This window comes from Hylobates moloch, unplaced genomic scaffold, assembly GCF_009828535.3.
Source record: "Hylobates moloch isolate HMO894 unplaced genomic scaffold, HMol_V3 SCAFFOLD_2, whole genome shotgun sequence".
NCBI classification, from domain to species: Eukaryota; Metazoa; Chordata; class Mammalia; order Primates; family Hylobatidae; genus Hylobates; species Hylobates moloch.
Window position 1 is genome coordinate 131,266,610 of NW_026652277.1, and position 72,089 is coordinate 131,338,698.

Consider the following 72,089-nt stretch of genomic DNA (forward strand, 5'->3'; position numbering starts at 1 on the left):
CTGTTTTGGTTACTGTAGCCTTGTAGTATAGTTTAAAGTCAGGTAGCGTGATGCCTCCAGCTTTGTTCTTTTGGCTTAGGATTGACTTGGTGATGTGGGCTCTTTTTTGGTTCCATATGAACTTTAAAGTAGTTTTTTCCAATTCTGTGAAGAAAGTCATTGGTAGCTTGATGGGGATGGCATTGAATCTATAAATGACCTTGGGCAGTATGGCCATTTTCACGATATTGATTCTTCCAACCCATGAGCATGGAATGTTCTTCCATTTGTTTGTATCCTCTTTGATTTCATTGAGCAGTGGTTTGTAGTTCTCCTTGAAGAGGTCCTTCACATCCCTTGTAAGTTGGATTCCTAGGTATTTTATTCTCTTTGAAGCAATTGTGAATGGGACTTCACTCATGATTTGGCTCTCTGTTTGTCTGTTATTGTTGTACAAGAATGCTTGTGATTTTTATACATTGATTTTGTATCCTGAGACTTTGCTGAAGTTGCTAATCAGCTTAAGGAGATTTTGGGCTGAGACAATGGGGTTTTCTAGATATACAATCTTTGAGGCATTCTTGCCAGGGCTATCATAAAACAGAACTAATATTTCAAATCACAACATTGTTCATTCATTAATTTTAATCAAATATTTATTTATCTTCTACTATGTGCTAGAAGACTTGGTGCTGGGAGATTCTTAGTATCTTCTATATTAACCAAGATCAACACCAGAACCATTTTTAAAGTCGTTTTTCCAAGACTACATAGTTGTCACAGCCCTCCGAATCAGAGGAGGGCCCAGAAGCACCTCAAGGCCTCTCCTGGTCAAATACATCCCCTACTAGAACCCACATGGATGTGCAGCACTTTCCCACACTCATACAGCACCTCCGCTGTGCCCAACACTGTCCTCATCCTAGCTCTGGAGACAGAGAGGAAAATCAGATTTAGCCTCTTCCTCCAGGATCTCGCATACCAGTGATGGAGATGGACATGTAAAAAGTTGTAAGTGTGTGACAGAACCTACAACAGTTGCCGGTGCAGAGTGCCAAGGCATCAGGGAAGGCAGCGAGCCCTATCTCTCGTTGTAGCACAGGAGCTCAGAAGCATGTGAAGAGGAGCATAGAGAGAAACCCTGTGCGTGGCAGAGGAAAGTATTAGTGCAAATGCAAAAACAAGCATGGCCAGTTTGGGGCAAGTAGCTCCGAATGTTTTGAAGAAAAGTAAATATGAGTTGGGAGAATAAAGAGAGAAGAATGTGAAGGGAAGAGAAGAATGTGGTAAGAATTGAGGCTGGGCCAGATAAGGAGAGGATTTATTTACTTTGAAAAGGCTTTTGCCTATTACCTAAAAGCTAAGGGTACAGTCAGGCTGAATTTTAGAAATTTCCCTCCACTAGCAGTATGGGATACATTAAAGTGAGGAAATCTGAAGTTAAGAAAGAGGGTTAGAAGGCTATTTCTATCCAGACAGACTTGGTAATAAGGTCTTACGAAAGGGGACTACCAATAGGAATAAAGGGGAGATGGGTTTGAGGTTTGAGGTAACCAATTTGAGGAGAAAAATGTAAGGGAGGGAGAAATCATGGATTCCTGGCAGGTTTCCAGTTGGAGGAAACTACATGGATGGTGGCATTTTCACTAAATACAACAGGAAGAAGTAAAGGCATGAGGGATATAGAGAAAAGGAAGATGCTGAGTTCAGTTTTTTTCATGCTAGGTTGGGGTGCTTATGGAAGCTCTGGAGAGATGTTTGCTCAGTAGGAGCGTGAGTCTGGACTGAGAAGACAGCTGGGAACTGGAGATGCCGATCTGGGAAGCTTCCACACACAGGTGTCCTTTGAAGATATCGAGAAAATAAGATCAACTTGGAAAGGTGTCAGTGAGAAAGGAGGTAACCTAAGAACAGAACTCTGAGAAAAACCATCATATAAGGGAGGATCAAGGAAAACCACCCACACAAGGGAATAAACTGGGAGAACTTGAGGGAGAAGTAAGGCCTGAACAACATTCACTAAAAATAGTAACAAGGGATTCATTAGTGACTTCAGTAAGAGGAATTCCAAGGATCATATGAGCAACAGCCAGAGTAGGGTCTAGAATCATGATTTAGCATTTAGGATGCAGTGGCTCACTCCTGTAATCCCAGCACTATGGTAGGCCAAGGCAGAAGAAGAATCGCTTGAGCTCAGGAGTTCAAGACCACCTTGAGAAACACAGCAAAACTCCATCTCTACAAAAAAAATATGAAAACTTAGCCAGACATGGTGGAGCATCTGTTGTCTCAGCTACTCGGGAGGCTGACGTGGGAGGATCGCTTGAGCTCAGGAGTTCAAAGCTGCAGTGAACTAAGATCACACCACTCCATTCCAGCTTGAGTGACAGAGTGAGATCTTGCCTCAAAATAAATAAATAAAGATTTAGGGATGAATTAAGGATGTTGGGGATGAAGAGCAGAGACATGGGCAATGAAGCTAGATCATGAGCAGGAGAGGAGACAATAAATAGAATCCACCAGAAGAGAAGACTCAGCCAAGCTGCTTTTATTGCATTGTTTTAAGATGGAAGATGTTTATTTGCAGAGAAGAAAGGAGCATGGAAATAAAGATTGAAAAACACAAATGGGAAGAAATAATGATGAAGTGGGTTCTCTGTGAAGACAGGAGAGAGTGGGCTAAGAGGATATAGCGAAATAGATTGGCCTCAGAGAGGACACTCCCCCTGAGAGAGGAGGGAAAGGCCTTCGGTGAGTGCAAATGCAACTGCATATTTTGGGTGAAGGAGAGGAAGCTGAGGGCCTTCTCCCTGCATCTCTTGCAGGAAGATGCAGAGAATGTTTCACAGAGAACATTGAAATGTCTGAGTCATCTTCGAGAAGGGAGCATCTTGAAGGCCGCACTGTTGCAATCCTTCCTTGGGTGATATGAGGAAGGTGAGAGCCTTGTGACCAGAAGCGGGTAATTAAAATTTCCAACCCCATGGGCAGGAGTTGCTAAGAGATCCTTCTAATCCATTGAGAACAACACTTTTGTTGTGAGCCTGACTGTGAGGGGCTGAGGTTTGATTCACTGAGAAACATTTGGGGACTGAGGTGGAGTGTGGCAAATCAGTGGGGTCGAGGGTAAGAAAGCAAGGCAAAGGAGACAAGTGGAAGCTGCTTCATGGAAAACTTGGGCCCTGGAGGATGTCAGAGTTCCAGGTAGTTACCAAAGATGATTCCTGAGTTAATTAATTACGGGAGGAAAAAAGCTATTGTAGGAACATATTTATCTATGTCATCACTCTGCTTACAGTCCAGCATTGAGAATATTGTGGGTGGGGGAACCCCACCAAGCCAAAGGGGCAGGGCCACTCTGCAGAGCCCTGAAGGTGATGATGCCACCACAGTGGGCCTAGAAGGCAGGATGCAGAACCAAAGAGGATTCTTTTCAGGCCTTCAGATCTACTGGAATTTGTTCCATTTGGGTTCATTCTTCCCTTTTTTCCTGGACATTTCTCAGGATCATGTCCTCAATTCTGTTCCAATCTTACTTTATAGTTTCAAATCTTAATTTCACATTGGAATGACTTCAGAGATTGTTTTTAAAGTACTGATTCCTGGTCCCCATTCCCAGAGATTTTGATTCCATTGATCTGGGATGGGCTTAGACATCAGTATTAAAATAAAATAATAAAATGAAATAAAATAAATCTCTCACTGGTGATTCTAGTGCACAGCCATGGCTAAGAACCACTACTCTTTAGAGTTGCCCTGAGTAATTCTATTCATTTCCATAACTAAGATTACTATATCTACTGTTAGCTTTAGCTTAGCCAGTGTAACAGGGAGAAGGAAATCATGGATAATCACAAGTTTACAGGGAGAAAATAGACAAAACATGGTACAAAAAGGTTTTAAAACCAATTTATTTAGTAAAAGTTATTTTCAGTATGTAGGGACATATTTACCACTCTAGAGACATCACTCAAGAGTATAAAAACTTAATGTTTCGGAAAGGTAGCATTGCATATATTATTTAAAGGAAAATCATTCAAAAGTTTTCAAAGCTGTCTTTATCATATTGCTGTCTCAGAGCTGAGCTCTGCTTGTTTTCATGTATCAGAACAAAGACATCACACAATCTGTTTCACTCTGAGAAAAATCCCCTCTTCACCTTTTTAATGGCCCAGCCAACTGTCAGCAGCATGAAGTTCAACTCCATGGGTGAGCTCATGTTTGCTGGTTGACCCCTGAACTTCACTATCACTATCATTTTTCTTTTCTTCACCTCAGAATGTTTTCTTTCCCTAGAGTCTCAGACCTGAGTTCACATAGTCAAAATATTCACTCATTTTTTTTTTTAAGAAACAACTTTCTGGCCTCCAAAAGTGTGATTTGCAATTTGAGCTCACACCAACAGAAAGGTACATCTTCCCTGTCAATATTGTAGCCTCGTGTCCAATTGGTAAGAAGAAAGGCTCCTGGCCAGGCACGGTGGCTCATGCCTGTAATCCCAGCACTTTGGGAGGCTGAAGCGGGTGGATCTCTTGAGGCCAGTAGTTCAAGACCAGCCTGGCCAATATGGTGAAACCCCGTCTCTGCTAAAAATACAAAAATTTGCCAGGCATGGTGGTGCGTGCCTGTAATCCCAACTACTCAGGAGGCAGAGGTTGCTGTGAGCCAAGATCACGACACTGCACTCCAGCCTGGGCAACAGAGCAAGACTCTGTCTCAAAAAAAGAGAGGCTCCCAAGTTGTAGTAGCCACTATATACTCTGTTGGTTATTACAACTGAGATTGTAAATATCTTCTAAAATCCTGCCTCATAGGAATTTTACTCTTCCAAAAAATAGACTGTTTGATGTTTTTAAACCATGTTCAATTCATAGCATACAAAAAAGTACATGCTGAGCACTGTGTATGTTTAGGGCTCCCAAATCTATAGTTCTATCTTAAGTTCTTTATAATAATGTCAGACTGTCCTACCAAAGGTCTGCCGAAAAATTCACCTGGATATTCCAATAGACTACTCATAAAATATCCAAAAATGAGTCAGTCTCCTCCATCATCATATTCCAGGAGTCTGCTCCATCTCCAGGCTCCCTCTTTTGGTAATTGGCACCATTAGCCTCTTGCTGGCCACCAGGCCAGGCTCTGCCAATGCTTCAGGGCTCTGTACAGGTTTCACCCCTTCTGATATTATTATACTTCCCTGGCACTGTGATGCCTTTCTCATCTCATCTGGAGGAGAGTGAGGGCTGGCGAGAGAAAATCTAAACCACTGTTTGTTATTTTTGAATTGTTGCTATTATTACTACCATTATTATTAGTTTTCAAACAAGTACATTTGTGGAGATCTTCTTAGCATTCTATTATCTTCCTATTGAAAAGAATATAAAATCGAAACTCCTTATCATAACCTACTTGATCCCATAGGATCTGGCCCCTGTGTTTCTTTCTTTTTTTTTTTTTTTTTGAGATGGAGTCTCGCTCTGTTGCCCAGGCTGCAGTGCAGTGGCACAATCTCGGCTCACTGCAAGCTCTGCCTCCCAGGCTCACGCCATTCTCCTGCCTCAGCCTCCCGAGTAGCTGGGACTACAGGTGCCCACCACCACACCCGGCTAATTTTTTGTATTTTTTTAGTACAGACGGGGTTTCACCTTGTTAGCCAGGATGGTCTCGATCTCCTGACCTCGTGATCCGCCTGCCTCGGCCTCCCAAAGTGCTGGGATTACAGGCGTGAGCCACCACGCCCGGCCTGGCCCCTGTGTTTCTAAGATTATCTTTTGTCCCTTACCAGCTTCCAGCCACAGAGGCCTTCTTACTATTTCTTTCATTCCTTTTTTTTTTTTTTTTTGAGTCAGAGTCTTGCTCTGTCACCCAGGCTAGAGTGCCCTGGTGTGATCTTGTCTCACTGCAACCTCTGCCACCTGGGTTCAAGTGATTCTCTTGCCTCAACCTCCCAAGTAGCTGGGATGACAAGAGCCCACCACCATGTCCAGCTAATTTTTGTATTTTTAGTGGAGACAGGTTTCACCATCTTGGCCAGGCTGGTCTTGAACTCCTCATGATCCACCCACCTCAGCCTCCCAAAGTGCTGCCATTACAGGCATGAGCCACTGCGCCCAGTCTCTTTTTTTTTTTTTTTGAGACGGAGTCATGCTCTGTCACCCAGGCTAGAGTGCAGTGGCATGATCTCGGCTCACTACAACCTCCACCTCCCAGGTTCAAGCAATTCTCCTGTCTCATCCTCCCAAGTAGCTAGGATTACAGGCGTGTGCCACCACACCCAGCTAATTTTTGTATTTTTAGTAAAGACTGGGTTTTGCGATGTTTGCCAGGCTGATCTCAAACTCCTGATCTCAGGTGATCCACCTGCCTCGGCCTCCCAAAGTGCTGGGAGTACAGGCATGAGCCACCATGCCTGGCCATTCTTGCTTTTTTTTCTTAAACACACCAACCTTTTTCCTGATTCAGAACCTTTCTACTTGTTGTTTCTACTGTACAGAACATTCTACCCCAGTCTTCCTAAGGTTAGCTCCTTCTTGCAGTTCCAGTCAGCTCAAAGGTATGGCTTGGGTAGAAGCAAGGTAAGGGATGAGAAATTACTTAATGGGTACAATGTATACTATTCAGGTAATGACTGCACCAAAAGGCCAGGCTTCACCACTGTGCAATATATACATATAACAAAACCCTGCTTATACCCCTTCAATTTATACAAATTAAAGAAAAGAAAAAGAAAAAATCATAGGAGGCAATATCACAGACTAATACTAATTATATGCAGGAATAGATGGAAATTCTGCTTTAATGTGCCGTATTCATTGCAATTTTGTGTGATACATGGAACCATGCACTGCTAAGGAGAAGCAGCGCACTGATACATGTTACATATTGCATATTTTTATTATATATTGCATTATTTTGTATTAGTCGGTATCATTGTGTAGAATCAACAAACCAGCTATTATATCATTTTGCCTCTGTTTCCAGATTTTTATAGGTATATTTAATAGGCTTATGTAATAAATTAATTCAGCAAATGTTTTCTCAACATCAAAAAAAGATATAGCCTCAAGAAGTCCTTACTTGTCTATCAACCTAAATATGGTCCGTCTCCCATCACTATCACATCATCCTGCTATACTATCTTTATAATATATATCCTTCTCTGAAATTACTGTGTTTATTAATTTTCCTGATTTTTATCTGTCTTCCCTCACTAAAATGTAAACACCCTGTGAAGAGATTCCTGCCTTTATGCTCACAGCTCTATTCCAGGAGCCAGAATAGTGCTACTGCAGGGTAATGCTCATTTAAAAAAACTAATAAATGCCAAATGTTCATTGGGCATGAGAAGGCATATCCAAAACACTTGTTGGAGGGCAGCGGGAAGCAAACATCAAGAAAAATATCAGTTTTGAGAATACAATGGCCTACTAGAACCCCCACAGGGATGATTTGGAGAAGGTTAGCAGAAAACAGTGAACCAACTAGCAGGACGTCATGGGGACTAAGAAAGAACTAATTTTCAGTAATTGTTTTGAAATCCACCTGATCTGACTCTGAGTGCCTAGGTAGACAGCCATTACCTCAGGAAGCATGTGCCTGTGTCATGCATTTCATCACTTCATTGCACCATGCCCGGTGTGGTATTTTGACTCTTTAATGTCCATGAATATGCCTTGACTTGAGAAGCACTGTGGTGTGGTGCAAAGTGCGTTTACTATGAAATCAGCAGACTCAAATACTAGGTCCTGAACTAGCTCTGTGATCTTGGGAAAGACCCACACATGCCTAATGGACTAGTCTGTTTCCTGCCCTCCAAACCAACTACCACACAAAGCCAGGCATCATTCCTCTGGGCTAGGATTTTAGAATGCTGCTGTTTCTATTTAGTAATCTGACTGCTCTTAGCTTTAGCCTACCCTCCATTCTTGCCACAATGCCCTTTATTAATTGTCTGTCTTCTTTTCTTCTCTAGGTCAGATCTTCTTTAAGGGTTTTGTTCATGCTTACATCACATCATCAGTACCTCATCCCTACCTACTCCTAACCCCATCCACTACTATTACGCATATGGGAAGAAATAAGAAATGTGGCCGGGCACGGTGGCTCACGCCTGTAATCCCAGCACTTTGGAAGGCCGAGACGGGTGGATCACGAGGTCAAGAGATTGAGATCATCCTGGCCAACGTAGTGAAACTCCGTCTCTACTAAAAATACAAAAATTAGCTGGGCATGGTGGCATGTGCCCAGCTACTGAGGAAGCTGAGACAGGAGAATTGCTTGAACCCGGGAGGTGGAGTTGCAGTGAGCCGAGATTGTGCCACTGCACTCCAGCCTGGCAACAGAGTGCCAGACTGTCTCAAAAAAAAAAAAAAGGAAATAAGAAATGTTTGTCAAAACTTTCAGAAAAAAAAAAACTGGTAATATAGATCCAGTACTTTAAAAAGAAACATATTCTTTGACCTAATTATTCTTTTAGAACCTTAGCCTTAATAAATAATTCCACATGCAAACAAAGATACACATGCAAAGATGTTCAGTACTGTGTTACATTAATTGCAAAACAAATCAAAAACAACAAAAAACCTATAATGGAACAACGTAAATAATCAAGAGGACAAGACTAAGTAATGCATGAAATGTCCAACTATAGAAGCTTCATATGTATGAACATATGATAGAAGGACATTAAGCATACTTCAAAAAATGATGTTTAGTGGAGAGAAAAGTAAAACATACTATTAAACGAAGAAACCACATATTTTAGAAAACCTATATGCATTGTGATCCTAGTTATGCAATACCATAACCCTTATCACCACCGCACCCCACCCCACACACACACCACAGAATAAAAAAAGAGCTAAATTTGTTCAAAGCATATTCAATTCAGACAATTTACATCTGTTTACTGGGGGACTGCTCTATGAATCAGAGAGTATTAGCTTTGTTTTACAGTTCAAGAATGTCAAGATTTAAAGAAGCAACTTTACTAAGATTACTGAAATATATTATATTCAGAATATTCTCTGTCATTTTCTATGAGTCTCTCCTTATGTAAAGCCTATACAATCCTAACCCATTGACTCAGGCTTAGCCATGCAGCTTGTTTAGAGTGATGAACAGAAACACATGGTCCACACATATGTGTGGACACATAATATATTGTAAGGGAATAGGGGATTATAAAGGAAACTTGTAGGCCGGGCGTGGTGGCTCACACCTGTAATCCCAGCACTTTGGGAGGCCGAGGCGGGTGGATCACAAGGTCAGGAGATCGAGACCACGGTGAAACCCCGTCTCTATTAAAAATACAAAAAATTAGCCGGGCGCGGTGGCGGGCGCCGGTAGTCCCAGCTACTCCGGAGGCTGAGGCAGGAGAATGGCATGAACCTGGGAGGCGGAGCTTGCAGTGAGCCAAGATCGCGCCACTGCACTCCAGCCTGGGCGACAAAGCAAGACTCCGTCTCAAAAAAAAAAAAAACATAAAGGAAACTTGTGCTGAGTTCTCAGTGAGGACAATCTGAAGAAGGGAAGAGGTGATGAAGACACATTAATTTAATCTACCTTATTAAAATCAACACAGTGTGATGAACAGAATCGCATTGTCCACCACGAGCCCCCTTTTCTCTCTCTCCTTTGAGGCCAACAATGCTCTCAACCACAAAAAGAGATAAGCTGCTTCTTCATTTTGGGTTCTGGAATAAAGAAGACACAGAGAAGAGCCATAGCCAACCTAATAAGACGTGTAATATGAGTGAGAAATAAACATTTGGTGTCACCTACTGGGATCTAGCAGCTGTACATCCTAACCTAACCCATGCTGATTAAAAGGGACTAGCAATGGGTGAGGGCAAAATTCTAACCTGGATCTGTTTGGCTCCAATGTCCATGATCTGTCCACCATATTAGACTATCTTTCATGTTTTCAATTGTCTTGATAAAATTTACTTTTATGTTGAGAAAGAATATACCGTAAAACAATAGCTTTTGTGAATCAGGAATATATTCTAAATGTAAATTGAAATAAATAGTACTTGCCTCCCTGGTTTGACCTTATGTCTCCTATTATAAGTAATTTTTATGTTTTGAATCTAATACCCTAGAAATTGTCACCCATGCTTTCAGACTGATGCCAAGCTAAATTTTCATTTATTAGATATGCTTTATTAGCTGTTAGTCAGAAAACCCATATTCGGGGACATTCTCTGTCCTTTTCCTTTGGAAAGGTTAATTGAACTGATGGGTGCATGTCACCTCTTATTTGCCAGCCATTCCAGTGATGGGAAAGTAGGCTTTTTGAAGGCTTTTGGTTTTATGTTTTTATCTTGACAAGGTGTTATTAGGCCACTCCATGAGTGGGGACCTTTCAGTACAGGCATTCTAGATAGCTCAGAGAATATCACAAAGCCTTTATAATCCTCTACTTCGGGACACCCTCCTACTGAGCGTAGCCATTTGATGCCACGGAGACTCAATCTCTTGGCAGCCAGTGCTGGACTTTCTATGGGAATTTACAAAATTCCTGGCAGGCTTGCCTCTGCTATTTTGAAAGCCCGGAAACTGAAAGTTTGTTGCTAACTGCTTACAGGTTATAGCAATAAAATTGATTGTCACCCCTAGTCAAACTCATTAAACCTTGGCTTTGGGGCCCAGTAGCGCACACACATATATATAACTATACACATTCCACCTTCTTTTCAATATAACCCAAAACACCCAGACTCGCCAGTCTTGAGAACATCTGAGGTAACAATAATTTTTATACCCAATGTTTCTGACTCATCCTCTCATTTTTTCATGTAGGATTTTAGCCTTCTTTAAAATGAACTACCTGCCCCATAGATATATTTGGAGGATAGCCCCAGAAAGGGTTTCACATGGGTTCTAGAACAAGTCTTCAGCCACTAGGCCTAATATAACTTTTCCCAGGCTCATACTGAACAGCCACCATGGCCATGTGCATACTCTGTGCTCATCATTACTTCAACGGCCTCTAGAGGACACTACCTTGCTAAAGGTCCCGTCTCCTCATGTATTGAAATTATATATTTGAATCCAAAACCATTGCTGATTGTAAAAAGGAACAAAAGAAACACGAAGTAATATGGCCCTCGAGACACTGAAACAGAGCTGTGTTCATATCCTCTCTGGCTAATTTGGTTGTTTCCATGTAGGGGCCATTATGAATAAAGCTGCTGTGATTATTCTTATAGAAGTCTTTTGATAGAAGCAAAACTAAAAGTGGAATGAAATAGTCATAGAGTGTCTTTTTATTAGAAACTGCCAAACAGCTTTCAAAGTGGTCTATCATTTTATATTCCTCCAGCAATAAAAATGAAAGTTCCAGTTGCACCATGTACAGGAGGGTATGTAGTGGTATTTTATTATCCTTCTTAGGGGTTCTGGAAAGTCCATCGGCCAATCTAGTCTAGTCCTGTGGCAAACACAACTTATTAGTTCCTGTGTTCAGGTTAAATAACCGAAAGCCCAAGACAGAGTTTCCTTTTCAGAGATCAGAATAAAAGAATTACAATATAAACCTGGAATCTTTCATCCAAATGGAATTTTTTTATGTAGGCTGCTATTGTTGTGCATGCTTGAACAAAAAGTTATTAATTTTATCTTGATGTTTTTATTACCTGATTGCTCATTTTCAGAATTCCTCATCCTTGAAGGGTACTTTGTGATTTTATATGTCTGTTGGCTCTCTCCTTGCAACCCTTGTAAGTTAGGGAGATAAAAGTGTTGTCATCCTGCCTGGAACTCCGTGGTTGGCAATGGGGGCTTAGCAGAGATACTAGACACAGTAATGATGTTTCCCAGAGGAGGTGCCTAGACGTGAAACTCAGTTTTGCTTGAGCTGGAACTATGTTTCAGATCAGCACTAGAATTAGAGCTAAAGATATTTTACACCTGGAGATGTAATCAAGAGAGCTCTCACTGCCCCTCAGCATCCCTCAATTATTTCATGGATGTTGACTAATGAGTACATGGCTGCCATGGGCTATTTACTTCCAGCCTAGAAGTAAATATCAGGTATTTCATAACCAACCCAACTGGGGCCAAAATCAAAAGTTACAAGGCAGTGGGAGTTAAAGAGATAATAACTTCCTGAGAATTTGTTTCATAATTAATTAAACAGATACCACTCCTTCTCCACTGGAAATCTTCATGTACCAGGAAAGCACATCCTAGGTTTTCTTTTACTCTGCTATTTTCATATTGATTGAATTCAAGCAATGTAATTAGTGCATGATTTTACCAATATTTAACCTACATTAATCCAGTGTAAGAGATTAACATTTAAATTAAGTATTTGGAAGAAGAGAATTAGGTACATATAATGTAATTGTTAGATGACCTTAATTAATGGACTGAAAATAACCAACATTATCTCTAAGTCTGATTTTCACTAAATAGATGTGTTCATCTATATACCTGTGTTTATATACAGATGCGCCTCAACTCACAATGGGATTATTCCCTGATAAACACATTGTAAGTTGCAAATATCGTAAGTTGAAAATGCATTTCATAAACCTACCATACAACACATCACAGCTTAGCATAGCCTATTTTAAATGTGTTCAGAATCCTTACATTAGCCTAAAGTTGGGCATAATCATCTAACACAAAACCTGTATTACAATAAAGTGTTGAATGTCTTACTCAATTTATTGAGTTCTGTACTGAAAGTGAAAAACAGAATGCTTGTATGGGTACTTGAAGTATTTTTTCTCCTGAATATGTATTGTGTTCACACCATCATAAAGTAAAAACTTATAAGTTGAACCATTGTAAGTTTGGAATCATCTGTATATATGTGTTTATATGTGTGTGTGTGTGTGTGCAAGCAAAATTGCAAGACTTATAGTTAATTAAATCAGAAGGCTTAAAGCTGCCAAATGCCACATAAGCCAGATTGAACCACGTTTGCCCTGCCCAAGTCTGAAGAAACTCAGGACATTTATTCTCCTCTTTGCAATGTCAGACTCTTTATTTATTCATCACACTTTGATGATGTCTGACTCTTTAAAAATAGCTCCTGGTAAAGACTGGGAAATGGTTGATGTCTTGCAATCAACAGGCATTTTTAGAGGGATCTGATCAGTAGCCTAAGATGCTACTACTAGTACTGTTACTATTGCTTTTTTTCTTCCTTTAGTCACTTTCTTTTCCCAATTTCCTGTCTGTCTCAAACTAACCAAGGAAATTTGCTAAATATACTTGAAGGTATATCCTATTCATAGGATTTCCTAACACATCATAGCTTAGCCTAGCCCATTTTAAATGTGCTCAGAACCCTTACATTAGCCTAAAGTTGGGCACAATCATCTAACACAAAGCGCATATTATAATAAAGTGTTGAATATCTTAATTTATTGAATACTGTACTGAAAGTGAAAAACAGAATGCTTGTACGAGTACTTGAAGTATTTTTTCTCCTAAATATGTAGGTCCTAGAACATTCAAAGGACCTACGGGTTGATGGTCTACCTGCTCAGTGTTATATGACCTTCTAGAGCATCCATTTTCTCCTCTGAAAATCAAAATTCACATGAACTCCTCTTGGGATAGTTGTGAAAACAAACAGCCTAGTGGATGAGAAAGTCCTTCATTAATTTTAAGACATGAGGAAAATACTCTTTATTATTCTTTAAAAACAGGAAACTCAAAATGAAGTCAAAATGAGCACCTAGATCAGGGTATTGTTAAAAGTGTACATACGAATGTATAAAAAAGATGTGTGTCATTTCTCTTAAAGTGTATATTTTAGGTCAGAGGAGGAAATAAGTCATATTCAAAAAAGAACCATGTCATAATGATGTCTGACAGGAGGCAATACTAATGCAAACAATAAAAGTAGAGAAAAGGAGATCAATTGGAAAAAACTGAGAGAAGAGTGGATAGAGGCAATAACAGACAAATGAAGTACAACTATGCTCATTAAATTTAGCAAAATATCTATTAAAGTATATGATGACCAACTTCACTAAGATACACATTGAAAGTGAAATTTAGAGATTGTAGAAATCAAAGAACTCTGTCAGTTACTTTTTCAGGTATCCTGATGTTTGCAAAGCCTATCCCTATTTTCTACTCTGCCCTTATATTATGGGATCATCCTAAACTTTGTCCAAAAGCCCTTCTTATGACTGTGCTTCAGGCTGACCATGTGCTAGTTGTTTATCATCTACCTCTAGGCCATTATGTTTGAGGCTCATCTATACTCCAACTATATTTGCCTAAGTTTAATTCACCTTACAAGTGGCCTGGGAACATCTTGGTTTCTTTATCTTCCAACAGCTTGGCAGACCTCAGCTCTGATCTTCAGGACCTATTACTGATAATCAGGGCTTGACCAAATGAAGTGAATTTGGAAGCAACTCTGATAAAGTTCTCTTATTTCTGTCTACGGCAGGAGTTTGTCTACTGTGGATGTATCTCCACTCCCATTTGACAAAACCTGATTTGCAAAAATGAATACATCCTAAACAGACCCTTTTAAAATTGTCTCTTGGATTTACAAATAGATTTAATATAGGATTTCTTTAAATCACTTTTTTACTGCTTTAAAACAAGATTTGATTTACCAATTTTCAGGAACACATCTGCCACAAGTAAAGAGTAATATTCCTGCATAAAAGTAACACAGAAAGAGTACCCTTAAAGGCTTAAAGTCCTGCCTCAACAGCATAACAACAACAACAACAAAAACATTAAATATTAGTCTTAGGCACAAAGAAAAATATGGCCCGATTGTTTTTAAATCATCTTAAGGCTCTATCTAAACATGGGTTCCCCATTACCCAATGTCCTTTGCGCTCTACTTTCTTGGGCTTGACACCTAAATGTATCCAGACTTATTACTTTTTTAAATATCAACGTCCTTTTCTTTCCATAAAGGAAAGGAAAGAAAGTAGTGCTCAGAGAAAGTCATATGCTTGAACATTTATTTTGAGAATCAGATGAAAGCATATGGAGTAAAAGAAGTAGCCCTCAATTATCCATGTTAGTAAAGAGCAAGACTAGTTTGCTTAATTCAAAAATTTTAACACAATGTGTTGATTCAGACAACATATTCAATTTTTAAATTAATTCATTCATGATAAACATAGCTTTTAGTATTTTATCAATACCTTTGCCTATTCTCCTTCCTAAATCCCTTTTCTTTTCTTTCTTTTTTTTTTTTTTTTGAGTGGGAATTTCACTTTATCGTCCAGGCTGGAGTGCAGTGGAGCAATCTCAGCTCACTGCAACCGCTGCCACCTGAGTTCCAGCGATTCTCCTGCCTCAGCCTCCTGAGTAGTTGGGATTACAGCTGCCACCACTCCCTGCTAAATTTTTTTGTATTTTTAGTAGAAACGGGGTTTCACCATCTTGGCCAGGCTAGTCTTGAATTCCTGACCTCGTGATCCACCCGCCTTGGCCTCCCAAAGTGCTGGGATTACAGGCATGAGCCACCTTGCCTGGCCTCTCCTTCCTAAATCTCTACATGATCTTTGTTTCCCAAGACCCTAGCATGTATTCTATAGACTTGAAAGAGTTAGATCATACCTCTTCCACTAATCCATTTAATTACCCAACTCACCCCCAAGCAACATGCTAACCAGAAAGACAACATATTTTATTGGTGAGTACCTATGGTGGGTAAAACCGGATCAACCTGATTCTGCTCTGTCAAGGTCCAGGTTTCTGAGTTTCTGTCCTCTGTGACGTTCCACCAGATCAAACAGTATACAGGAGACACTGAAGGACGGGATCAGTGTCTCGTTCTTTTCTCTGTGTCTTCTCTCCCCCATGGTATTTAAATATATACAAGACTCTCCCAATAAACATCTTTTTAAAAACCCTTCTCTTTTGTCTTGACTCTCTGTCTTATCACTTAAATTTCTTATGCCCATTTCCAAATTTCTCAGAAGTTCAGCCTATCCCCCCACAATGATCACCCTCTGCTTCTTAAAACTCTCCTAACTTGGTCTCTATTCCACCACATCTTCCTGGTTTTTCTTATATTTTGATGAGTCTAGCTCTTACCTGTTTTCGTTGCACAGCCAGCCCATATTGCTCAGCTTTATCTTATCAATCCCTATGTTCTCTCTCATTGTAGTTTTATGTACACCTGTAGTTCAAGAACCACATAGTTACTAATGGCTTCCAAGTTCAAATCCTTGGTCCAAACCTCCCACTAGAGATGCTGATTTGTACGTTAAACTACAGTCTGACTAAATACACCAGAATAAACAGTAAGACTTCAAATTCAATGTGTCCAAAGCTGAAATCATTAATTTCTCCCTTAAGTTTGTTCCTATTCCTATATTCTCTAGTTTATGATACTGCCATTCAAACAAATATTTCAAGTAGAAACAAGGATCCCATTATTAATGTTACCACCTCCCTCAATCCTTGCATGTAATCAATCAGATCACAGAGTCTTGGTTATTTTACTTCTAAGTAATTATAAAATTTGTTCTTCTTATTACCCCAGCTACTGCTGTCATAACTAAGGCTCTCGACTTGAGACACTGCGGCAACCTTCTAAAAAGTCTCACTTAGAACCATTGTAACTTCTACTAGCCACTAGAGTTATAGCTAAAATGTCTATCTCTTTAATAGCTCCCTAACTACTCAGAATAAAGCTCCTAGACAAGGAACACGGCCCCTTGCCCATTTCTATGCCATTAATTTTTGACATTCAGTCTCATGCCTTTTATTTTTCACCTCTGAATCTCACACTTCATATTTCAGAAACCTCTAAATGCCTGCAGTTTCCCGTACAGCATTCAATTCCTTGCCTTCATTCTTTGCTCACAGCTTGTCTCTCTTCCTATCTCTTCTTGTCTTCTTCTCACCTCTGCCAACACCCCTTACCTGCCTAACTCCTACTTATTCTTTGAGAATCTCCTATATGTTTTTGACATGTAACACCCACCCCCCCGCCAGGCTGAGTTAAATATCTGTCCTGCATGACCTCACAGTGCCTTGCGTATCTCTTTCCTGAATACTCATCCTCAGCCTGCAGCATAGTGCCCCATATACTGTTGGCGCTCATGAATATGTGTTGAATGGGTGAGTGTAGAATAGCAGGTTGGCTTCCTGCTGACTGGGCTTTTAGCAATGTATCAGTCTGAGACATGATGTCATTTCTCTCCATCAAGCAGAGGACTGTGACTAATGATTTTTATCACTATTTCCTACTGAGCCTCATGATTTTGTTTGAAGTATTATAGATTTGCAGAATTTCAAACACATCCAGATCTACATGTGCTCACAAATTATGTTTGAAAATGAATATTAAAGTAGTTTCAATTGTGGAAAATTGTGACAAGTTTTCTCCAATAAAAGATGCAATCAAAGATAGCCTTATCATTTTCATGAGATGCCAACAAGCCGGACAAAGTTTTACTTTTGTGTCTTGTCTCTATGTCTTCTCAGCAGAGTGGTGCGAGTGATGTGAATAGACAGAAAGTTAGTCCCCAAAGAGAAAAAGAGAAAAATCCCCTTCCATAATCAAGAGATAGCATAGTGCATTTTTACACTATTTTAGCATTTTAAACTCTAGAAAAATAGAACACTGCTTCCTGCAACTCACAAGTCAGAGCCTGGGATTTGTCTCACAGGAAACATCTGGGATGCTGCAGGTCAGAGGTGATGAAGGTTACAATGGGTATGTTTCACAGGGAAGGAGTAAGTGTGCGGAAACTGGAAGTTTCAGGGTATAGGATGTGAATACTTTTTAAGACAATGGCAAAGAAGCACAGACAACGGAAGAACTATGGGAAGAGATCTGAAAAAGAAACCAAGAGGCTTCAAGAGATAAAAACAAAATACGTCAAATAATTACTACTCACTGGATAAAAATGACAGAAAGGGAAAATTTGAGAGGCTGAGCTTTTAATTCAAAAAATGACAGAAGAAATGCAGCAGCATCTGTGGATGAGTAAATCTGACATCCTTTGTTTGAGAGATGGTGGAGAACAAGGAAATACGGGCAGGGGGAAGAATAGTCCTTTTTATCAGCACGTTTTCCAGCTTTATGGACAAGAGAGTTTATTGATTGTTTTACCTGCACATGGTTTAAAAAAAAAAGCTTATGTTAAACATCACTAATTTTCATTTGAACTTTAAAAATAAAATTTCACAACAAATTGATTTAAATATTTTATTCTGGTAAGACACAGTGCATTGTTTCACCTATACTGATTTATTTTATAATTTGCAATATTAGCATTTGGAGATTTATATTTAGTCTTATCCACTAGGTATATTTCATTCAAAGTACCTTCATGAAACCTAACCTCCAAACTCTCCAGGCTTATGTGTCCCTTCAAATGACAGAAGGGTTCAGACTTGCTCTTTATCTCCCATGCCTTTGCTCCAAAAGCATTAGACTCCTGGCTTAGCCATCAAGATTACCATTTTAAGTAACAGTTTCTAAACGTTCAGGTTCCCATAATGGAATAAAGTTTATACAAGTAGACAATCATAGGTACAGAGTTCATTTTTGTCCCTCTTGGTGAAATGAAATTATGGAAAAATATATATTTATATTGTCTTCGATTAAGTTGTGTTTGATCTGAGCTTGAAAAGTTATAGAGTTATATAAATATTATATAATATACAGTTATACAATATTTTGCAGTAGCACAATACATATGCAGCGCTCTTACAACAGCTATATATTCAGAATATTTAAACAATGTTTTTAAAGTTTAGTATCACAAAATTATTTTATACACTGGAAGCCAAAGCCCCACATAAAACAATGCATAAATCTTTTAGGTCAAACAGGAAAAAAAGGGGGGTGTGGAATGATACTGAGAAGTCAAATATATTACTGCATTTTGGAATATTAAATTCATTTACTTATTAAGCAAATTTTGAGTTTTTTTCTAAACTATAAACATGCCTGTAAATGTGACAAATATAACATCTTATGGTTGCCTGATGCTAACTCTTAACGTGAAACATTACTCCAGACTGCTCTCCATGACTTATACTGAAACAGGAGTGAAAGAAGAAAAAGCATCAGCATTTTATATCTTATTTGTTTCAGCGATTTCTGTGTTATTTGGGGTTGTTCACGGGCAGTAATAGCATTAATTTTCGTGTATGGCTCCCCACTATTGTAATGAGAAAGCCCGCGTGTAACGTTTCTCCACCCCAGTTGCAATTAAAACGAAGAGGCAAGAAGAACAAGATGCTCTGCTATATGGCAAAGTGGAATCTGCAGAAATCTCCTAAGCATTTGTGAAGAAAATTACAACCTACACTTTACATTTTCTTTCTCCAACACCTTTTTAGTAGAGACAGAATCTAGTGTCTTGGTACAGTGTGATATGGAATATGTATGAGTTATTTATTACTGAGTGGCAAATTACTACAAAAACTTAGTATCTCACACAGTTTCTGGAAAATCATAGATCTGGGAGCAGCTTAGCTCGGTGATTCTGGCTCAGGAGAGATATCACGGGTTGCAGTCAAGCTAGGGTGACCAACCATCCCAGTTTGTCTATGACAGAGGACCTTCCCAGAAATGGATTTCAGTGCTAAAACTGGGAATGTCTCTGGACAGATGACATAGTTTGTCCTCCTAAATCAAGTATCAGTTGGGGCTACAATCTCTGAAGACTTGACTGGGATTGGAGGACCCACTTTCAAGCTCTCTCAGGTAGCTGCTGGCAGGAGGCTTCAGTTCTTTGCTATGTGTACATCTCCAAGGACAAGCTCACAACATGGCTTCTCTCAGAGACCAATCCAAGAGAATGAAAAGACATGCCATACTGCCTTACATGGCTAAATCTCCAAGCCATAAACCAACTCTTCTGCCTTAGTCTATTCACTTAAAAAAAGATGACAAGCCAAACCCACACTTGAAGGTCAGACTATGAGTGCATGAATACTAGAAAAAAAGGATCATTGTGGATATCATGGAAACCAGCTACCATGGTATGGCATGGCATAGCATGATGTGGTATGGTTTGGTATGATGTGGTATGGTTACTGATGTAATGTGCTGAAAACACCACAGTAGGTGTCCAAGTGAGACACATTCATTTATTCATTGAACAAGCCTTTGTTATTAATATCATGTTAAGGACTCCTATTTGAGCTTGTATCTGGAGAATAATGACAGCAGAGCAGTCCTTAAAGCAACGGGCAGTCTAACAAGTCACTTTCCCAGGAATTTACACAGGAGAAATAAGGCCTGAAAGAATTTCATGTTTAACCTTAAAAGAAAATAAAGAAAAAAATATATACAAAAAGCAAAAAGTAGGTGTCTCATTCATATAGGTGGCCACAATAAAAACAACATATACTGGATAGTTTATAAACAACAGAAATTTATTGCTTACAGTTCTGGAGGCTGGAAGATTCCATATCAAAGCACCAGCAGATTTGGTGTCTGGCTTGCTCTCTGCTTCATAGATGGCACCTTCTCGATGCATCCTCACATAGAGGAAGGGACAAACAAGTTCCTCAGTCCTCTTTTATAAGGCCAGTAATCCCATTCCTGAGGGCTTACCTTCATGATGTACTCACCACCCAATACCACTGCCTTGGAGATTAGGTTTCAATAAATGAATTTTGGAGGACACAAACATTCAGACCATAGCAGTAGGATAAAGAGACTATCACATCTTGGAGCTTCCTTGGACATTATATAGATCAAACACTTGCTATAATGCAATGGAATGCACAGGCTTTTGAGTCAAATTGCCTGGGTTCAAATTCCAGCTTTGTGATCTTCCAACTCTGTGACCCTCGTCAAGTTACAGCTATAAAATGATAATAATAATGACACCTACCTCATGGGGTTGTTGTGAATGTCAAAGAAGTTAATTTTGTAAAGTGTTTAGAATAGTGCCTGGCATGCAATGCGCAGCTATTAGCCTTCATTACTAACTATCATCATTCTTGAAACCGTCGTCCCCTTTCCTCTTCTTCTTCTTCTTCTTCTTCTTCTTCTTCTTCTTCTTCTTCTTCTCTTCTTCTTCTTCTTCTTCTTCTTCTTCTTCTTCTTCTTCTTCTTCTTCATTTTTTTAGTTTTTTTTTGAGACAGAGTCTCACTCTTTTGCCTGGCATGCAATGCGCAGCTATTAGCCTTTATTACTATCATCATTCTTGAAACCGTTCTTCTTCTTCTTCTTCTTCTTCTTCTTCTTCTTCTTCTTCTTCTTCTTCTTCTTCTTCTTCTTCTTCTTCTTCTTCTTCTTCCATTTTTTTATTTTTTTTTTGAGACAGAGTCTCACTCTTTTGCCCATGATGGAGTGCTATGGCGTGATCTTGACTCACTGAAATCTCCGCCTCCCAGGTTCAAGTGATTCTCCTGCCTCAGCCTCCCAAATAGCTGGGATTACAACTGTGCACCACCATGCCCAGCTAATTTTTATATTTTTAGTAGAGATGGGGTTTCACCATGCTGGCCAGCTGGTCTCAAACTCCCGATCTCAGGTGATCCGCCTGCCTTGGCCTCCCAAAGTGCTGGGATCACAGGCATGAGCCACCGTGCCTGGCCCCCTACTTCTACACTACTGTACACTCTTAGTTCTCTATCTCTGTTGCATTTCATTTATTCTCTAATCCATTTTTGGCTGCTTTTCTCTTTTCTACTCCTGTGTAACTTAGGATCCTGACCTCAAATTACTTCTCTTTCCATACCTTGCTGGGAAATGTCATCCTCACACACAGCTTCAACCACTGCCTCTCTTCCAAAATCCCATTTGCCTATTTAGACTCCTCTCTTATGAGCTCCAAAAAGGAGCTAGAATCAGCCAGAATTACAAGCAAGAGTAATAGAAACAGAATAGAACTGTAATAGCAATAGTAATAGAATCTTAAGCAATAGTAACACAATAGATCCAAAACTGAGGTCATCATCTTGCATGCTATTTCCTACTCACTGTTTCCCTTTCTCGGCAAATAGTGCTGCTATCTCCCTAGTTGTGAGAGCCAGATTTCTACCCCCCGGAGGCATCTACACTTGTTCCTCTTAGTCACACTCAACATTTAGTCACCCCCATTTTATCTCTTCAAATCTTCTCAGTCACTGTCTGTCCCACTGCCTCCGTCTTCTATTGCTCCAGCAATGCCCCAGAAGAGTTGACATAGCATGAGGAAAAGACATGGGTTTCCAATCCTAGGGACATCACTTTTTGGTTATATGGCCTCACTAAGCCTCAGAACCCTCTCTGAAAAACAGACAACCTTCAGCACCACCCAGGGGCCTTAGGAACACCCTACTCAAGACTTACAGGACCCTCTATCAGAGTGTTGACATTATCTGACTGTGCCACTGTGCTGTGAGCTTCTTGAGGGTAGAGATTAGCCTCAGTGGCTCTATATGCCCAATAACGTGTGGTGCCTGGAGGAGAGAACTCCAAATATATTTATGGAATAACTGTGATAGGTGGGCCTCAAGCTTTTCTGACACCCACTGTTGGAATCACCACTTATTGCTCCCTTATTGACTGCATCCCTGAGCTCAAGTATGTGGGTGTCCACCAACATGCCCTCATTTGACTACCAGGAATGACTTAACTGGTCATCTGCTGACTATTTTAAGTGAAACTGAACTTTACCAACCACAACCATATACGCATTCAATAGAAGACATTTTCTTTTTTAAATTGACTAGTCAAATTCCCATAAAAATCACTTTAAGTTGATAAGAATGATAACTTTTGGAAAAAAATATTCTTCAAGGTAGAGAATTGGGGGGTAAATAGTATTCATTACATTTTGTTTTTCTTTTAAAAAATAATACCTCATGCAGTGTTTTTCACTTCAAGCCTGACAGCTGTGATAATGATTTGAATCAAGTTTGAAAGAGAAATAATTATTTTAGCTTGTATAAGTCCTTAAAGTATAATTGGGTTTCATGCTGAGAAAAAATTATAAGCTGTTTTCAGACCTCTCAGGTCTCAACTACAAACATAACTTAAGAGGCCTTTGCACCGCTGCAAAGCAGCTGCCATTCAGGTCTCCAATATCATGGAATAAATAGAAATATTCTGGCTATTGGTAAATATCACACTTATAATATATTGTTTCCATAATCCGCAGCCCTGCCAAGGAATCCCAATCCCTTGACACATCTCAGTATTCTGAAATATTCTATGAATTTTGCTGGATGAATCGGTTTATACCAGAGAAAATGCTATTGTTAAATTAACGTTGTTTTTATGTTTGTAATCTCAGAAGAATTGACATTTGACATCTTATAGAAAATAGTAAAGATAGTTTATACAAAGAACAAGTTTCCATTTGTCCTATATTTGGTGACAGTGGAGAGTTCTGACACAATTTCATCTTCCATCTACTTTGAATTCCCTCCCATAATCACCAAGACATGGCAAATGACATTATCAGTCACGTGGTAAATATTTTTAGCATGGACAACCTATTAGTGCTCACATTAATCTGGGTAATTAGAGCCACTATGAGGTATAGTTAGGCCAGAATTAGAAAAAAACTAAAATAGAAATAAAGTTTTAAAACTCCTTATCCTAAGAGAGCAAATAAAGTGATATTTGACTGTGAAGCTTGAGAAACTTTTCTAAGATTTTTAAAAATAAGTTTCCTTTTTTCCTAGGCAAGATATTTATTATCATTTCTCTTTATTTTGATAGTCCTTTATTTCTAAACTTGAAGCTTTATTCTTTGTTGCTTTAAAAATTGATAAGATAGTGGGATATCTGATCAAATTAAATGTGGCAAGCCAACAAAAATAAAAATACAACTGATTCATGAGGTAACATTTAGATTCTGTAACCATATTAACTGAAGAAAATATAGGAGAAGGCTGTCTCTTTATAAATTTGTTAAAAGACTCTTAAGCACAAGTTTTATCTTTTCATCCTCCCTCTGTCTCCTAGTGTGTAATGCAAAGCCTTATACACAGAGAGAATTCACTAATTAATTATCTAAGGGAGAATCCACTAATTAGTTAGCGAGGATGACCCTTGTCATCATTGTTAGCCAAACATTTTTTTAAATCTTAATAAATATTGTTTTTTGTCTTATCTCTGAATCATCTAAACTCATTTGAAAATTTTTAGTAAATGAAAATAAGCACAAGGTAAAAATACAAAACACGTATAATCTCATTTCTCTAGAAAATTTACTATTGATGTTTAGAGATGGTCCTTATTTCTCTCTAAAAAATTAAAAATAAAATATACTATACTTATGTTTCTATAACCACCTAAAATATTTCATGTTGATACCTTGCTTAGTGAAATCATTATGGAGAAGACAGCTGCAACAACAACAACAAAAACAGCTATTGCTACTCCGTCGTGCCACATATGGAGCACTTACACAAGTACGTAATACAAATGAAGAATGAATACATGAATGAATGAAAGTTGGATGGTTGCTTTAATGAAGTAGTTTTGGCAACAATGATGATAACAGTAGTCACTTACTGGCGTACTGGCATTTTTTTTTTTTTTTTTAGCTCATTACTAAGAGTCACAGTAACCCAAGAAGGTAGGTTTTATCACATATCTCCATCATTTTAACGGTCTCTGGGAAATTAAAGAACCTACCAACTTTTGGAGCCAGAATTCAAACCCAGATCTAACTGAATCTGAAAGCCTATATCTGTTTCCACCATAACACTGCCTTTCAAATATTGCTGATATATTGAAATGGAGCTTTGTTTAAAGGATATACCCCCACCTGCAGTAAAGGGAATCACATAAAGACAAGACGCCTTCAGAGGTCTGTGCTGCATGTCCAGTCACTGAGTGCCCTGGTGTTACAGTACAGCTGCTACCATGCATTTGTGTGGTGGCTGTTTCATACTGGTACCGTCAGGGCCATTGAAATCACAGACACATTCACTCAGAGGAAAATAAGAATGGATTTTCTTTTTCTTTTTGAGAAAGCTTTTTACACTAATCCACTTAATCCCATGGTTGATTTGCCATTGAAATCTGAAGCAGAGCATCTTTTATAGGGAATTTCCTAACTTTGAAAAAAAAATTTAAATTAGCCAATAAGATCTCATCTCTTCTTTAACTTTCAAAAAAGAAAAAAATGTGTGTGAGTTGAATGGGGAGGGGTGAAAGCAGGAGCAGATGGATCCTTTCAGCAAAATGAATATTATTTTACCCCGAGGAAAAACTACATGTTCTACAAAAACAAAGAAAAATATGAAAATTTGATTACTTATAATAACTAATTTATTTTTTAGTAGGATTTTAGACACATGTCATTATACATTTATTCAAACCCATAGAATGTACAACAGCAAGTAGGAACCCTACTCTGTGGACTTTGGATAATAATGATGTGATAAGGTAGGTTCATAGATTATAACAAATACAGCACTGCTCTGAGCAGGACGTTGATAACCAGGAGGCTGTGCATGTGTGGGGACAGGGGTGTGTGGGAACTCCAGATTTTCTGCTCAATTTTGCATGAATCTTAAACTACCCTAATGAAAAAAAAAAGGAGAATTGGCATGACATAAATAGTATAATTTCTTAATTTGATAAAGAAGTAAAAGATGTTTTTCTTATTCCAGTGGAATAAACAAAAATAGATATATACAGTAATGTACTACTTAATGAATATTTTCTGAAAAATGCATCATTAGATTTTAATCTAATGATCATAAACTTTAGATTATTAAATTTTCATTTAAAAAATTAAAATTTTTTCATCATGTGAACATCATAGAGTGTACACAAACGTAGCTGGTATAACCAACTACACACCCAGGCTCCATGGTCACTCTCCTGCTCCTAGGCTATAAACCTCTACAGCATGTTACTGTACTCAATACTGTAGACAATTATAACACAATGGTAAGTACTTATGTGTCAAAATATATCTAGACATAGAAGAGTACAGCAAAATAAGACATAAAAGATTAAAAATGCTACACCTGTCTAGGGCACTTACCATGAATCCAGCTTGCAGGACTGGAAGTTGCTCTGGATGAGTCAATGAATAAGTGGCAAGTGAATGTGAAGGCGTCTTGGACATTACTGTACATGACTGCAGTCTTCATAAACACTGTACACTTAGGCTACACTAAATTTTTTTTTAATATTTTTTCTCTTTTCAATAGTAAATTAATGTCATCTATCTTGCTGTAACATTACTTTACAAACTATTTTTTTTTTTTTTTTTGAGATGGAGTCTCACTCTGTCACCCAGGCTGAAGTGCAGTGGCGCGATTTCAGCTCACTGCAAGCTCTGCCTCCAGGGTTCATGCCATTATCCTGACTCAGCCTCCCAAGTAGCTGGGACTACAGGCGCAGGCCACCACTCCCAGCTAATTTTTTGTATTTTTAGTAGAGGTGGGATTTCACCGTGTTAGCCAGGATGTCTCGATCTCCTGACCTCGTGATCCGCCCACCTCGGCCTCCCAAAGTGCTGGGGTTACAGGCGTGAGCCACTGTGCCTGGCCTACAAATATTTTAATATTTTAACTTTTTGACTTTTTTGTAATAACACTTAGCTTAAAACACAAACACACTGTACAGCTGTGCAAAAATATTTTCTTCCTTTATATATTTATTCTGTAAGTTCTTTTCTATTTTTAGATTTATTTACTGATTTTTTTACTTTTTAAACATTTTTTCTTAAAAGCTACGGCACAAACACACATACCAGCTTAGGCCTATATAGAGTGAAGATCATCGATATCACTGTCTTCCACCTTCATATCTTGTCCTACTGGAAGGTCTTCAAGGGTAATAACATGCATAGGGCTATCATCTTCCATGACAACAATGCTTTCTTCTGGAATACCCTCTTCTGAAGGGCCTGCCCGAGGCTGTTTCATAGTTTGTTTTTTTTTTTTTAATAAATGGAAGGAGTACACTCTAAAATACTGATAAAACATATTGCAGAGTAAACACATAAACCAGTAACATAGTTGTTTATCATCATTATCAAGTATTATGTACTGCACATATGTGCTATAATTTTATACAACTGGCAATGCAGTAGGTTTGCTTACAGCAGCATCACCACAAACATGTGAGTAATGTGTTCTGCTAAGATGTTACAATAGCCACGATGTCAATAGGTGATTGGAATCATTCATTTCCAATATAATTTTATAGGACCACCATCCTATATGCAGTCTACTGTTGACCAAAATGTCATTATGGAGTGCATGACTGCATATACAAAAATCTATGGCCTTGAAATTTACATTATTTATATGAGAAGTGATCTCATTGCCATAGATTTCTGCCTTAGGTTCTCTCCAGTCCTGAATAACATCACTTCCCATGACTGGGCTCAGCCCAATGCAGCATCAGCATCTCCTGGGAACTTGGTAGAAATGCAAATTCTCAGGCACTATCCAGTCCCACAGGAAACTCTGAGACTAGGGCCTGGCAATCTGTGTGTTAATAAGCGTTCTGGGTAATTCTAATGCATGCCAAAATCTGAGGACCATTGTTTAAAAGTACAACACCACTGCATTCTCTTGCCAAATCATTCTTACCCTTAGAGTTGAGAGGGACTGTAGAAAGCCAGCTCTCTCATTTCACAAGCATGGAACCACATTTCACAAATCTCAGAGTTCAATCATCTGTAGAAATGGAAAAACAATACCTACTTCAGAAGACTGCTGTGACATTAACTAGTGAGTTCATATAAAATACTGAGAGCCTGGCATATAGACACCCAAGAAGTACTAGCTATTATCATTATCATTGTCACCAAGGTATTTATTGCTACCATTATAATAACCTAGCTTTTTGAAATGGTTCAAGAATATAATTCATAAACTACTTCAGGACAACTTAACTTTGATTTTGTTAACCGCTCTTAAAGTCTTTCTTATGGGAAAGTATTTGTACTTGTCACATTGATATTTACCACACACAGGTTCTCACTGACTAACACAATAGGACCACTAATAATGACATCTTCTCAGCAGGTGTGGAGCATGAGACCGATACTGATGCACCAGCCTCCCTGGATAAGATGCTGAGAGCAGGTGAATAATGGCAGACCTTGTAAACAGGCCCTGAATTATTGGGGAACAGAGAAGTGGATGACAAACAAGCTAAGGAAAATGTTGAAAAGACACTGAAGAAATAGACTGTGTAGAAAAACAAATTTAAGTGTGTGGGCTAGCTGTGGACACCCAAACAGAATGGTTTCTACAACTGAAGGAATAATGAAGAAATGAAGGAATGCCAATCGGGGATGAAAGCATGCATGGCAGAGATTAAAGATGGTCCCTTAACTTCAGTACCTTTAAAAAGTGGGGACATTTAGTGATTTGTTTTAGTCAATGCCAAAACGGCCTTATCAAAATGGTCTCATCAAAATGGCCATGACAAAACAGTATGGACCCAAGTAGGACAGAGTAAGGAAAAGCTTAACCTAGAACAACCACAATGTCCAGTGCAGTTGCCTGGACTCAAGGTCTAGATCAGATTGATATAAGCCATTTCTGTGCTCAATGCTCTTCCCAAGGTTTCCCTGCCTTTCTGGTAGACCTATGTTCTCATGGTCCTTATCGAAATTAATGTAGTTTATAGAATAATAATAATGACTAACACTTGTGTGTATTTTGCTCTGAACCCGGCACTGTCCTCAGAGCTTTAAAGATAACTGACTTAATATTGATAATAGCCTTATAAGAGATAGATATTACTATTAAAGGAAACTGGAGCACAAAGAAGAAAATAACTCCCAAGATAACAGAGCTGATAAGGGTTAGAACTGAGATTCAAGTGCAGACAGTTTGGCCTCAGAGCCCAAGTTCTTGTTCACTGAGCTTTGCTGACTGAATGTTGTTCCATCATATATGTGCTATTTCTATTCTGCACCTTATGAACCCCAAGGTGAAGTAAGTGAAATAGCCCATTCCTTTGATTTATTTTTTTAAAACAAAAAAAATTATCACACAAGGTGTTTTATGTGTAGTAAACTCTATTAAAGGTTTGAGATGATGGATAGAGCAAGTCTGCCTTATGGCAATTAAAACAACTCAAAATCACGTGCCTAAAATACTTTCCTTTTTTTCTGTCTTCACCTTCCAGATTGAATCTGGGGCCTATTTTTTCACACCTTTATAGTCCATTTAACTTAGTTCATAAAGAAAGAAAAAACCAGTTTGTTCCCTAGAATAATTCTGGTACTGACCACTACGAAGGCCATTGTATTTAACCTTGTCACCCAGGCATTCAGAAATTGGAGAAAGCCAATTACAAGAAAAAATTTGCTAAAGGGCTAAGAAGCTTGAATTATACTTACAATAGGCTCTAACACATACCTGGCTCTATCTTAATGCAATATGAAAAGGACTGTTGTTTTTCACAATTTCTTTTTTAATTTTGATTATGCACACATGTCAAGGAACAACAGTGTTAGCAGTAGCAGCACTCAGATACACGGGCCTGAGTAGACACTGGAATGTCTCTTAGAATCCTTGGTGCAGGCAGATAGCATCTTGCTAAAGTATGTTTTGTAAAGGAAATTTGAGCACCCCAGTCAGGGACAGCTTCATAATCACGTGACCCATGCAATTGCACAGGGTCCTGGCCTCAGAGGGGCCCCACGGTTGGCTTTATGCTCTGCTGTCCTTGCCTTGGAATTCTCAATAATCTTTGAATAAGAAGACTTGTATTTTCATCTTGCATTGAGCCCCGAAAATTATGTGGTCTGTGCTGGCCCCAGTGTCTGCCTTGTATCTTTTGTCTGCTAGCCAGCATAATACCTTCTAAATGGACAAGAAGGTGAGACAAAACTGTCAGAAGATGTTAAGCCAAGCAGCATCTCAACTTTATCACAGACTAACTAGAATTTGACTTTGAACAGCATCAGGTACCTTGGTGCTATATCCTCCAAGTATGGCCTGCATATTTCATGCCCATCTGCAAATTGTTACACATTTTCAGGGAGATAAATACAGAAACTTAGAGTGAGTGTTTAGAAACATTTTAACAAGAGATATCATCACAACATCAAAACACATGATCATCTTTCTAGTCATTCATTTTTATTGAGTTGTATAAAAATATGAGTCCATGACAGATGGGGAGAGGGTGGGCATATTGAGGCCCTTGCCACAGATCTTTTGAAAAGCACTGCCCAATTTCCAACTAAAAGTAAGAAACAGGTAGAGTACAAGATACCTGAAGACAGAAACTCTAAATGAAATATCAGAGAAAGATGTTGCATATAGGAGTATGGGCTTCTGGGTCATGAGACATCCTGTAGAGATTTTCAAAATGAACAAAACATCTAAAAAATTTTAGAAACTCTCTTTTGCCTAACAGTTACCACAGAAAACATACTTTCTTGGAAAATCTTCTTGATGATCTTAAATTAAAATTACACTCTTTGAATTCAATCGTAGGTCAACAGTAGTTTTGTATTTCTTGCCATTTTCTGTGCAGAATGACACATTAGCAAGTGGTATGCCATCTCAGACCTGGCTTTTCCACACTTCCTGGGAGCCTAACTACACTCAGAGATTGTTTACTACCATGATGGGCTGGTCCTGGTTAAAGATTGCACACTTTATCTTCTCTGGAACTTAATCAATTTTATAGATTACATTTGCTTTCCCTCTCAGTGGAATATGGCTCTTAGCTTACGTTTAATATAAGTTATGTATATTGGGATCTAGATGTTTGCCTACATTCAAATTAGGATGCCAATACCGTTTACCTTCTCTTCCTCTTCTGGGCTTTTTAAGTCTTTTTTTAAGTCTACGTAGAAGGGTTTTTTTTGTTTTGTTTTTTTCTACCCAGCAGATACGAAGAGGCAGGGTAATAACTAGGGCTTATCAAATTGTTGCTATTGAATTACAATAGCAAAACTGGCAAAATACTATCTGCTTACACCAAGGATCATTCCATGAAACAATCCCACAAAACCTATCCTTGCATCTACTAAGAGGTAGTTGTCGAGTTTGTTCATATCATTACACCCTCGGGAGAAATCCCTACCTGTCCTTATTACAAGCAATAGTTAAGTTTTCCCTACCCAATTAGTCTCTTTCTATGTCATAGATGCTGTAAGTTGTGGAAGTGATCAAGTGGCTTTCTCTTTCTTTTTGGCTGGTAAGACACCAATTAGTACAAATCTATAGTCCCTTTGTACAAACACCATAGGATTTTATGGAAGGTTTTTACATTCATTGTGTTCTTAACGCCATGTCATATTCCTCTCCAGCTTGTCTTCTCTCTTTGCCTACTTATAATTTATATTATATCTTATTGTAAAATATCTCAGTTGGCATTGAAAGAGACTGTCAGGTAAAGAGAGAAAGGAGAAAGCAGAAATGTGACACCGATCAGGGGAAAAGGGAGAATAGGAAAGAAGGAAGGAAAGGAGGGAGGGAGGGAGGGAGAAAATAAAAAAGGGAAAGAGTAAGACAAGCAAGGGAAAAGGCCCTGAGCTTGTGGTAAGAAGCTAAAATGAAAGTCTCCAGAATTCAAATAGTGAGCTGTCCATAGAAAAGAAAGTATAAATTATTATAGGCTGGATTTAATATAAAAATCATTTCAAAGCTAAAATCTGAGAACTGCTCTCCAACTGCACTGTTCGCTGTCTATTGCTATTAAACTATATCCAAGTATAAATGTGACAAGAGTTGGAGTGAAGTTTTCCCTGTTGTCTCAAAAGCTTGGCTAAAGCCTCAAATCTAAGGACTAAATTTGACTATTATTCCCCTCCCCTTTCAAAAAAATGTTCTTGCTACATGCCTACAGGACTTACTAAGAGGTTGCCAAACTGGATCTTTGACTACCAAGTCCATCAGCCAACACCAATGTGGAGCAGCTGAAAATGCAATGGAGGAGAGTTTTCTTGAAAGACACTAGAAAGAGCAGAGGGCACATTAGTGTTTTCTCTCACTTTTTCCATGTGATGCTTCTCCTACACACACTGATATGGTTTCGATCTGTGCCCCCACCAAATCTCATGTCATAATTCCCAGTGTTGGAGGCCTGGTGGGAGGTGATTGGATCATAGTTGAATGCTATTCCTCTTGGTGCTATTGTCGCAATAGCGAATTCTCCTGACATCTGGGTGTGTGGCACCTTCCCCCGGTCCCTTCCTCCTGTTCTGGCCATAAGAAGTGCCAGCTTCCCCTTCGCCCTCTCCCATGATTGTAAGTTTCCTGAGGCCCACCCCTAGAAGCCAAGCAGATGCCAGCATCATGCTTCCTGTACAGCTTGTGGAACCATGAGCCAATTAAGCCTCTTTTCTTTATAAGTTACCCAGTCTCAGGTATTTCCTTATAGCAGTGCAAGAACAGACTAATACACACACACACACACACACACACACACACACACACACACACACACCCCAAACCAAGACAAGAAGGCTCAGAGGGAAGCTCTCATAGAGATCAGGGTTACTTTCTACAAGAGGAGATTGGTACTTCAGCCCCCAGCTGGATATTGGCTGAGGTTTGAATATTGGGTAACCTGCCCTTTTAAAGAAGTCTTGGAGGCTGGGTGTGGTGGCTCATGCCTATAATCCCAGTACTCGGGAGGCCAACGTGGGAGGATCTCTTGAAGTCAAGAGTTCAAGATGAGCCTGTACAACACAGCAAGACTACAATCTCTTAAAAAAAATAAATAAATAAAAGTCTTGGGAGAGCCTAACATGTTGGCTTGTGTCTCCATGGGTTGTGACTATACATGAAGATAGACCCTGATGGCTGCCTTGACTCAGAGAAGTCTGAGGGTGGGACACTGGCTACAGGCAGCTACAGCAGGGGGTGAGGAGAGAGGGCAGCAGTGGAGGTGACCCGCTCTTCCACAGCTTTCCTTCAGACCAAGCAGAAACTGCAGAAGGTACCTAGGCTCTAGCCATCTTGAAGGGATCCCATTGGAGAGGGTTTCCCACCAGTTGGAGGAAACCCCAAAGGTAGATCTCTGTTACAGGAAAGGAGGAAGTTTCAGAGAGGTGAACAAGAGGAAGCTTCACCTGTGTGAGGGACTTGCAGTGAGGATGCCTTCAGAGAGGCCTCTCCAGAGAACCCACACATGCACCTAGCAAAAGAGCAAGCGGTGAGTATCTGCCACAGACAGGGTGCAGGCAGCCTGACCAGTCAGTTCACAGCAGGCAGGCAGGAGGCCCGTGCTCCTTTTCCTCTGATGTCTGAAGGGCAGAAGCCAGCCTGGTTCAGGCCTCACCTGGGGAGCAGGGTTGTGCCTTTGAATTCAGTGATGGTTTCATTTTTTAATTTTAATTAAACATTTTCATAGCTAAAAAAAAAAAAGACTGTTCTAATACTAAAAGTAACCACAAAAGCAATGGGATCTTTGGGTCCTGAGAAGGGATATCTAACAGATAGTGGAGAAAATAATGCTTTTTCCTGATATGTACCCTCTCTGGTCCAGCTGATTCAATAAATCTTTTATATGACTTTAAGAATTTTTATTCCAAATGGAAAACAAAACAACACGCCTTTCCCCCTCCAAAAAAAAAAAAAAAAAGAAAGAAAGAAAAAAAAGCCTGAGATACCTAGTAATATAAAGTACTGGCTGGGCACAGTGGCTCATGCCTATAATCCAAATGTTTTGGGAGGCTGAGGGAGGAGGACCACTTGAGCCCAGGAGTTCAAGACCAGCCTGTGCAACATAGAAAGACCCTAGCTCCACAAACATGTAAAACAAATTAGCCAGGCATGGTGGTGCACACCTGCAGTCTCAACTAGTCAGGAGGCTGAGAAATGTGGATGGCTTGAACCCAGGAGTTTGAGGCTGCAGTAAGGTATGATTGCACCACTACACTCCAGCCTGGGCAACAGAGCAAAACCTCGTTTCTAAAAAAATAAAAATAAGGTACTCTCATTTGTTTCAGAACACTTACAAGATGTTTTAATTAAAAATTAAATTGATAATATCATCTCAGACCTTAATTTTTCCCTTTCTCAGATAATAATTGACCTTCCCTATTATACCCTCTTTCTTCGTCTTTTCCAGATGCTCTTGTTTTTCAACTTCCCTTTTTCTAATTTGTTTAATCAGAGTAAAAGAAAAAAGTGGGGTGAGGGGGCAAATAACAGAGGCAGGAATGTGTAAGCTTCAGAAAAAAATAGTATAATTTCTAAATTCTTAGAGTATGGCTGTTATAATAACCCACCTATGGAAACATTTTCATGCAACGATGAACTCGTTTGATTTCTATATCTCGCGCCTTGCTTGAAGGAAGGCATTCCCCGAGAACAGAAGATCTATATGCCATCTATCCACGGTAACTTAGAGTACATCACTTTCGAGAATACAGCTTCAGGAAATCAGCTCTCGCCAAGCTTCTTTCTCAATAGTGCCTCATTTTCTTGCTGCAACCAACAGTGCCAAACATTTTGCCAATTTTATACAAAATTCTCCACTAAGAAATCCTAACTCATTTGCAAATTGCTTTCATAACTATCCTTTAAATTGGACCTTTGAATTTCTCTCCACAAAATCAAGTTTTCATAATGAATATAGTTTATTTTCTTTCCCAATGACTCCTCCAAAAATCTCTGCACACAGGCTATTTTAGTTCAGTTGAAACAGGTGGCTGGAGTCAGAAAAACTGTGCCTGAGTCTCCAGTCCATTGAAACACATTTCCTCCCTGGCAGCAGCTGCCCTTCTGAGCATATTTAAACTGTGAATCCTTCCCACATACGATACAATTAGTCAAAGTGACTGCTTTTACATAAATGCATGTAAAACCTAGAATATACAATTAAAATTAGACAATGATTGGTCAGTAAATCAATTTTGGTAGACTGTAGGTGAGCCTAATTGGTGAAGATCTTTGAACCTACAAATTGTTCCAGAAATAGTTTTATACACATTTTCTGACACTTTTCTAGTTACATTTGCTATGTCACAAATTGTCACAGAACTTAGTATCTTTAAACAACTGTTTTATCTTGTGCAGCATTGTGTGCAATGGAAATGGAGGGAGGGCTTGGCTGGGCAGCTCTCACTTGGGGTCTCTCAGGAGGGCATAGTGAGAGTGGGGTGTAGCTGGGACTCAGCTGAACGCTCTCCTGCACTGGTCATCCAAGATGGCTTCCTCCTAGGGCTTGTGGTTGAAGCTGACTGTTGCTGGGCATTCCGCTGGAGCTGACCATAGCACCTACATGTAGCATCTCCAGTGTGGAGTTCTAGCTAGAGGCTTACGTGGTGTCTGCTTCCCCCAGAGCAAACATCCCAAGTAAAGCTGGAGGAAGTTGCATGGCCTTTTTTGAACTAGCCTCAAAAGTCACCATTGTTGCTGCCACTGCATTGTTGGTTGCAAGGTAGTTACTAAGGTTGGGCCAGGTTGCACAGGACAGGACACAGACCCCCACCTTTCCATAGGAGGAATGTCCAAAAATGGGAAGTCATGTTTTAAAACCGCCACGTTGTAATTCACTTATTATAATTATAATGAAATTATCCTTCTTCTTCCTGCACACTAAGTCCCCCCCACCCCCCCCCACACACAAGAAAACTTCTGAAATTACACTACCCTGTAAAAATCCTGACTGAAATGTAAAGGTTTTTTTTGTTTGTTTGTTTTTGTTGTTTGTTTGTTTGTTTGTTTGTTTGTTTTTTTGAGACGGAGTCTCGCTCTGTCGCCCAGGCTGGAGTGCAGTGACGTGATCTCGGCTCACTGCAATCTCTGCTTCCTGGGTTCACGCCATTCTCCTGCCTCAGCCTCCCAAGTTGGCTGGGGCTACAGGCGCCCGCCACCACGCCCAGCTAATTTTTTTTGTATTTTTCGTAGAGACGGGGTTTCACCGTGTTAGCCAGGAGGGTCTCGATCTCCTGACCTCGTGATCCACCTGCCTTGGCCTCCCAAAGTGCTGGGATTACAGGCGTGAGCCACCACTCCCAGCCCTGAAACGTAAAGTTTTTGAAAGTACAAGATTTAGTTGTTTGGTTTAAAGCAAACATTTTCACTTCTCAGGGAAAAAAGTCCGAGGGTATTTTGGCTATTTTCACCTGGATAGTACTGATGGAATTTAAAAATTTTTTATTGGCTTTAACATCGTTTCACAGAGACTGAGAAGTCTCTATGAGTAATTCAACTAATAAATTTGATTCTAAGCCAAGGTTTGATTAGCATTTTGACATCACCCATCAAACAAATCTTTTCAAAGAGCGAACGTTCCATTCTATTAATTACAAAATAATGAAATCTCTTGGCTCCTGACCATCCAAAGGTTATTTCAGGGCATCTCTTCCCTTTTGTAATGTGTAAGGTACTCAAATGTCATTGTGAGTGGAGGACTGAGAGGAGATGGAAGCTAATCAGAGCTTTTTTTCCCTCAAGCACTTGAGTGCTTGAGTACTCAGGCACTTGAGTATACTGAGTATACTCAGTACTCAGTATACTCAGTACTCAGGCACTTGAGTATACTGAGGATTTTCAGTAAGGTGAATACATGGTCTTTTCAGTGGAACTTCTAAGTGTGGGGACATTGCTAAAATTTACTTCCATCAAGAAGAAACTCCATACCACCTTTCCTGCCCCACTTGTCCTTTATGTGGTTCGAATATGAAAATATTCTAAACTTATTCATTTATTTATCTCTCTCTCCTACTAAATCATAAACTTACATGGTGGCAGAAATTGAGCTTTAGTTATCTTTTCATCTCTGATGGCTGGAACATAAAAGATGCTTTAAAAACATTGGAATATTGTATTATTTGTTTTTCCTTGTAAAGGCAGTGTTTCTGAAGTCTTTAGAAAGTTATATATACACATTCCTTATCTAAAAGAATGCTGACTACTACAAGTTTCCAGACTTTCCAATGAATTTGTTAACCTACTGTGTTGGTGCAAAAGTAATTGCTGGTTTTGCCATTACTTTTATGGCAAAAACAGCAATTACTTTTGCATCAACCTGATAGATAAGTGGTTTTCAATCCTGAGGCACATTGAAGGCCCTAAAAAAATCCAACTCTCAATCCCAGGAAACCTAATTTTAATTGGCCTGTAGTGTGGCCCAATCTTTTTTTTGTTTTGTAACATCTTACAAAAATGTAGTACGCTTGTTAAAACAAAGAAATAAACATTGGTACAAAACCCTTAACAAAACTACAGATGGTTATTCAAATTTCACCAGTTTTTCCGGGAATGACCTTTTTCTGTTCCAGGGTCTAATTTGCGATCCCACATTGCATTTAGTTTCTTCTTGCTCTCCCCAATCCGTGACAGCTCTCATTCTTTCCTTGTCTTTCATGACATTATACTTTTGAAGAGCTCCTGTCACTTGTTTTGTAGAATGTTCCTTGATTTGGGTTTCTCTAATGTTCTCTTACTATTATATTAAAGTTTCTAATTTTTTGCTAGAATACTACAGAAATGATGTGCCCTTCTTTGTACATTCTATCGGTGGATACCTTGTGTCAATATGTCTTATTATTGGTGATACTAATTTTGATGACTTGGTTAAAGTGATGTCTGCTAGGTTTCTCCACTGCAACAATACTAGTTTCACCTTTGTAATTAATAAATATCTTACAGAAAATACTTTGAGACTATGCAAATATCCTTTTCCTTCTCAAACATTAAAACTGACTTGAGCCTGTATCAGCAGATCTTGCATGCAAAAACTCTTACCATAGTGTTCTACTGGTGATTTTCTATTTCCTTCATTTCTTCTATGTTTATTAATCAGAACCTTCTATGAGGGAAAACTTTCTCTTCTCTCTCATTTGTTTATTTATTTATGTCAGTATGGACATACGGATCATATTTTTATAGCTCCAAGGTGATTCTAATTTATTCTCAAGATTGAAAACCACTGCTAAGTGGTCTTTGAACCTAGTTAATGATGTGGTGTCTCTACTCTGTCTGGTAACACGATGGTCTTGTTTTGTTTTTTGTTTTTTCAATATGTGTTATTTATTTATTTTTATTTTTTTATGTGTTATTTATATTACCTGTTTCTATCGTTAACTGAGTGTATCTCTCCTTTGCCACAGATAAACTTCGCCACACCCTAAAATATCATAAGTCAGAACACTTGTACCTCTAAATTTCTGGGTCTAACCCCAAATTCATAACTGTTTACCTAGACTACTTTACATTTACTAAAGTAAGCTTTGATTTCAGCACAAACTCAAATGCTATAATACCCGCACCTCAAACATATCGTGCCACCTCCTTTTGATATTCACTAGCCTCTTAGCCAATCAGTTGTGTGTTGGTTAATAATTTCCATCTTACGTTCCCTAGCATCACAAGATATTATGAAATTTGGAGCTTCTTGTATAGAGATATTTTTGTATCATTACCCTTGTTATCTGTTCTTCACTTCACCGCATTTAGTAGATGTTCTATTCCCTTGCTATTCAAAGTGCGCTACTCAAAGACCAATGTATTAGCATCACCTGGATGCTTGTTAGCAATGCAGAATCTCAGGACCCACCCCAAACCTACTGAATCAAAATAGAAATTGGTGCTTCACGCCAATAATTCACGAACTTATATATATATATAACTTATATATATATAAGTTATATATGTAAGTTATATATATATATATATAACACATATATATATATATATATGAATAACCAGGGGATCTTACTGAAATACAGATTTTGATATTAGGTATGGAATTGGGGCTAGATATTGAGGTGATGCTGTTGGTCCCGGGCCCACACTTAGAATGCAAAAATCTGGTCCAGTCACTCCCAAAGTATCATCTGGAATAGCATCTTCAGCATCATCTGAGAAATTTTAAAAATGTAAATTCTTGGGCTAATTCCCAGAACTACTGGATCAAAAGTTCTGTGAGTGGTAGTCAGTAATCTATGTTTCAACAAGCCAATAAGATGTCAGATGATTATGATGCTTGCTAAATTTGAGAACATTGGTCTAATCCATTGATCTCATACTTGACTGTACATTAGAATCACCTGGGAAGCATTTTTACAAAACAAAACAAAACAAAACAAAAAAAAAACACTGATGCCTGGTTCTTTTACTGAGAGATTCTTTAAAGTGAACACAAGCCATGTTCACTTTAAGTGTTGACTATTTACCAAGCTAGATCATATTCTAAGCCATAAAACGAGTCTCAAGAAATTCAAAAGAATTTACATCATACAAAACATGTTCTCTGCCTACAGTATAATTGAATGAGAAATCACTAACAGAAAACAAATTCGGAAAATTCCCTAACATTTAGAAACCAAATCCACATGTATATAACCCATGAAACAAAAGAGAAATTAGTTTAAAGTAAAGGAAAATAAAGACACAATAGATCAAAACTTGTAAGATTCAGGAAAAGCAGTACTAAAAGGGAAATGTATGGTACTGAACACCTATATTAGAAAAGAAGAAATGCTTCAAATCAAAGTTCCTGTCTTCCATCTGAAAAAAAAAAACTAGAAAAAGAATAAATTAAATCTAAAAATAGTCAAAAGAAACAAAACAATAAAGATTAGAGCCAAAATCAACAAAATATAAAATAAGAAAAAAAAGAGAAAAATCAATTAAACCAAAAGCTAATTTATTGAGAACAGAAACCTCTGACTAGATTGATTAGACATTGATAAACCTTACACCAGACTGATCAGGGACAAAAGAGAGAAGACACACCTTACCAAAAAACAGAAATGAGAAAGGTGATATCACTATGATTTATACAGATATTATGAGGAGAATAATAAAATATTGTAACCAATTTTACATTAATACATTCAACAAATTCAATGAAATGAACAAATGTCTCAAAAGACACAAACTACCAAAGTTCATTCAAGTAATAAATAACCTGATAGCCTTATGTCTATGAAAGAATTTTAATTTGTAGTAAAAAAAATCTCTCTTTTCTCACTAAAAAAATTCCAGACTTATGATTTCACAGGCGAATTCTACCAGACATTCAAGGAAGAAACAATGAAACTGCCTTTGCAAAATTTGTTTCACTGAGACAGTGAAACAGATCTAACTTAATTGACTCCATCTTGCTTCTAACCTCCAAGCTGTCCTTGTTCATTCCTGGACATAGGCTGAACTAACTTTGGGAGAAACTTAGTTTATAGTTTATAGTTTAAAACAAAGATAACAGCCTTTTCCCAAGGCAGATCTCCTTCTTGCCTGGGGACTAGATTGTCTTTATAGGACTAACATTAGCCACAGGATTAGAAATTGTGGTTTAGGAGTCAGGCAGCTGGAGGCTACAAGATTCTGACCCTCCCTCAACTGCTCTTAACATTAGTGCTTCAGGTATTTTGCAGACCCTGCACTTGATGGACAAGCTGGCACTACCCAGATGGATTAAATGGCTCATCTGATATTGTTGCCCCCACCCAGAAACTGACTCAGTGCAAGACAGCCTGGAGTCCCCGTGATTTCATTACTGACCCATCAGCAGTCCTGGCTCACTGGCTTCTCCCCACTGACTTTTTCCTTAAAATCTCTGATCCCCTAATGCTCCAGGAGACTGATTTGGGTGGTGTCCATCACAGCCAGCCCTATGTGGATAACTCTTTCTCTATTGCAATTCCCCTGTCTTGATAAATTGACTATGTCTAGGCAGTGGGCAATGTGAACCCACTGAGCGGCTACAATAATATAAATTTGATATAAATGCTTCCAGAAAAGCTGAGGAGGAAGCACTACTTTAACAACTTATTCTATTAATATAAGTTTAGCACCACTCTGATACTAAAACCAGACAAGGAAATTACAGGAAAACTACAGACCAGCATCAGTCATCAGCATAAATATTAAAAGTCTTAAAATTTTAGCAAACTGGGTTATCCAAAATTATGTAAAAAGAATAATGCAACATAGCCAACTAGGCATTACCTCAGGAATGTGAGGTTGGCTTAATAAGAAAATTCAGTCAATGTAATTCATTACATTATTAGAAAAATCATATTATCATCTCAATAGATGTAGAGAAAGAATTTGACAAAATTCAACACCTATTTCTGATAAAAAGTCTCAGAAAACTATGACTAGAAAGGAACTTTCTCAACCTAACTAAAAAGGGACAATTGAAGGAAAAAAAGATGACTTAATACTTAAATGGTAAAAAACGAAAAGCTTTCCCTCTAGGGTCAGGAACAAGGCTGTCATCATTTCTATTCAAAATTGTAGTAAAGATTCTTTCCAGCATAATAAGGCAAGAAAAAGACAAATGGCATCAATATTGGAGTGAAGGAAGTTAAAGCTGTCTTTATTAGAAAACAACATAATTTCTATGTAGAAAATCCTACAAAACCTATAAAAAAACTGGTAGAATTAATAAATTATTTTAGCAAGGTTACAGACTAAAAGATCAGAATACAAAAATAAATTATAATTTGCATATACTAACAATGAATAATCAGAAATTGAAATTCAGAAAAACAGTATTTACAGTAACATCACAAATATGAAATATTTTGGAATAAATTTAACAAATGATATGTGAGACTTGAACATTGAAAATGATAAAACATTGCTGAAAAAAATTAAATAAATCATAAATAAATGAAGACTCATACCACATACCACATTTATATATTGAAAGAATATTATTAATATTTGATCTATATATTCAATACAATGATAATCAAAATTCTAGAAGCCCTTTTCTTTGACAAGCAGACTCTAAAATGTATATGAAAATTCAAAGACCCCTGAAAGGCAAAATTTTTTTAAGAAAAATAAAGATGGAGGACTTACGCTACCAGATTTCAAGGTTTATTATAAAGCTATGGCAATCAAGACAGTGTGGCATTGGTACAAAAGTAGGCAAATAGATCAATGCAACAGAAAAGAGTTTAGAAATTAACCCACATGTTTATAATTAATTGATGTTCAACCAAGTGACCAATATAATTCAGCAAGAGAAAGGACAATCTGTTTGGCAAATGGTTCTGGAAAAACTAGACCTCAATACAGAAAAAAAATAAATACACCTTGACCTTTTCCTGACAATTAATTCAAATACATCATAGAGCTACATACAGGAGCAAAATTATTCAACTTCTAGTATTTAAAAAAAAAAAAACAGAAGAAACTCCTAGTGTCCTTGAGTGTGGCAAAAGCACAAATCATAAAAGAAAAACTCAATAAACTGGACTTTAGCAAAGTTAAAAACTTTTAACAGAGTGGGAGAAACTATTTGCAAGACATATAGCTGACAATAAAGTTTCATCTAGAATTATATTGAAAAACTCTTCCTACTCAAAAATAAAAGGACAAATGATCCAATCTTTAAAAAATTGAACAGACACTTTACCAAAGAATATATATGATTAGCAAAGAAACACATGAATATATGCTCAACATCATTTGTCATTAACAAAATACATATTAAAACTATAATAAGACACCAGTATGTACCTGTTAGAAATGGCTAAAATTTAAAAGACTAACCATACCAAATGTTGGCAAGGATGTGGAGGAACTGAAATAATATTTAATGCTGATAAAAATGTAAAAGGGTTAGCCACTTTGGAAAAATGTTTGTCAGATTCTTAAAACTTAAGCATCCATTTACTTAATTCTATTTTTACACATTTATGCAAAAACATAAGGAAGGCGTGTCTGTCTCTACAAAGATTGTACATGAATGTTCACAGCAGCTTTATTTGTAATAGTCATGACTCAAATGTCCATTAATAAGTGAATTGATAAATTATGTTTTTTCCATACAATGGGATACTACTCAGCAATATTTTTTAAATGAGCTTTTGACACATGTAACTTCTTTCTGATGAAAGAAGAGAGACCAAATAGAGTATATACTGCATGATTCTATTTATATACAATTCTAGAAAGTGCAGGCCAATCTATAGTGGCAGAAAGCAGATGAATTGTTTCCTAGAAAGAGCAAGGAGGGGCAGGAGGAAGAGATTATCAAGGAGCATGCGAAAAACGTATGGATATATTTATTATCTTGATTGTGATTATGGTTTCATAAGTGTATACGTATGTCAAAATTTATTGTATGTTAATTACATCTCAATAAAGCTGTTTTAAAAATTATAAAAAATCGAAACCATACACCCACATATATAATGAATATAGATTTTAAAACAACAATAAATCTAATGCCTGGAGCTCTTACCCAGAAATTTGGATTTCATTGATAAGTGGTATGACCTAGATATCAAGATTTTTTTTTTTTTTTTTTTTGCAGTGCAGTGGCGTAATCTCGGCTCACTGCAAGCTCCACCTCCCGGGTTCACACCATTCTCCTGCCTCAGCCTCCCGAGTAGCTGGGACTACAGGCACCCGCCACCACGCCCAGCTAATTTTTTTGTTTCACCACGTTAGCCAGGATGGTCTCGATCTCCTGACCTCGTGATCCGCCCACCTCGGCCTCCCAAAGTGCTGGGATTACAGGCGGGAGCCACCGCGCCTGGCCAATATCAAGATTTTTAAAGAACTCCCTAAATGATTCTTATCTGCAGCAAAATTTAAGAACCACTATCCTATTCCATGACCCTAATCTGCATCTGCAGTCCTGAAAAGCCCTCACCTAAATTAATGCCCGTAGTTGCCAGGGAACCATGTTGGAAAATGTGAGTAGGCAACGTAAATCCATCCTCACTTCAAGACAACAACCTGAAGCACCTAATATCGACAGCCAATCAGTAGTATATCATCTTTGTAAAATGAAGGATAACTTTATATTTTAAAAGTGTGCCTCTGAAAGTTCAGTGCAAGTTCTGACAACTGAAAAATATGTAACCATAGCTGCAGAATATAAGAAATAAATAATTCAGAAAATGAAGCTTTCTAGCTGGACATGGTGGCTCACACCTATAATTCCAGCTATTCAGGAGGCTGTGGTGGAAGGATCTATTGAGCCCAGGAGTTTAAGGCTGCAGTAAGCTGTGATCACACCCCTGCACTCCAGCTGGGCCGACAGAGAAAGAACCTGTTCCAACTCCACCTTCCATCCTCCACCTAAAATTAAGTTTTCTGACAAGCCCTGCTGAACAGGGAAGGTGAAAGGTACACGAGAAGGTAGAAAATGTAAAAAGGAAAAACTTCAGAAGTTCTGGACAATGGATCAGGAAGTAAAGGAAGTTAACACCTCAAATCATCGCTCTTAAAAGTATCCTGTGTCAATAAAAGATTGTTTACTTTTTCGTATTTGGTGCTTTCTATATTTTTTTCTATTGAATAGTTTTTAATGTGGTTTTATTTTTTAATATGCCTGTTTTATTGTTCCTTTCTTCAAAAAGATATCTGGAATTATTTTCCTTCTTCTTATCAGCCGTGCAAATAATTGCGCAGTCTTATGTTTTGGTTTATTGGTTTATTAATTTTAAGGATTTAAGGCTTCTTTTTGAACTCATTTTACTATAAGAATACTTACATTCCTTTTCACCAACTTCTGCTTATTCAAAGATGTGAAGAAATTAGTTCACTGTGCTCAATCCTCAGCTGTTTTCTTCCAGCAACTCTGATAAGTCCCTGGAGAATTCCTTTAGGAACAAGAAAAGAGACAGAAATTGTTGCTTTCAGTCATCTGTCCCTCCCTAACACCAGCTAACACTTGTCCTGAATTCCACTGAAATATTTTGCAGATAATGATAAATCTATGCAACTCTTCTAAGTGCTTGGTGTCCTTGCTATTTTATAAAGGCGAGAACTCAATAGGAAAAGAAGAGCATTTCCAGATCATGTTTGATCTTCAAACCAATGTGCAAAAATTAAAGGTGCTAAAATCCCAAAATTTTGTATAAGGAAAAATTTCAACTTCTTTTATTAGAAATTGCAAAAATGGGCTAGGCACAGTGGCTCATACCTGTAAACTCAGCACTTTGGGAAACCGAGGTGAGAGAATCACTTGATCCCGTGAGTTTGAGACCAGCCTGGGCAACATGGTAAGACCCTCAACCTCTACAAAAAAAAATTTTTTTTTTAATTAGCAGGGCATAGTGGCATACATCTGTGGTCCCAACTATTCAGGAGGCTGAGGTGGGAGGATTATTTCAGCCCAGGAAGTCAAGGCTGTAGTGAGCCGTGATCATGCCACTGTACTCCAACTTGGGTGACAGAGAAAGACCCTGTTTCAGAAAAAGAAAAAAGAAAGAAATGGCAAAAATGCAGGTTTGTTTTACAGTTCTTTATAGCTGTGATACTATTTAACTGCAGAGGGTACAGAACTCTTCTCCAGAGGAAATAAAAGAGCTCAGACATACATTATTTCACACAGAAATATTCCAAGTAACATTACAAATTGAGACACAGTTCAAAAATGACTCCTAAATATTTGTATTATTAGGTCAGAAATGAACTAAATAAGATGAAAATATTATTTTTGTTTTAAGATTATTTCCACCTTTTTTTTTTTTTTTTTTGAGACAAAGTCTCGCTCTTGTCCCCCGGTCTGGAGTGCAATGGTGTGATCTTGGCTCACTGCAACCTCCGCCTCCCGGATTCAAGCAATTCTCCTGCCTCAGCCTCCCGAGTAGCTGGGATTACAGGTGCATACCACCACGCCCAGCTAATTTTTTTTATTTTAAGTAGAGACGTGGTTTCACCATGTTGGCCAGGCTGGCCTCAAACTCCTGACCTCAGGTGATCCATCTGCCTTGGCCTCCCAAAGTGCTGGAATTATAGGCGTGAGCCACCACTCCTGGCCTCCACCCTTAATTTTTAAAAATTATTTTATTTTTGTTTAAGTTTCAGGGTACATGCGCAGGATATGCAGGTTTGTTTCATAGGTAAACTTGTGCCATGGTGGTTTGCTGCACCTGTCAACCCATCACCTAGTAATTAAGCCCAGCATGTGTTAGTTCTTTTTCTAATGCTCTCCCTACCCTGCCCTCCCCTGACAGGCCCCAGTGAGTGGTTGTTCCCTCCCTGTGTCCATGTACTCTCATTATTTAGCCCCCACTTATAAGTAAGAACATGTGATGTTTGGTTTTCTGTTCCTGCATTAGTTTGCTGAGGATAATGGCTCCAGCTCCATCCATGTCCCTGCAAAGGAGGTGATCTCATTAGTTTTTATGGCTGCATAGTATTGCATGGGGTATATGTACCACATTTTCTTTATCCAGTTTATCATTGATGGGCATTTGGGTTGACTTTATGTCTTTGCTATTGTGAATAGTGCTGCAATGAACATATGTGTGTATATATCTTTATAATAGAATGATTTATGTTCCTTTGGATATATACCCAGTAATGGGATTGCTGGGCCAAATGGTATTTCTGGTTCTAAATCTTTGAGGAATCACCACACTGTCTTTCACTGTGATTGAACTAATTTACATTTTTAATTTTAAGAATTGCATAAGCAATGACTTAATAATGGATCATAAAGAAGTTGTAGTCATAGCCCCAATTTTAAAAATAAGACAGTTTTGAGTGATAAACAGGTAGTGATCACAGTCCCAACTTAAAAAATATACTCTGACTCTACATGGCCATATAGAATATGGCATAGTTTAATAGATATGAGAGTTATAAGAAGAGCATGAGAAAAAAAGATTACAGAAGGAATGATGTGTGTGAGTACTGATAAGCATGAGGGCAACTCAAATATGGAGAATCGCAGTTGTTGTACAGCAGGCACAGTCAGAATCAAAGTCCCAGATAGATAGAGTGGCCCTGTAATTTACTACCCAAAGAGGACACTTTTGAGAATAAGAGGGGCACAATTAATAATTGCTTAGGACTCTCCTGGGCGAACTAGAATATATAATTATTTTACAAAGAGCAGAGGGTAATAAGAGAAGAAGGAAGAGGGCAATGGAAACACTGAAATCTCTTGAGAAGGTGTTTAAATTTGATGTGACAGGCTATTGAAAACTACCACAAAAGAGGTCACATAAGATAAAGAAAATATTTGCTGTGTGAATGCAGCTGATCAGATGAAGATAGACTAAAGGCAGAGAAATTGGCAAGGAAGTTGTTTAAGGCAGTAAGTTCAAGATTCTGTGTCTGTAGAATGAAAAGGTGCCAAGAGTGGACTTAGGAAACATTTGAGGGAAAGAAATACAGGATAGATAGTAAACCAATTGCTGGGCAGTCAAGCAAAATGATACAGTGCTAGGACCAACAATGTAGGGAATGGGGAAAGCATTCAAGAAAAGAATCTGGGGAGTTGTCAACACAGATAAAGATGCTCAAGAAGTGCATGTGTGAAAAATGTGGGTGTGTATACAGAATTCGATATGGGGAATTAGAAGAATCCAAGAAAGTGGAAAGGAAGGCGAAATAAGACAGTACTGAGAATGGCTAAAGGAGCCTAGCAACTGAGAAGTCAAGAGCGCCCGAGATGACAAAGTGGTTGGTGGTGTTAAAACAGTGTCCAGGCTGAGAAAGGAGGAGAACAAGACAATATATTTGCCTTGGGTGACATCACCAAGATGTCTCATTAAACACAAAAACTAAGTTAACAGGGACTCAGAGAGGAAAATGATAAAGAGTAATTAAAGCCAGAGATCAATTTTTTTGTATATGTGGTGGTAAAAAATGAGAGAGATTGCAGCCCTTTGAGAAATAGCTGCAATCTTTTGCACATCATGTAAGAAATTGATTAAAACTATAATTGGAAAATACGGATGTTATGGAATTTTGGAGAAACATGCTTGATGGCTGTTCTTCAGTTGTATTTTTTAGTTGTTGATTTCAATATACAAAACTCATTTCTTTTCACCTCTTTTTGACACCATCAATCTTGGCAGCTTTGGGCTCTCCTTGGTTTACTATTATATAACTTATGCTCAATTTTGACCCCACTCCTATTGGTCAACTTTCAGTTCAATCGAATCCCATCCAGGCTAACAAAAATATTTTAAAATAGTACTCTTTTGTGACTAAATTAATTTTTCACTTTGACATAATTTGAGGAAGCATTGAGTATGAAAGAAGTCTCATAATTACATAATTAGATTACAGAGATGGGAAAAATAGAAATATGTTTTGGGCAAGTTTTTCCAATAACCTATGAAATTTAGAACTAGATAACTTAGTTACCTGTGAAACTGGGAAAAATTTCACTCTACCTAAAGACTTATTTTCTAATTAATTCTAAATGTTTTGAAAATCAGGCCTGACACCTGAAATTTCTGCATTCACAGTGTTGTCTGATAGGATATATATAATACGGCAGAGTTTACTACCTTTTTGTTCTTAAATACAAACTGGATTATATTTTCATGAATCGCCTTCTAAGTGAACTGACCAAAAAATAAAGTTACTCTGGTTTAACATCCTATTAGCTCCTGTTGGCTTAATTCTTATCTTTTTTACATAAATTGTTCTAATTCAAGGCTACTATTTGCCTTGAACTTTTGTACAAATTAGAAAAAGTGCCTCTTCCTCAACACTTGGCTTCAACTGGCTTCAATTGTTCAATAGTTGGAACAATCTCATAACAAATATGAACATCTACATCTTTGATGTGAATAGCGCCCTTAGAGTTGTGCAGTGTACAGCCTGCACAACCATGCACAGCACCCCTTGGAAGTTGTACCTGGTGCCTTTCTCCCTCAACTCTAGTGCACATTCATCTAGAGAAGGTAAAGCAAGGACCTGAGGCCCAGAAGAGTGATGCAATTCCTCCATAAAGTCTTGTTAACACATGGTGGTAAAACCAAAGGGAGAGATCTAACTTCCTGGCACTTAGGACCAGAATAACCTGAATCCCTCTCAGTAATCCTCCCAGGACTGCCAACCTCCCACTCAGCGGTGATGCTCCAGCATGCCCTGGAAGGATGACATCATTATTACCCTCTGTATTAGGACTGTAACCTTAGGTAGGAAAGCAGGCTTGTTCTACTAAGGAACTTCATTTTCTGATGTAGTATTTATAATACTTGGCTGTACTTATGCATAAAGAGAAAGTGGTGATACCCACCTGTCTACCTCACAGACTTTGAGATTCTCAAAAGAGATAATCAATCTGAATGTTTTGTTAACTATAATGTGCTCTGATCTGATATTATCACCTTGAATCACAAAGATATTTAATAAAAGGGGAAGAAAGTAAAACTTACAATTAGTGAGAGAAGAGGTCTGGATTGGGCTTATCCCTGGGCTTATTCTAAGAAGACAGTGCCAGAGCTAACACTCCCTCTGTCCCTGCTATTGCAACAGATACATGTAATCTCCTAAAATAACCAGACTGCCAGCTAACTAGGTGACGCACATCCAATTCAAACCCATACCAGCTCCATGCAGCTACTCTGTAATAAGAATATTTTAATATTTAGTGCAGCACCTTTCATCTAAGGATTTCAAATATTCTTTAGTCAATAATTAAGTCTTATAGCACCAACAGAGCAGCCTAAATTTTTTAGAAGTTGCAGAACTTTAAAGCTAAAGGGCAATGTCTGGATGTGAAATACAATTCATTGAAGACCATTCCTCTTTTCGGGTACATGTGATCATCTCATTTGAACATTCTTTTTCTTTATGAGGTCAATGGTACGTGAATTGAGTTGGGACCTGAGAGCCTTGACACACTGGACATACTCTTAGGGACCTAAGACCAGCCCTGGCTTTACAGTCACCTGGACTCGTGGCCAAGACAAGTCACTTTACCTTTATGGGCCTCAGCCTGTGCACATGTAAAGACCCTTGAGGGCACTGGTGTTAATGGTTAAAGCATCTGTGGGCAGGTAGATACAAACAGATTCAGACTGAAAGGAACATTAAATAGCAAACACCTGCACTGCAATTCAAATGTGTGTTCTCTTTATGTAGTTTTCATCTTCTGTTCTGTATCTGGTCTTTGCAACCAATGTTTCAATCTGTTGATCTAGTGGAAATAAACATTAATGAGACAGCAATTGATTGGTCAGATCAATAAGACATAATCAGATCATTGTTTTGAATAGCATACACTTCACACAGAGTTTTCAGAACAGCTATCAACCTGATTTGATTACTATTAACACACCTGAACCTTGTTGGTGATTAAATTAAGGTAGCATCCATTTTTCCTCCAGCCTTCTTCAGACTTCATTAGATACTCCTAACATTTAGAAATGCTACACACTCAAGAAAACTGTCATAAGATATCTTAAGCCTCCCGCATGCTGAATCTCCACAAATGTCCTCCATGTTTGGCTCCCTTTTGAAGTTAGCAGACACGAATGCTTGATTAAACGTATTTAAACTTCTCACCGATCCTCCTTCCAAGTTGCTTTCAGAAGCCTCATGTTGGATTTATACTGAAGAGGTGGAAGAATGAAGGAAAAAATATATTGAGAAATAATCTGCTTCATATATATCCTTTTTTTCCAGAGACATATTGCTGCTGCTATTAAAACATTTATTTAACGGAATTTCTTTATATCCTAATCCCCTAAGGAGTAGAAGCCTGAAGGAGTTCTTCGGATAGTCATTCCCTTTCAACAATGTGGGATGCCTCTTCTTTAGAAACCTTAAGAGATAATCAATGCTATTCTGAGGGCTGTCCTCCTACAAAATAAGAATTATAAGGAAAGGAGTCCGTGAAACTCTTAAAGCAGTACTTTGAGCTTTGTTTTGTTTTCACTTTTGGTTCTGACTATGCCAGAGGACTTGTTTCATGATTTGGGGCTGACACATAGGCCATGAAGTCTCCTTAGTTTTCTGATATGAAAGCTGATGAGGTAGGACTGAATGACTTCTAAGATCACTTTCACCAAGAACCAGTTCAGAGGCACTAGGAGAGGATGGTTAAGAGTGCAGCCTCTGGGGTCAAGCTTCTTGGTTTTGACCCTTGGCTCTCCCACTCTCCTGCTGTAATTTCTGCAAGTTGTTCTTTAGTCTCTCCTCAGATATGGCCTTCATGTCTATCAAACTCTGTCCAGGATTCATGTGTAGTGAATCTTTTTCCCAGTGGCCCTTCTGTTTTCTAGTCGCCAGAGTCTGTCTGGAAACCTCACCATACTTCCTCCCCATATAGTCTAACTCCCCATGGCTATACTACATACAATGCAAAGGAAGGGCCTGAAATACTGAAGCACCACTTATCAAATTGCCTACATAGAGTTGGACAGTAACTATTTATACATTCAGGATACTATCAGTAACATACGGTATGGTGGAAAGTTCAAGTTAGGAATCAGTAAGAGATAAGAAATTGGATGCTTTTTCACTCAACATGAAGATAATCATTTATATTCACCCATTTCTTCATTAAAAGAATGACACTTATTTCCTTCCTGAGTTTTCTTCTTCTTGGACATTGAGGTAGGCAATCCCATGTGTGTAGGTAGGATTTGTGACTCACATCTTACCAAAAGAATACAGCAACAGCGATGGAATGTACATGATTATATCACATAAAATTATAGTGTCCTTCTTGCTAACAGACTCTACCTTGTTTCCTGAAATTAGGAAGCATGCAGCCACATTTGGAAGGTGGCCAACATGGAAATAGCTGAGGGCTGGCCAACAGTCAGCAAGGAGCTGAGACCCTCAGGCTGACAGTGCACAAGAAACAAAATGTTACCAACACCCCCCTGGCTTAGAATCAGATCCTTCTACAGTCAAGCCTCAGATGAGACCTCCAGCCCTGGCCAACACTGATCGCAGACTTGCGAGACACTCAGGGCTCCTCAAGGCCAAATTGTGACCCACAGAATATGAGAGAATAAATGTGTGTTGTTTCTGTTAATATTGTTACACAGCAATAGATGAATAATAAAATCCTCAAATTCGACTATACCCTTAAGTCAAATTTGTTTCTTCCTATTTCTTGTCCCCATACTTTTCTTACTCTATTATCAGTTTCTGCAATACCCTCTCTCTTTTTATCTAAATTATTTCTGTTTTTAAAGGCCGAACAAAATTGGTTGCCACTTCTCTGGACTCGCAGTGTTAAACCAAATAATCAGCCCATTGGGAGCTACAGCCTTGTTTATTTTGCTATATTACCACTATGCAGAGATAGTGATAGTTTCTTTTTGGAATCTAAATTAATAATCCAATATCTTACATACAACAGATGTTCAAAAATGGTTATCTATAATTAGTAAATGAAAAACATTACAGTTCCAATTTGTATTGAGGAAAAAGTACAGTGGTGCATAATTTTTAATGAAAATATTTAATTACTGTTAGAAATGTGTTAACAGCCACTCAAAGCAAATATATATTTTAAGGTTATCCCACTTGAAATTGAGTTTAAATACTCTATTAATAAAGGGTGTACATACTCAATGGTAGAAACTCTTAACAAGTGGATGAATAAAAAATAACTTTAGAGCATTTTAGGAGGCGGAGGCGGGTGGAACACTTGAGGTCAGGAGTTTGAGACCAGCCTGGCCAACCTGGTGCAACCCTGTCTCTACCAAAAAATACAAAAATTAGCTAGATGTGGTGGCACATGCCTGTAGTTCCAGCTACTTGGGAGGCTGAGGTGGGAAAATCTCTTGAACCCTAGAGGCAGAGGTTACAGTGAGCCAAGATCTCACCACTGCACTCCAGCCTGGGTGACAGAGTGACACCCTGTTTCAAAAAAACACTTCTTGCTTTGCTTTATTATTTTTCCTTTTGGAAATAAGTATTTGTTCCCAAAATGGTACTCATTAAATAGTGTTCAAAAAAGTTAAAATGTATATTAAAATCTCTGAATTTGGAAATTATCTTTAGGAGAAAAAGATAATTGCTTGCTTTAAAGATGGAGCATATTTTAAATAGCTCATTCATAAATATAAAAGGCTTTTCAATATCTAAGTCTGTAAAAACTAACCCTCATTAAATTACTCATAGTAGTGAAAAAAAATAGTCGGAAGCTAACATGCTGAAATTTAAAGTAACCCCAGGCACTGAATTGTTTGCAAGGTCACAGTGAGCTCAGACAGGGTCAGATCTGCCCCCTAGCCTTTGACCAGTGCTCTCAAACTACATGCGCATGTGCTTGCACATGGGTCTGTAGGAGGTAGAGTGACCTCACCCAAGCATGCTGTTATTCATACAAAAGCATTACAGCACTGCTCTGAGACTCAGACCATGTTGCCTTGGGCAAATCAGAAGAGTAGAAGCTTTGTCTGTATTTGTGGACTAAGAAAATATACATCCATTCAAAAGAGCAGTTGACACCAGATAAAGCCAAAAAGAGAGAAACTTTGAGTCCAGTATGGAAAAGGTTGTAGATAACTATTTATTTTTACTTTCTTTAAGGAAAGCCAAAATGAATTTGCCTCGGAAAAGCAAATGTTGACAATTTCCTGACGAGAAAAGAAGGGATAGTTGCAATTCTAGTACTTTACCCTACAGCTTCCCAGCATTGTTTCTGTCTTTGCATTTTATTAGACATTTGTAGTATAAGATACAACGAAGGGAATAGAAATGAGTGTGTGTATGTCTGTGTGTGTGTGAATGTGTGTGTGTGTTTACATGTACATACATACATATAGCTGGGGTAGATGTGAGAAAGAGAATAAAACGGAGAAAGTAGAATAACTTCCACACACAGCCAATTTAAAACATCTTTCCATCAGTTCTTTTGGGGCTAAAGCCCACTTACTCCCCTACCACCCCTACCCTCACCATTTACATATATATATGTGTGTGTGTGTGTGTGTGTATGCATGTATATATGTATATATATATGTATATATATATTTTATAGAAAGCATGGCAATATGCTACAAAACTTTGGCTATTATTAATAGAATATTAAAAGTCATTGAAAAAAGTTATATGTAAACTTAATGCTTATGTACTACTATAAGCATATACAATGTCATTTTTTATTTTGAAACAGAGAAACTCTAACAGTTAAGGAAAAATGAGCTTTACAAAAGGGTACATACTTTTGTAGTAAATATGACAAGTGCCCTTCACCCCATGATTTTTAGCTCAGCTCTAAAGTCACAGATCATTAGGTAGCAAATGCTGTCAGCACTAGGAGGAGAGATCTGAGTGGTAAGGTAGAATAGCCTGTGGTTATTAAGAAAATGAATGGAGACTGGAACATAGTATTGATTCTTCTGAAATAAAGTAATCTTACAAGACTCTAGGCCAGGCACAGTGGCTCACACCTATAATCCCAGCACTTTGGGAGGCCAAGGCAGGCAGATCATTTGAGGCCAGGAGATCAGGACCAGCCTGGCCAAAACTGTGCAACCCCGTCTCTACTAAAAATAAAAAAATTAGTTGGGCATGGTGGCCCATGCCTGTAGTTCCAACTACTTGGGAGGCTAAGGCAGGAGAATCACTTGAACCTGGGAGGCAGACGTTGCAGTGAGCCAAGATCACGCCACTGCACTCCAGCCTGGGCAACACAGCCAGAACGCATCTAAAAAAAAAAAAAAAAAAAAAAAAGACTCTAGAAATGTTATAAATGTTATGTCACCAGCCAAAGTAAAAATGAAACACATAATCACATAAATATTTTCATTTTCCCCCAAATAAATGTATCCCCTTCTTTGCTTGTCATGTGTGTAAAAATCAGAGTTTGAAGAAAATTGAGTTTGGTAGAATGTTGTCTCTTTGAAATCAAATTGGGGGAGAGGGATGGGCAAGATTGGACACAACTCAGATCACAAAGAAATATGTTTAGATGATAATTAATTAAATAATGTCCCATCATTATTTGCTTTCTTTAGTTCTCAATGGCGAGGAGAAGTCACATCTGCCATCACTCATTTCCATCTGCGGCTGACCAGAGCAAATCTGGACTGTTCGACTATTACAATATCTTGCCGTATTTTTTATTTTCTGAGGAAGTTGGGAGATTTTGGCTGTGGCAAATAGTTCTCTAATCATTTTGCCTTTAGATGCATGTTAACTTTCAGTAATTTTTTTTTTTTTTTTTTTTGAGACGGAGTCTCACTCTGTGGCCCCAGCTGGAGTGCAGTGGTACGATCTCAGCTCACTGCAAGCTCCACCTCCCGGGTTCATGCCATTCTCCTGCCTCAGCCTCCTGAGTAGCTGGGACTACAGGCACCCGCCACCACGTCGGCTAATTTTTTGTATTTTTAGTAGAGACGGGGTTTCACTGTGTTAGCCAGGATGATCTCAATCTCCTGACCTCGTGATCCACCCGCCTCGGTCTCCCAAAGTGCTGGGATTACAGGCGCGAGCCACCGCGCCCAGCCAACTTTCAGTAATTTATCTGGCATGAAATGGAACAAAGCTTCAATTCGTTCTGAATTCTACCGTGAAGGGCTGAGGAAAAAGAAAAGTGATAAGTTAGAGGTTTTTATAATGCACCTAAGCAGTCTTCCCTAGAAAACTTGCTTTAGGATCCGAAGTATGCCTAAGCTTCCCTCTCATCAAGGCAAAGGGCCCTGGGTAAAATCCCAGAGTATTCAGCTTCAGCTCAGGAGCACATTAACAATAGGAACCCCTTTCCTTGAGAATAAATGATTTGCAAACCAGCGATCACTTTCTCTGTTGTAAATAAGAATCTAAGTCAAAAACAATGATATGCTTTTCTTTTAACTTTCCCATTATCACAAATATAAAGAAATTCCAAAGAGCCCTTACTCCAAGTGTAAGCAAAACAGCAGAGGCTGCAGTTTGCGCCCTAAATCCTCTCTCCAGTGTCTGCCCTCGATCAGTGCTTTCAAATTCCTTTCATGCCACTCTATCTTCCAAACCAACCCCACAAATAAACACACTCTAAGTCTGCTCTTGAATCCTTGTTAACATTTTCTGTGACAATGGCTGATAATCATGTTGAGTTATTCCTCCTGTGTCTCTGCATTTTAGAATCAAAACCACACACTAAAGGGTTGACAGTCTACCAGTGTAGTATATCTAGCCAGAGCAAAAACTGTTTCTTGAAACATGAGGGACAGAAAGACCCTTCCTTTTCAATTTTATTGACTGGGTGGCCTGTTTAATACCATACCAGTTCTGGAAGAGCCCACAAATCTTACCTTCATTACTAAGAGAAACAAAATAATCTAGAAGAATAATTGGAGTCAAGTTGCTTTTACATCATCCAATGTACCAAATGATTTTAAGATGGCATGTAAAGTGCCAAATTTACAAAATTTGAAGAGCACAGAATAGGATCACAGAAGTTCTGATGTTAAAAGAACTTGGGGCTGACTCATTCTCTTGTTTCTGGATATAAGCCTAGAAATAAAAGTTGACAATCTTAGTTTTCTTCTACAGTTTTAATTTTGCCCCTTAATAGCTATATCATTTCCTAAAAGTCATTGATTTTTAATTTATCAAAGTAATTCATACATTTGTTTGCAAAAGCCAAATAGTTCTAAAATATTATACTTATCATAAAAACCAACATCCACTGCCCCATCTCCCCATACCAACTCCTGTTTCCTAGAGGGCAAACATTTTCAAAAATGTTTAAGCCATTTTGTCTGGTATTTTCCTCTATGTTTCTAACTAATATGACTAAATAGTTGGCCCTCCATATCTTTGGATTCCATATCTGCAGATTCAACCAACCGTGTATCTAAAATATTTGAAGAAAAATGCATCTTTACTGAACTTGTGCAGACTTCTTTCTTGGCAATATTCCCTAAACAATACAGTATAACAACTTTTTGCCTACTATTACAATGCATTAGGTATTATAAGTAATCTAGAGATGAATTAAAGTATACAGGAGGATGTGCATTGGCTATACTCAAATACTGTACTATTTTATATCAGAGATTTGAGCATCTGCAGATTTGGGTATCCATGGAAGTTTTACAACCAATCTTCAACTGAGGCTTGACTATACATCATCTACTGACTTCCAATTATGGCAGATTTTTTAAAATTTTTCTTACATGAAACCCCTTATACATTAGCATTTACTTTTAATCCCCATCATCCCCCCAGTATATTTATACATCTGTTTTTAGTTAAATTCCTATTTAGAGGTACAGTCATGCATCACTTAATGACAGGAATATATTCTGAGAAATATATCACTAGACTATTTCATTATGTAAACATCATAGAGTACACTTACACCAACCTAGATGGTATAGCCTGCTACATACCTAGGCTATAGGCTACAGCCTATTGGCCTAGGCTGCAAACCTGTACACCATGTTACTGTACTAAACACTGTAGGCAATTGTAACACAATGAGAAGTATTTGTAACTCTAAACATGGAAAAGGTACAATAAAAATATGGTATTATATTCTTATGGGACCACTGTCATGTAAGTTGTCCATCATTGACCAAAACATCACTATGTGGCACATGACTATACTTCATTATAACTTCATAACTAGCATAAGTTACTTAGCCACATAGTATAATATGATTATGTTTCCATTCCCATAGTACTTCTATTATTTCTTGAAGTTAATAGTTGTCTAAATTCTGCCGGGCATGGTTACTCATGTCTATAATCCCAGTACTTTGGTAGGCTGAGCAGGGCGGATCACGTGAGGCTAATTGTTTGAAATCAGCCTGGCCAACATAGTAAAACGCTGTCTCTATTAAAAATACAAAAATTAGCTGGGTGCGGTGGCCAACATCTGTAATCCCAGCTACTTGGGAGGCTAAGGCATGAGAATAGCTTGAACCCAGGAGGTGGAGGTTGCAGTGAGCTGAGATTGCACCACTGCACTCCAGCCTGGGCGACAGAGCGAGATTCTGTCTCAAAAATAAATAAATTGATTAATTGTCTAAATTTTTAATTTACTTAGGTTTCTAAATACCTATGCCTAGTTTTTCTCAAAAGTTTAAACACAACATATATGAAAATGTTTCACGATACTATTTTCCACATGACCAAATGCAACAGGTAGTCTCCTAGTTCTGTATTTTTTTTTCCTGAGAACGTCTCTCTCTGTTAAGTCCTCTATCACTCCCTCTCTAATCTAAACTGGCTGCTCTTTCAGGCCTGCTGCATAGCTTTTTTTGTTGCTCGGAAACATCTCTTTGCCCTCCTGTGATGGCTCACTCTCCTGTTTCCACAATCCTGCAGCTTCATCTTGCTTAATTTCTTTCTTATCTTGATGGGACACATCTATTGGTAACTTCCTCAAAATAACTGAATGAAAGACAAAATTTTGATAACTGTTCACCAAAATTTGTGCTCCTCTTTCTACAGTTTGGAGTTGTTGTTACCTGTGGCTACTCAGCCAAGGACTTTATGCCTCAGGCCCTTTTATATCCAGGTAAATCCACACAACCAGTTCTCCAACAGAGATATGAGCAGAATTGATGGTGACGCTCTGGGCTGGAGCCTATAAGAAGCATGTGGGCCAGTCCATCTTTTTTCCCTTTTGCTGGAAAGGAAGGCATGTATTGTAGTTGGGGACTCCATCAGTCTGGGTCCCTGAATGATTAAGTGACTCAGAGCCCTCACCAACTCTCTGTTGTATTGAACTATTGAGTGAGAAATAAACTTCTAATGTCTTCAGCCACTGAATTAAGGGATTGCCCTTACCTTAACTTGATTAATAATTTGACTGGGTGGAAAAACCTAGGTTAAAAATTCTCAGAATTTTAGAAGCATTTTTTCCCAATGTTGCTTTCTGCTTCCAGTTGCTGTTAAAAATTATCCTTCCATTTCTACCTGTTTTGTTATTGTTTTGTTATGCATGGGTGATCTCACTCTCTCTGCTTTTAATTTGGTCTCATTAGTCTTTGAGGGACAACTTTGCAATAGCTGAGTGTAGGATTTTGTGTGAGTCTCTTGGCTTTAGGCTGGGTAGCAAGTCCTTTCAGCCTACAGACTCAGGTTCTTTCTTTATGGGGAATTTTATCACCTTATTTCTTTGAAAACACCTTTATATCTTTTCTCTTTTTTCTTACCTTCTAGAACTATAGATGTGAGATATCCTTGATTAATCATATAAATTTATTTTATCCTATAATGTATCTTTTTGCCTTTAATCCTGCCGTCTGGGAAATTGCAACAAACCTACATTCCAAACCTCACATTAAATTTTTTCAGGATTGTATTTTCAATACCTACAAGTTATTTTCTGTTCTCTAATTGCTAATTTGATTGCATCCTGTTCTTCCTTCCTACATGCTCATCCCCCCAAAGATATTATGGTTTCTTTAGAATTTTTCTTACTAAACACATTTCTGTGGAATTCCTAAATTTGCAAGCATACCCAAGTAAACCTCCTCTCATTAAATCATTTTTCATAACATTTTATTCTGCTTTCTAGTTTTTCCTCTCTGCTCATCTTACAGTATCATGTGATAGATTTAGGTTCAGAGGACAATAGTACAAGTGGCTCTCATTTATAATTTATTCTCATGACATTAAAAATATTATTTTAATGTATCCATCATATTGAATACTGATTTATGATTTTAAGGAATGTAGTTGTCTGGTCTAGCCTTTGAAAAGGGATCTCAAAAATGTTTTATTTGTGATAGACATGTTCTCAAAGGGTCATTCCACTGTCAATATTTATCAGGTGGTAACACTCTGGACAATAGTAATAATAACCTTTGAATGTTAGATATTAAAAACCAAAAATAGTAGGTAACAGTCCTAAAACAGGAGGGAAAAGGAAATAATACACTATTTCTCAGTCATAGATGGAATGTTGGATACTATTGAAAAGTTTCTAACTGTCCTTAAAAGAAGTAACCTCCACTTTTTGCCTAACTTACTTCAAGCACAATTTTAAAAATAATATTTCTCTGATTACAAAAACAGGACATGTTTCTCGTGAAAATTTTGGAAATGTGAAATTACAGAAAAGCCCAAAGGAAAACAATGAAAATCACTTGCAACTACAGTACTTAGAAAAATACCTATTATCATTTTGTTTTATATCCCTGCTGTCTTTACATGTACAACTTGCATTTTGCAAGAGTTTAGAAAGTTGTAACCTTATTTTTTAAATCAGTGCATAACTAATATGTTTATGCTATTAAAATATTATTTTAAGATGTAGTATATAATCACATGTCTGCATCATAATCTACTTAATCTCCCCTTGTTGACAATTAGGTAGTTTCCAATTTTTCACTATCAAAATAATGCTACAAGAAGGATATCCTGGTATAGAAATCATTTTACACAGCACAGTTATTTCCTTGACATAAATACCTAGAATAGAATTAGTCAAACATAAGAAATTAATATTTAATACCTCCGATACATCCTGCCATGCTGCCCACAAAAAGACCATAACAAGTTACACCACCACCAAAAATGTGTTAAAGGATCAGTTTGCTCAAAACTTAAATAAAATAGAATAAGTTATTTTATATCTACACATTTAATGAGTTGAAATGTATCCTCTGCATTACTTTCATATGCACTTCTGCCAATTAATATGAAATTCATATGTGCAAAAATTAAATAAGAGAGTAACACATCATTAGGGATTCCAAAAAAGGCAAAAAATATTTACTAATTGTACAATTACTAATTGTACTTCACTTTTTTGGACATTTGCCTAAATAGTATGTATTTTCTTTATAATATAATGTCTTTATTAAGGGTACACTGAATTTGACAGCTTGGCATAAGTGTGACAAGCAACTAATTGAGACTAAAATACTATGAAGGTTCTCAAAATGACAAATGATTTCTATCTTTGTCTCCATTGTTTCAAATTTGAGCCATATATTGCTTATCAGTACATAAGTAGTTCTTATTTTTTTCATTTCTACTCACTTTTGTGAAATGAAAAGGACAAAATATGATGAAACATTCAAATAATTTCATACACATTACTATGTTGAGAGAGATAGAAGCACTGCTGAAACTGAAATACATATTGGCAGACAAGCAGCACCAACCTACCACATTTAAAAATATTATTTTACCATGTGAATGTTCACATTAAGTATAATAAAAATAATTTAGGAATATCAATGTCATGCCTAGTCAAGTATATGAAAGCCATATAATCTCACTGGTGCTTTATTTCTCATATCGTTGATTACTAGCAATGGTGAGCCTATTTCCATAAGTGTTTTGGCCATTGTGGTTCTTTGTGAATTTCCAATTCATGTATTTTGTCTGTATTATGTTGGAATGTGTATAATTTGCTTATTGAGTTATAAATGCTACTTACATATTCAGAATATAAAAGCCATTATAGTTGATGTGAATAAAAATACCTAGTTGGCTAAATGTCTTTAGGTTTTGTTTATGTTGTTTGTTTATCACGGATCTGCAGACATTCTTTATTTTCATGTATATATTCAAATATCTTGATATGATTTGGTTCTGTGTCCCCACCCAAATCTCATGTCAAATTGTTAGACCTGATGGAAAGTGATTGGATCATGGGGGTGGTTTCTAATGTCTTAGCATCATCCCCTTAATGCTGTCTCATGACAGAATTCTCACAAGATCTGGTTTTTTAAACGTGTGCAGCACCTGCCCTTCTTGCTCTCTTCATCTTGCTCCAGCCATGTAAGATGCGCCTGCTTCCTTTTCACCTTCTGCCATGATTGTAAGTTTCCTGAGGCCTCCCCAGTCATGCTTCTTGTACACCTCATGGAACCGTGAGCCAATCAAACCTCTTTTCTTTATAAATTTTCCAGTCTCTGGCATTTCTTTATAGCAATGTGAGAATGGACTAATACATATCTCAATGCTGTCTTCAAGACTTTTCTTTGACTCATTACTTAAAAGATGGCCCTAAGTCACATATAATGGATGTTCCACTAGACTATTAACAGATTTCTCAGTAGAAACCTTGCATGCCGAGGGAGAATGGGATAATATATTCAAAATGCTGAAAGAAAGAACTTGCCATTCAAGAATATTATGTCCAGCAAAGATATTCTTCAGAAATGAGGGAGAAATAAAGTTCCAAACAAGCCAAAAGCTGAGAGAATTCATCAACTTTAAATTAGCCTTAAAAGAAATCCTTAAGTTTAAGGATTTCTTAAAGAAGCATAAGGATGTTAATTAGTACCATGAAATCATATGAAACTACAAAAGCTCACTGGTAGAGGTAAACTCATAATCAAATTCAGAATACTTCATTACTTTAATAGCAGTATATAATCTTCAAATCTCTAGAATGAAGGTTAAAAGTCAGTATGGTTAATGATAACCATAGGTACAATAAGTTGTTAAGAAATACACAACATAAAGATATATTAACTAAGGTAACAAAATTACAAAGTGGTAGAAGAACAAAAGTCTAGTATATTTGTATGTGACCAAAGTTAAGTTGTTATCAGCTTAAAGTAGACTTTTATAGTTCTAAGATTGTTTTGTGATTCCCAGAGTAACTATACAGAAAAAAAAAACTATAGCAGATACATAAATGAGAATGAGAAAAAAATCAAAGCTTTTCACTATAGAAAATCACCAAATTACAAAGGTAAACAAGAGAGAAAGAAATAAACAAAAAGACTTATAAAATAACCAGAAAATAATTAACAGAATAGCAGAAGTAAACCCTTACCTATTAATAATAACCTTGAATATAAATGGATGAAATTCTACAATTAGAAGATATAGAGTGGGCTGGGCATGGTCACTCACACCTGTAATCCCAGCACTTTGGAAGGCTGAGGCAGGTGTATCTCCTGAGGTCAGGAGTTCAAGACCAGCCTGGCCAACATGGCCAAACTTTGTTCTACTAAAAGTACAAAAATTAGCCAGGCGTGGTGACAGATGCCTGAATCCCAGTTACTCAGGAGGCTGAGGCATGAGAATCGCTTGAATCTGGGAGGCGAAGGTTGTAGTGAGCTGAGATTTTGCCACTGCATTCCAGCCTGGGCAACAAGAGCAAGACTCTGTCTCCAGGAAAAAAAAAAAAAAAAGATATAGAGTGGCTGAATTTAAAAAAAATCAAGACCTGACTATACGCAGTCTACAGGAGGCTCACTTCATCTCTAAGGACACACATAGACTGAAAGTAAAGGAATGGAAAATGATTTTCCATATAAATGGAAACCAAAAGCTATACTTACATCAGATACAATAGACATTAAGTAAAAAGGACTATAAAAGGAGACAAAGATGGAGATGATCATTATGTAATGATAAAGGGGTCAATGCAGCAGGAGGATATAACAATTATAAATATATATGCACTCAACAAAAGAGCACCAAATATATAAAGCAAATATTATTAGATCTAAAGGGAGAGATAGACTGCTATACAAAAGCAGCAGGGGTTTTCAACACCTTACTTTCAGCAATGGCCAGATCATTTAGACAGAAAATCAACAAGGAAGCATCAGATTTAAACTTCACTGTATATTAAATGGACCTGATACATTCACTGAGTATTCCACTAAAGAGCTGCACAATACACATTCTTCTCATCAGCACATGGTACTTTCTCCAGGATAGATAATATATTAGACCATAAAAAAGTCTCAACAAATTTTTAAAAATCAAAATCCTGTAAAGCATCTTTTCCGACCCATATGGACTAAAACTAGGAGTCAATAACAGGAAGAACTTTGGAAACTACACAAATATATGGAAATTAAACAACATACTCCTGGATGACAAATGAGTCAATAAAGAAATTTAAAAGGAAATTTAAATATTTCTTGAGATAAAAAATAGAAACAAAATATACCAAAACCTACAGGATACTGAAAAGGCAGTTATAAAAGGGAAGTTTTCAGCAATAAATTCCTGAATCAAAAAATTAGAAAGATCTCAAACAACCTAACGTTGCACCAAAAAAAAAAAAAAAAAAAATAGAAAAACAAGAAAAATACTAAACTCAAAAGTTGTAGAAAGAAAGAAATAATAAAGATCAAAGTGTAAATTAGAGACTAAAAAATACAAAAGATCAACAAAACAGAGTTTTGCTGAAAAATAAACAAAATTAACAAAACTTTCAGTAGACCAAGAAAAAAAGAGAAGATTCAAATAAATAAAACCAGAGATTAAAAAAAGAACACATTACAATTGATACCACAGAAATACAAAGGATCACAAGAGACTATAAGAAACAACTATATGGCAACAAATTAGAAAACCTAGAAGAAATGGATATATTCTTAGACACACACAACCTACCAAAATCAAATCATAAAAAAATAGAAAATCTGAACAGACCAATAGCAACAATATTAAATCAGTAATGAAAGACTCTCATCAAAGAAAAGTCCATTACTTGAATACTTAGCTGTTGCAAACTATTCCAAAAAATTAAAAAGGAGGAAATTTTTCCAAACTCACTCCATGAGGCCAGCATCACCCTGATAAAAAAAAATAATAATAATAATAACAGACAAGGACACAACAACAAAAAAAGAAAACCTCAGGCTAATATCCCTGATGAATATAGATGCAAATAGTTCTCAACAAAATACTTGCAAACTAAATTTATCAGTACATAAAAAAAGTTATTTGCAATAATCAAGTGGAATTCATCCATAAAGATACAAGAATGGTTCAGCGCATGCAAATTAGTAAACATAATACATCGCATTAACAGAATCAAAGACAAAAACCATATGATCAATTGAATAGATGCAGAAAAGACATTTAATAAAATTCAACATTGCTTCAAGATAAAAACTCTTAACAAATTAGGTATAGAAGGAACCTATCTCAACACAATAAAAGCTGAACACCACAGCTAACATCATACTGAACGGGAAAAACTTGAACACTTTTCCTCTGAAATCTGGAACAAGACAAGGATGCCCCCTTTCACCACTTTTATTCAACACGGTACTGGAAGTCCTAGCCAAAGCAAGAGACAAAAATAGAGGGCATTCAAATTGGGAAGGAGGAAATCAAATTTTCCCTGGTTGAAGATGACATGATCTTACATACAGAAAAAAACCTAAAGGCTCCACCAAAAAAACTGTTAGAACTAATAAATGAATTCAGTAGAGTTACAGGATACAAAATCAACACACAAAATCAGTAGTATTTCTATGCACTAATAGTGAATTACCTGAAAAAGAAATAAAAAAGCAATCCCATTTACAATTGCTACCAAAAAAAATAAAATGCCTAGTAGTAAATTTAACCAAAGAGATGCAAGATCTTTTCAATAAAAATGGATAAAATAAATTGAAGATACTATGAATAAATGGGAAGATGGTCTTTGTTTATGGATTGGAATAATTAATATTGTTAAAATGTTCATACTACCCAAAGCAATCTACAGATTTAGTGCAATCCCTATCAAAATGCTAAAAACATTCTTTACCGAAATAAAAAAAAAATCCTAAAATTTGTATGTAAACACAAAAGATCCCAAATAGCCAAAGCAATCTTGAGTGAAAAGAGCAAAGTTAGAGACATCACAATACCAGACATCAAAATATACTACAAAGCTATGGTAAACAAAACAGAATGGCATTGTCATAAGAATAGACATATAAACCAATGGAACAGAATACAGAACACAGAAATAAATTCACACACAGCCAATTGATTTTTAACAAAGGTGCTAGGAACACACACTGGGGAAAGGACAGTCTTTAAATGGTGGTGGGAAAACTGGATATCCATATGCAGAAGAATAAAACTAAACCCCTATCTTTTACCATATAGAAAAATCAACTCAAAATGGATTAAGGACTTACATGTAAGCCTCAAAACTATAAAACTACTAGAAGAAAATATGAGAAAATGCTTCATGACATTGATCTGGGCAATAATTTTTTGGATAAGAACTCAAAATCACAGACAACAAAAGCAAAAATGGATAAATGAGATTATATCCAACTAAAAAGTTTCTGCACAACAAAGGAAACAATAAACAAGTAGAGGAATAACCTAAAGAATGAGAGAAATATTTGTACTAACAAGGGGTTAATATCCTGCATACATAGGGAACTCAAAATCTCAACACCAAAAAAAAAAATACATGATTTTTTAAATAATTAAAAGACCTCAATAGATATTTCTCCAAAGAAGACATACAAATGGCCAAGAACAGTTTTTTTAAATGCTCAACATCACTAATCAGGGAAATGCAAATCAAAACCATAATGAGATACCACCTCAGCTCAATTAGAATGGTTATTATCAAAAAGACAAAAATAACAAATCTTATGTGGGTATAGAGAGATGGGAACTCTTACACACTATTGGTGGGAATATAAACTAGTATAGCCATTATGGAAACAGTACAGAGGTTCCTCAGAATATTAAAGATAGAACTATTGTATAATCCAGCAATCCCATTACTGAGTATGTTTCCAAAGGAAATGCAATCAGTATGTTGAAGAGCTATCTGTAGCCCCAAGTGCTTTGCAGGACTAGTCACAATAGCCAAGATATGGAATCAACCTAAGTGTCCATCAACAGATGAATGGATAAAGAAAATGTGGTATATATACACAATGGAATACTATACAGCCATAACAAATTGAAATCCTGTCATTTGTGCAGTGTAGATGAACCTAGAGGACACAGTGTTAAGTAAAATAAGCCAGGCACAGAAAGACAGATACAGCATGATCTCACTCATTTGTGGAAACTAAAACAGTTGATCTAATAGAAATACCGTACCAAGTACAGTAATGGCTACCAGAGGCTGGGGAGGGTGTGTGTGTGTTGAGGGGGATTGGTTAACAGGTACAAAATTGTAATTAGATAAGAGAAATAATTTCTGGTGTTCTTTTGCACAGTAGGATAACTACAGCTAGGAATATTGTATTGTATATTTCAAAAAACCAGAAGAGAAGATTTTGAATGTCCTTACCACAAGGAAATAATAAATGTTTCAGATGATGGATATGCTAAATAGCCTGATTTAATCATTCCAATGTATTTATGTATCAAAACATCACACTGTACCCCATAAATATGTACAATTATATTATATCAATTAAAAATAAACAAAAAATATGATCCTTTTGATCTACCTCTATTTTCTTCAAGTTCTTTTTTGGAGCATGGGAGATAGGGTTGTTCTTTGATTACATTTAAGTAATCAGACTGCCATTGATCTTATGGCTTAGTTTAAGACAGGGATCTAACTTTATTCTATTCCAAATTGTAACAAATTGGTCCAGCATCATTTTTAACTCATTGATTTTTTTTCTCCCTAAATTGAAATGAAGTCTTAGTCTGCATGCAGTGGCTAACACCTATAATCCCAGTACTTTGGGAGGGCAAGGTGGGAGGATTGCTTGAACCTAGGAGGCCGTGACTGGCCTGGGCAACATGGTGAAACCCCATTTCTACAAAAATTAAAGAATATTTTTTTTAAAGTTAGCTGGGTGTGGTGGTGCACAACTGTGGTCCCAGGTACTTGGGACTGAGGTGAGATGATCGCTTGAGCCCAGGAGGTTGAAGCTGCAGTGAGCCATGATCATGCCACTGCATTCCAGTCTGGGTGACAGAGTGAGACCCTGTTTCAAAAAAAAAAAGCAATCTTATTTTTATGCTAAGTACTTACATATACTTGAGCCTGTTCCTGTTTCTTCATCTTTTACTCTGTAGGATTTCTACTCCTTTGAATTTTCTACTTTTTGCACATATACCACAATTGGAATTATTTTCACTGTTTATCATATTTTCATAGTCAATAATCTAAATTTCCCTCCCTTCATTTTCTGTTTCATAATTGTATTATCTAAGTTATTTGGATTTTTTCACATAAACATTTTAGTCATTTTGCTGGATTTTTATTAGAATTCCATTAAAATTATAAATTAACTTAGAAAAATTGGCTAGGCATGGTGGCTTATGCCTATAATCCCAGTGCTGTGGGAGACCAAGGCAGGAGGATTGCTTGAGCCGAGGAGTTCAAGACCAGCCTGGGCAACATAGCAAGACCTCATCTCTACAAAACAAAATGAAATTAGCTGGGCATGATGGCATGTGCCTGTAGTCCCAGCTACTTGGGAGGCTGAAGCTGGAGGATTGCTTGAGTCAAGGACTTTGAGGCCATAGTGAGTCGTGATCATATCTCTGCACTCCAGTCCGGGCAACAGAGGAAGACTTTGTCTCCAAATTTAAAAAATAAATTTAGGAAAATTCATGTATTTGCAATGTTAAATTTTTTTCATCTAAGGTCATGTTATTAATAGAAAGTTCCATTAGTTTGTATTTAAAGTGCTCAGTAAAATTGTATGGTTTTCCCCACTAAGTTCCTCTACAGCTGTAACAAACACATTTGCTAAGTTTGTTATTTCCCATTTTGGGGTGACTAATCTTCCCACTTTACCCAAAACTGTGAGACTTCCCGGGACACAGGACTCTTAATACTGAAACTGGGATGGGCGGTCTCCCTATATTATAACATGGAACTGGTTGTGGCTGATACATAGGAAAATTAATTACTTATACATATATTATTTTCATTTATTTATTTATTTTTATTTTTTTGAGATGGAGTCTCACTCTGTCACCCAGGCTGGAGTGCAGTGGTGCAATCTTGGCTCACTGCAACTTCCGTCTCCCAGGTTCAAGCGATTCTTCTGACTCAACCTTCTAAGTAGCTGGGATTACAGGTACGTGCCGCCACGCCCAGCTAATTTTTGTATTTTTGGTAAAGATAGGTTTTCAACATGTTGGCCAGGCTGGTCTTGAACTCCTGACCTCAAGTGATCCACCCGCCTCAGCCTCCCAAAGTGTTGGGATTACAGGCATGAGACACTGCACCTGGCCTGCATATATTATTTTCTTCCAGGCCACTAAACTCTTTTCATTTTGAATAGACTGTCAGTTGAATTTATTGAGATTTGGGGGATTTTATATAAAAATCATGATAATTCCAATATTTATAGCTGCTTTTTTGTCTTGCCTTACTGTATGGGTCATTATGTCCCAAATAATGTTAAACAGTAATAAGAGATACTGCATATTCATTGGACACTGACTTGATAGAATTACTCATCAAGTTATAGAAATATTCTTCTATAATTTTTTTAAGACTTTGTGGTGGTTGCTCTTTTGGTTTGTCCTTAAATTAAACATGAATGTTTTAACTTTATTTTAAAAAATTGGAAATTTCTATTTCAGTGATATTATTGAGGAAATATTGAAGAAAAGAAAGGAAAATACTCCATTGGTGGTTTTAGCCAATCAACTGAAGAGCTTTCCCAAACTAGACTATACTCTCATATACATGAGAATCTGTATCCCACTCTCTCTTCCTTTCTGAAGGTTGGAGGGGTGATGCAGATTGCCCCTATTTTAGAATCAGTGAGAGTGTAAGCCAATTTTCTAATAAAATGTGTTATCTCCTAGGGTAATAAAGTTCAACTGAGAAAACAAAAACAATTGACAACCAATGAGTAGAGAATACTATACATTTTTTTCTCTTTTTATCTATAGAAGTGATAAAAACATATTGATAGTATTTCTAATATTAAACCTTCCTTGTATTGCTGAAATATGCCAGACTTTTTTTTTTTTTTTGAGCATGAGCTCTGCTTTTACTGCTCAGGCAAGAGTGCAGTGGCGTGATCTCGGCTCATTGCAACCTCCATCTCCCATGTTCAAGTGATTCTCCTGCCTCAGCCTCCCAAGTAGCTGGGATTACAGGCACGTGCCACCAAGTCCAGCTAATTTTTGTATTTTTAGTGGAGACAGGGTTTCACCATTTTGGCCAGGCTGGTCTCAAACTCCTGACCTCAGGTGATCTACTGCCTCAACCTCCCAAATTGCTGGGATTACAGGCGTGAGCCACCGCACCTGGCCCAGACATCTCTGAATACAGTATCAGAGAGAGGTTTCAAAACTTTTGATATCTCTATTTATAAATGAGAACCTCTTATAGATTTCTATGTCATTTGGGGGCAGATTTTCATTTGGTTATCATCATTAACTTTGAAAGTGAATTAGAAATTTTTACACATTTTTCCCCTGCTCTGAAACATCATATATTGTGAGAATCAATTACTCCTTGAAGGTTTATAGAAACTCATCCATGAAAGTATCAAGCCATGCTTTGCTGGAGCTGATTTATCAACAACTTTTAGTGGATTTTTTTTTTTTAATAATCATTGGACTACTTACGTTTTATTTCTTCTTAAGTCAATGTCATTAATTTATATTTTTCTAGACATTTATTCACTGCATTAAAAGTTTGGAATGCGAGGGTGGAGCCAAGATGGCCGAATAGGAACAGCTCCAGTCTCCAGCTCCCAGCCCCAGTGACACAGAAGATGGGTGATTTCTGCATTTCTGCTTGAGGTACCGGTTACATCTCACTAGGGAGTGCCTAACAGTGGGTGCAGGACAGTCGGTGAAGTGCACTGCGCGCGAGCCAAAGCAGGGCGAGGCATTGCCTCACTCGGGAAGTGCAAGGGGTCAGGGAGTTCCCTTTCCTAGTCAAAGAAAGGGGAAACAGACGGCACCTGGAATATCGGGTCAGTCCCATCCTAATACTGCGCTTTTCCAACGGGCCTGGAAAACGGCACACTAGGAGATTGTGTCCTGCACCTGGCTCGGAGGGTCCTATGCCCACGGAGTCTCGCTGATTGCTAGCACAGCAGTCTGAGATCAAGCTGCAAGGTGGCAGCGAGGCTGGGGGAGGGGCGCCCGCCATTGCCCAGGCTTGCTTAGGTAAACAAAGCAGCCAGGAAGCCCGAACTGGGTGGAGCCCACCACAGCTCAAGGAGGCCTGCCTGCCTCTGTAGGCTCCACCCCTGGGGGCAGGGCACAGACAAACAAAAACTCAGCAGGAACCTCCACAGACTTAAATGTCCCTGCCTGACTGACAGCTTTGAAGAGAGTAGTGGTTCTTCCAGCACGCAGCTGGAGATCTGAGAACGGACAGACTGCCTCCTAAAGTGGGTCCCTCACCCCTGAGCAGCCTACCTGGGAGGCACCCCCCCCAGTAGGGACAGACTGACACCTCATTCAGCCGGGTACTCCTCTGAGACAAAACTTCCAGAGGAACTGTCAGACAGCTGAATTTGTGGTCTCATGAAAATCCGCTGTTCTGCAGCCACCGCTGCTGACACCCAGCTAAACAGGGTCTGGAGTGGACCTCTAGTAAACTACAACAGACCTGCAGCTGAGGGTCCTGTCTGGTAGAAGGAAAATTAACAAACAGAAAGGACATCCACACCAAAAACCCATCTGTACATCACCATCATCAAAGACAAAAAGTAGATAAAACCACAAAGATGGGGAAAAAACAGAGCAGAAAAACTGGAAACTCTAAAAAGCAGAGCACCTCTCCTCCTCAAAAGGAACGCAGTTCCTCACCAGCAATGGAACAAAGCTGGATGGAGGATGACTTTGACGAGTTGAGAGAAGAAGGCTTCAGACGATCAAACTACTCTGAGCTACAAGAGGAAAATCAAAACAATAGCAAAGAAGTTAAAAACTTTGAAAAAAAATTAGAATATTGGATAACTAGAATAACCAATGGAGAGAAGGGCTTAAAGGAGCTGATGGAGCTGAAAGCCAAGTTTCGAGAACTACACGAAGATTGCAGAAGCCTCAGTAGCAGATGCGATCAACTGGAAGAAAGGGTATTGCTGATGGAAGATGAAATGAATGAAATGAAGAGAGAAGGGAAGTTTAGAGAAAAAAGAATAAAAAGAAATGAACAAAGCCTCCAAGAAATTTGGGACTATGTGAAAAGACCAAACCTATGTCTGATTGGTGTACCTGAAAATGACGGGGAGAATGGAACCAAGTTGGAAAACACTCTGCAAGATATTATCCAGGAGAACTTCCCCAATCTAGCAAGGGAGGCCAACATTCAGATTCAGGAAATACAGAGAATGCCACAAAGATACTCCTCGAGAAGAGCAACTCCAAGACACATAATTGTCAGATTCACCAAAGTTGAAATGAAGGAAAAAATGTTAAGGGCAGCCAGAGAGAAAGGTCGGTTTACCACAAAGGGAAGCCCATCAGACTAACAGCTGATCTCTCGGCAGAAACGCTACAAGCCAGAAGAGAGTGGGGGCCGATATTCAACATTCTTAAAGAAAAGAATTTTCAACCCAGAATTTCCTATCCCGCCAAACTAAGCTTCATAAGTGAAGGAGAAATAAAATACTTTACAGACAAGCAAACGCTGAGTGATTTTGCCACCACCAGGCCTGCCCTAAAAGAGCTCCTGAAGGAAGCACTAAACATGGAAAGGAACAACTGGTACCAGCCACCGCAAAAACACGCCAAATTGTAAAGACCATCGAGGCTAGGAAGAAACTGCAGCAACTAACGAGCAAAATAACCAACTAACATCATAATGACAGGATCAGATTCACACATAACAATATTAACGTTAAATGTAAATGGGCTAAATGCTCCAATTAAAAGACACAGACTGGCAAACTGGATAAGGAGTCAGGACCCATCAGTGTGCTGTATTCAGGAAACCCATCTCACATGCAGAGACACACATAGACTCAAAATAAAGGGATGGAGGAAGATCTATCAAGCAAATGGAAAACAAAAAAAGGCAGGGGTTGCAATC

General features: G+C 37.9%; 1 long non-coding RNA gene across 1 annotated transcript; it reads right to left on the minus strand.

The window, feature by feature from the left end:
* Window positions 1-25,286: 25,286 nt before the first annotated feature.
* LOC131382867 (uncharacterized) lies at window positions 25,287-44,370 on the minus strand. The gene is made up of 3 exons (XR_009212456.1): window positions 44,265-44,370; window positions 27,458-27,544; window positions 25,287-25,426 (listed from the first exon to the last, which is right to left on the minus strand). It is a non-coding gene; the product is annotated as an uncharacterized LOC131382867 (long non-coding RNA).
* Between the last annotated feature and the right edge of the window lie 27,719 nt (window positions 44,371-72,089).